The sequence below is a fragment of the Triticum aestivum genome, chromosome 3D, assembly GCF_018294505.1.
Source record: "Triticum aestivum cultivar Chinese Spring chromosome 3D, IWGSC CS RefSeq v2.1, whole genome shotgun sequence".
Lineage (NCBI taxonomy): Eukaryota > Viridiplantae > Streptophyta > Magnoliopsida > Poales > Poaceae > Triticum > Triticum aestivum.
In genome coordinates, this window is record NC_057802.1 from 411,349,408 (window position 1) to 411,421,496 (window position 72,089).

Consider the following 72,089-nt stretch of genomic DNA (forward strand, 5'->3'; position numbering starts at 1 on the left):
CCGTGGCCACAATATGGGCTGTAATGCTAACAAAAAGAATATGGGCTCCAAAAAAACCTTAAGAATTAGCAAATGGGCTGTAAATTATTAGAAATAATGGCAGATGGGTTGTATGCGGTTTTCCACAGATTTGAGGCTTTCCTAAAAAAAAGGTTGACGCACAAGCAGTGACTGTTGGATGTCCATCCAACGGCCGTCGTGCTTCTTCAATCTCTGCTCTTCCTGCTCTAGCTGCTCAAAAAAGCACCGGCGGGACTGCCTGCTCCCTCCTCCCCGTGGCCGGCTGTGCTGCCGTGCAGGCCTCGTCGCCCCACCGTACTCCCATCGCTGGCCTAGCCATCCCTCTACTCACCCACACCTGCTGTTATTCTCCGGCGACGGCAGACGAACCAGTAAACCCTTGTACAGTCGTACTCCCCTCCACGTGGGAAACAACTGCCGAGTCTTCCCTGCCTCTGTGTCGTTACCTTCCTAGGCCTCGCCGTCGTCCACCGCCATGGTGCTCTCGGCGCGGCCTGGTCAACGTGGTCAACGACCGACATGCAACTGAAGTGGACTCTACATGGAGAGGCTGACAGCTGGGTCCACGGCCGCACGCAAGGAAATGCCTCCTTATTACGCGCAAAATGATGATTCCTCCACGTGACATCTAGGACCCACCGAAAGGGCCTCTGTATTTTGTGAAAAAAAGTTACCGTCGCTGACAGCTCAGACCCACCAGCTATATCTTAGCACGCAAGGAAGTGCCTCCTTATTACGCACAAAAAATGAATACTCCCCTTGCTAGCTGGGACCCACAATAGTGGGAGGCTGACTTGTGGGCCAACTAAGTTGACGGGGACGGAGGGCTTTGTCAACTTAGTCAATATGAACGATTCCAGCTCCAGTGACCATACGATGTCCATCCAACGGCCATAGTGCTTCTTCAACCTCTGGTCTTCTTGCTCCAGCCGCCCAAACCAGCGTCGGTCGTGCCTCATGCTCTTGCCTCCCGTGGCTGGCTGCGATGGCGCGGAGGCCTCACCGCCCCCTACTACTCCCACTGCTAGCCAGGCCATCCCTCTACTCACCCACACCCCCTGTTATTCTGCGGCGATGGCAGCCTCACACCGCAGCGAACCAGTGAACCCTCATACTCCTCTACGCGTGGGCATCCACTGTCGCGTCTTCCCCGGCTCCGCGTCATCCCCTTCCTAGGCCTCGCCGTCGTCCACCGCCCCGGTGCTCTCGACGCGGCGTCGTCAACGTGGTCAAGGAACGGCTTCCATCGGACGTGGAGTGTACGTGGAGAGGCTGACAGCTGGGTCCACGGCCGCAGCAAGGAAGTGCCTCCTTATTATGCGGAAAATAATGGTTCCTCCACCTGACAGCAGGGACACACCGGACGGACAACCATATTTCATGAAAAAAACGTCCCCCCCCCCCGACTGCTAGGACCTACCGGCTACATCTTCACATGCAAGAAAGTGCGTCCGAAAAAAAACGATTCGCCCCCTGACTGCTGGGACCCACCAGCTACATCTTCGCACGCTAGGAAGTGCCTGACAGTCGGGACCCACCTGGTTGAAGCGTACGTAGCGTTGTGATTCTGGTCGCGAACGTGTACGTACATACTGGTCGATGTAGAGGCGCGCATGTGTCGTAGTAGAGGCGCGCACGTAGCATGTACACGTACGTACAGCGGCCAGGGTGCAAGAAAGTAAATACAGCCACGTGCATACATACGGGCGGGGTCTCGAACGCCTACTCGCGCGTACGTACGGCCAGGGCTCGTGTACATGGCTGGGTCGGAATGGAGAAACTGCGTCGTCGTCGTGTTCATGGGCAGGCAACGGAATGCGTCGTGTTCATTGGGAGGCAACAGAACGTGTGGGAGCCAACCAGCTTGGACGGAACAGCCGATGGAAATGAGGCCTGCCGTACCGCAGAACGGAGGAAACGGCCTTGTGTTCGACCGGCCATGTTCGAAACGGGATCCTGTTCATCGGGAGGGATCTGGCATACCGCAAAACGGAGGAAACGGACCTCCTACGGTCGAAACGGGGGTCCTGTTCATCGGGAGGGGTGTGGCGTACCACAAAACGGAGGAAACGGACTTGTGTTGGAGCGCTACGGTCGAAACGGGGGTCTTGTTCATTCGGAGGGGTGTGGCGTACCGCAAAACGGGACTCCACGGGATACTGTTCATCTCCACCATCGACCCCCTCCAGCCTCCATGGGCTACTGTTCATCCACCATCGACCTCCTCCAGCCTCCACCTGCGACTGTTCATCCACGGGCTCCTGTTCATCCAGCCTCCACTGCGCGCTACTCCACCGGCTACTGTTCAACCAGCCCTCTCCACGGGGTCCTGTTCGACCACCCCTCCACGGGCCATTGTTCATCCAGCCCTTCATCGTCTACTGTTCATCCAGCCCTTCACGGGGTGGTCCTGTTCATCCAGCCCTCCACGGGGTCCTGTTCATCCCGCCCCAACCGGCTCGATCGATCGGGGTCCTGTTCATCCAGAGGCAACACCACGGGGTCCTGTTCATCCACCCCCACCGGGAACTATTCATCCAAACCCCCCCAGCAACACTCACTGTTCATCCAGAGGCAGCATCGATTGGCTTCAGTTAGCAGCAGTAGCGAAGGAATCGCTCGATCGGGTTCAGTTAACAGCCATCGATCGATCGCTCGGGTTCAGTAATGCGTAGCCTGCAGTGCAATAGCTCGGGTTCAGTTAGAGCCCAACGCCTCGCTCGGGTTCAGTTAGAGCCCAATGCCTAGCACCCACGTGCGTGCATGTACGAGAGAAACGGGCATCGCTCGGCCCCGACCACCCACTGTAACCAGGAACACCCCGATATTTTCCTCGCCCTCGCTTCTACCACGGTTTTTTCCGTCATGGATGGCCCAAAGAATGTCATGCAGCTGCGTCTCCGACCCGCCCAGGACGAAAAGCCCATTTTCTGTCATGATTTTTTGTCATAGTAGTAAGAGCCCACCACATCTATGATGATACCGGGTTTTGTCACAATCATCGTCATAGAAGTGTCATAAGTATGACAGAAAAAATTTCGTTCGGCCCAAAAAGTCACGGATGTGTCTTTTTTTTGTAGTGTATGATGTTTCTCCCCCTCTACTCTCTTGTAATGGATTGAGTTTTCCCTTTGAAGTTATCTTATCGGATTGAGTCTTTAAGGATTTGAGAACACTTGATGTATGTCTTGCATTTACTTATCTGTGGTGACAATGGGATATCACATGATCTACTTGATGTATGTTTTGGTGATCAACTTGCGGGTTCAGTGACCTTGTGAACTTATGCATAGGGGTTGGCACACATTTTCCTCTTGACTCTCCGGTAGAAACTTTGGGGCACTCTTTGAAGTACTTTGTGTTGGTTTGAACAGATGAATCTGAGATTGTGTGATGCATATCGTATAACCATACCCATGGATACTTGAGGTGACATTGGAGTATCTAGGTGACATTAGGGTTTTGGTTGATTTGTGTCTTAAGGTGTTATTCTAGTACGAACTCTAAGATAGATTGAACGGAAAGAATAGCTCCATGTTATTTTACTACGGACTCTTGAATAGATCGATCACAAAGGATAACTTTGAGGTGGTTTCGTACCCTACCATAATCTCTTTGTTTGTACTCTGCTATTAGTGACTTTGGAGTGACTCTTTGTTGCATGTCGAGGGATAGTTATATGATCCAATTATATTATTATTGTTGAGAGAACTTGCACTAGTGAAAGTATGAACCCTAGGCCTTGTTTCCTAGCATTGCAATACCGTTTACGCTCACTTTTATCATTAGTTACCTTGCTGTTTTTATATTTTCATATTACAAAAACCTATATCTACCATCCATATTGCACTTGTATCACCATCTCTTCGCCGAACTAGTGCACCTATACAATTTACCATTGTATTGGGTGTGTTGGGGACACAAGAGACTCTTTGTTATTTGGTTGCAGGGTTGTTTGAGAGAGACCATCTTCATCCTACGCCTCCCACGGATTGATAAACCTTAGGTCTTCCACTTGAGGGAAATTTGCTACTCTCCTACAAACCTCTACACTTGGAGGCCCAACAACATATAGAAGAAGAAGGTTGTGTAGTAGACATCAAGCAGTCTCTAATGCATAACCCCAAAACAATAGTGGTAAATTGCTAAGAGACATCATAGATCGCACCATATCTAATATAGTACGGTTACGACGTTCGGACACACCATTACGCTGTGGTGTTCCAGGTGGCTTGAGTTGTGAAACTATTCCACATTGTTTTAAACGAAGGCCAAACTCATAACTCAAATATTCACCTCCGTGGTCAGATCGTAGAAACTTTATTTTCTTGTTACGATGATTTTCAACTTCACTCTGAAATTCTTTGAACTTTTCAAATGTTCCAGACTTGTGTTTCGTTAAGTAGTTATACCCATATCTGCTCAAATCATCTGTGAAGGTCAGAAAATAACGATACCTGCCGCGAGCCTCAACACTCATCGGACTGCATACATCGGTATGTATTATTTCCAATAAGTCAGTGGCTCGTTCCATTGTTCCAGAGAACGGAGTCTTAGTCATCCTGCCCATGAGGCATGGTTCACAAGCATCAAGTGATTCCAAAAGCCCACCAACATGGAGTTTCTTCATGCGCTTTACACCAATATGACCTAAACGGCAGTGCCACAAATAAGATGCACTATCATTATTAGCCTTGCATCTTTTGGCTTCAATATTATGAATATGTGTATCACTACAATTGATATTCAATAAACCATTCACCTTGGGTGTATGACCACGGAAGGTTTTATTCATGTAAACAGAATAACAATTATTCTTTGACTTAAATGAATAACTGTATTGCAATAAACAGGATCCAATCATATTATGCTCAACGCAAACACCAAATACCATTTGTTTTAGGTTCAACACTAATCCCGAAGGTAAAGGAAGTGTGCACTGGTGATCTTATCAACCTTGGAATCACTTCCAACACACTTCGTCACCTTACCCTCAACTAGTCTCTGTTCATTTTATAACTCCTGTTTCAAGTTACTAATCATAGCAACTGAACCAGTTTCAAATACCCAGGGGCTACTATGAATAATAGTAAAGTACACATCAATAACATGTGTATCATATATACTTTTGTTCACTTTGCCATCCTTCTTATCCGCCAAGTATTTGGGGCAGTTCCGCTTCCAGCGACCATTCGTTTGTAGTATAAGCACTCAGTTTCAGGTTTGGGTCTAGCTTTGGGCTTCTTCATGGGAGTGGGAACTTGCTTGTCATTCTTCATGAAGTTCCCTTTCTTTCCCTTGCCCTTTTACTTGAAACTAGTGGTCTTGTCAACCATCAACATTTGATGCTTTTCTTGATTTTTACCTTCGCCAATTTTAGCATCGCGAAGAGCTCGGGAATCGTTTGTCATCCCTTATATATTATAGTTCATCACGAAGTTCCAGTAACTTGGTGATAGTGACTAGAGAATTCTATCAATCACTATTTTATCTAGAAGATTAACTCCCACATAATTCAAGCGATTGTAGTACTTAGACCTTCTGAGCACCAGCTCACTGGTTGAGCTATTCTCCTCCATCCTGTAGGCAAAGTACTTGTCAGAGGTCTCATACCTCTCGACTCGGGCATGAGTCTAAAATACCAATTTTAGCTCTTGGAACATCTTATATGCTCCTTGGCATTCAAAACGTTTTGAAGTCCCGGTTCTAAGCCGTAAAGCATGGTGCACTAAACTATCAAGTAGTCATCATACTAAGCTTGTCAAACGTTCATAACGTCTGCATCTGCTCCTGCAATAGGTCTGTCACCTAGCGGTGCATCAAGGACATAATTCTTCTATGCAGCAATGAGGATAATCCTCAAGTTATGGACCCAGTCAGTGTAGTTGTTGTTGATAATATAATTTGGCTGCTAGGCTTGGATCATAGTACAATACACATGCTGAAGAGGCAAATCAGGCTAGCAAAGCTATTTACTCCGGACAAATATATGAAGTTTTGCCTGGATTAGGGGCTAGCCAGGAGAAGTATTGGGCATGAGCAAAAGTCATGGACGTGAAGGTGCAACAACACAAGGGAGAATTATTAATCATAATTATCTGGTGTGATAGCGACATGGCCGGAATATTTTATTATTGATAAGGCAAGGAGCGCATATGGCCACGAGAGGTCGCCATGCAGGTTAGATGGCTGATTCAACACGTCAAGTACTATACATGGTAGCCCAAAGGATGACCTGATTAGATTCTAATCGGTTTAGATTTTGCAATTCTATTCGTATACGCCAAGTACTGCCTTGTATACGTCGAAGTCCAGCGTGCCTTATATATAAGGTCACGGCCGATTGGAAAAGCCCACAACAATCGATCTATCAATACAAACTACTTTTTCACGTACGTCTATTTTCTGTCGCTACTTCCTGCTGAGCCCTAGCAGCCCTAGGGTTTGGCGATCTTTGTCATTTTGCGCTGGAAAGCGGCCGGTTCTCCTCCACGAATGTGAGGAAATCTTTGTTGCTTTGCTCGTAAAGCAATCGTTCGTCGTCACGACAGCACGACGGTTATCCTGGTGTTGCGCGGCGATTTCGCGTGCCAACACAATTGGCTACTCCGCTGGGGACGGGAAGAAGAAGAGGCACACGATGAGTACTGAGTCCAGGAACAGGAGCGACATCGACCTGGAGAACGTCATCGCCGTCACACTCGACGATCTATCAGAAGATGATCGCCAGGAGCTTGAAAAAGAGCTTAAGAAAGAGATGGCCGAGCGACTAAAATTGAAGTTGACTGGATACTGCAAGACAAGGATCGGCATTGTCAAGAAGGTACATGTGCCGAACCCTTCAGATTCGATCAACACCGAGGTAAAAAAGTCAACCGAAGGAATTTCTCATCTAATTGATGTGTGTGTAGCTACCAAGTATGATTATGATGTGAAAACTACGACACACACAATTACTCAATCAGTAGCTAATAGAATTGAAGAATTTAAGGAGTAGCTTCACAAAGATCTTGAAAATATTTTACCTAGTCATGCTCGGTCGTTAGTGCTGCAAATCAACGATGATTATTCTGAGAAAAGACCGATTGAGAATAGTGGCTTCATTAACTTTCCTAGTAATATTCATACACCTAGAGCATCGGCTAATAACATTGTGTAGCCCCATGTTCCTTTAAATAGCGATCAAGGTGGCCAGAACTATGTGAGCAGTTCGGCTAGTAATTTTATGCCTAGCGTAGTTGCTCCTACTGTCTCAACTTCGGTTCCACAAAATCACAACAACAATAACTGAAGTGCTAGTTCTAATTCTAGTTTGCAACAATTTTTTTATCCAACTGTAGAATGTAGTACGCCACCGCTATTGACTATTAGTACCGGGATTCCGTGTGGGCCGGTACCCGATTCATATTTTAATGGGTCTCCGTTGCAAGTATCACAAGCTCAAATTTCTTTGCCGGAGTTTCCATCACGTGCTAGCGTTCCATCTGCTCCACAAACTAGTTCTCTACAGCCGAATGATAATTTTAAGGATAAGCTTGCTAGTATACTAAGAGAATTCGGTTTAGAACCTAAGAGTAAAGCATGTGCATATCAAAAACCATACCCTGATTACTTCGATTCGATGGCTTATCCTGGCGATTTTAGAATTCCTGACTTTGTTAGGTTTATAGGGGAAGATGGTAGATCCACTTTCGAGCATATCGGACAATTTTTAGCCCAATGTTGTGATATCGGCACATCAGATGTTTATAGGATTAAATTATTTCCGTTGTGTTTGTCCGATATTGCATTTACTTGGTTTACATCGCTTGCTCCTAATTCTATTTCAACATGGGCACAATTGGAGCAAAAAATTCATGAGTACTTTTATAGCGGTGAAATAGAACTTCGGCTTTCAGATTTAACTATGGTTAGGCAGAAATATAATGAGCACGTTCATGATTATATTAGGAGGTTTAGGGATGTCAAAAACCGATGTTTCAGCTTGACCATAGCCGAAAAGGATTTAGCCGATCTTGCCTTTTCGGGTCTTCTCGCTCATATTAAGGATAAACTAGAAGGGCAAGAATTTTTAGATGTTAATCAAGTTTTGCAGAAGGCTTTGGCGCAAGAAAACCGGACTAAGGAGATTAAACAATATAGCCGGTTTGAAGATAATATTGATAATGAGAAGGATAATCATGTAGGTAATGCCTTCGATTATGATAGTAATTCGGCTAGTGAAGTTGACGTTAATATATGTGTAGCCGAATGGATTCCAGCGTCAAAGTCAAAACCCTTTGCATGTTCTGCTTTGAAACCCACACCTGCTAGAAGAGATGAAACTAAATACACTTTTGATGTTAGTAAGTGTGATAGAATTTTTGATATGTTACTGCAAAATAAATTAATTAGAGTGAGAGAGGGTCATGTAATTCCACCTACAGAAGAGTTGGGTAGGAGAGCTTATTGCAAGTGGCACAATTCTTTCTCTCATGCTACTAATGATTGTAACATGCTTCGTCAACAGGTGCAATCGGCCATTAATGAAGGACGATTGACGTTTACAGAAAGTTCTAAGATGAAGCTCGATAGTGACGCTTTTCCTATCAATGTGGTCGAGCTTGAGAGTAAGAAAATGCTTATTCGGTCGGATCAGACCGAATCCGCAAGAAAGAAAAATGTTGTTGATGATAATGCTTCTCCAAGGATGATCAAACAAAAAAATCCAGAAGTAGGAGTTTGGAAAGTCAATGGAAGAAGGAAACAAGCTCCAAGACCAAAGCCGTCAGTTAGCATGTTGTTGGAAAAGTACACCTCACGCAGGACCAGCAATGTGTTTAGATCTCCTTCTGGACCTGGCGGTCATGAGCAATGGCAAAGAGATTTATATGACCAACAGCCCAATACTGCAATGGAGCCGACATGTTGGGGCTGTGCACCTCCTATGTACCCACAATTTCCTACATGGGGTATTAATCCTTGGGCGCCATATCCTACAGGGCCAGTTTATTTTCACCCAGGATTGGTTCCACCGAGGCATATGTTCAGACCAAACATGCATGAGAAAAAGGCCTGGTTCGGTGAGGCGGCTAGATCACATGATACAATTGTTGTCCAAAGGAAACGGTCATCGGTACACAGTGCAGATGGCGAAGTTCATATAGGTGGTCAAAAGTTTAAGTGGGTGCCGATCAATTGTAAAAGTGATGCAAAAGCACATGATGAAACTGAGCGTGGCTGCAACAAGAGTAGTGCAATAAAAGATATTAGTTTACAAGATGATTTGGAGTCTTGTGTGCAGACACGTGTAGACAAGAAAATTGTACGTACTAGTGAGTTGGTTGATGCATCCGTTGATGAATTTACTAGAGACGGTGGGAAAATTGAAGCCATAGGTACAGAGGAGAATAGTGATGGTGTGAAGTTGCAGCAAACCGGCCGATGTAATCAGTTTGGAAAGGAAACTAATTTTGGACAGGGCATGCATGCACGGTCAGACAAAGAATTCGTTGTATCCTCAGGTACTAATCAACGGTCTAAATCGGCAAGCTCATATGCTGATTTATTCATGGGAGGTTGTGGCCCAAGAGCGTCCAGAAATTTCAAGCCTAGCACTGATTGGGATTTAAGCAATGTACGCGGCCAGAAATTTAAAGCTAGTAATGCACATGATCACCAGAGAGGTGTTTCGGCCAGAGATAAAATATTTGCCATAAAAGCAGAAGTACGTCAGTACATGCCGAGAGACTCGGGGGCAACGGAATTAAGTCAGCTGCACCAGAGACTAAACCAAGACCTCGGTGGTGTCCAACGGGACTCACACACACTCAGAAACGGCGTGTCCAGCGACTACGAGCATTTGAAATGAAGGAAGAGATAGCCGGGAAGAAGCGATTATTCAATCCAGAAAAATCAATGATGCCGAAGACGACATGCAGAGGAGAAGTTGCCAACGGCTCCCAATGGAAAATATTAAAAAACTACTATTCTAGCATGACCAAGCAGGCTTGAGGTAATGTGGCCGGTATATTATTCCAAGTATCGTCCTAAGCAAATTTGGCCGACATATTATTTCAAATATCGCCCTAAAGAAAAACAATTTCCCAATGTGCTCTTTGGACATTGAGCAATTATATAGCCGGTAAAGTTAACGACATCATTCTCAGGTATTATCATAGTGTTTTTGGTCAATGCAATTGTACCAAAAACAGGGGGCATGTGTTGATGATATAATTTGGCTGCTAGGCTTGGATCATAGTACAATACATATGCTGAAGAGGCAAATCAGGCTAGCAAAGCTATTCACTCCGGACAAATATATGAAGTTTTGCCTGGATTAGGGGCTAGCCAGGAGAAGTATTGGGCATGAGAAAAAGTCATGGACGTGAAGGTGCAACAACACAATGGAGAAATATTAATCATAATTATCTGGTGTGATAGCGACATGGCCGGAATATTTTATTATTGATAAGGCAAGGAGCGCATATGGCCACGAGAGGTCGCCATGCAGGTTAGATGGCTGATTCAACACGTCAAGTACTATACATGGTAGCCCAAAGGATGACCTGATTAGATTCTAATCGGTTTAGATTTGGCAATTCTATTCATATACGCCAAGTACTGCCTTGTATACGTCGAAGTCCAGCGTGCCTTATATATAAGGTCACGGCCGATTGGAAAAGCCCACAACAATCGATCTATCAATACAAACTACTTTTTCATGTACGTCTATTTTCTGTCGCTACTTCCTGCCGAGCCCTAGCAGCCCTAGGGTTTGGCGATCTTTGCTGTTTTACGCTGGAAAGCGGCCGGTTCTCCTCCATGAAAGCGAGGAAATCTTTGTTGCTTTGCTCATAAAGCAATCGTTCGTCGTCACGAAAGCACGACGGTTATCCTGGTGTTGCGCGGCGATTTCGTGTGCCAACAGTTGCTACTATCATCTTTAAACTTAGCTTTCTCTAGGAACGCATGAAAATTCAACGAAACAGTAGCGCGGGCCATTTATCTACATCAACATAGACATGCAAAATACTATCTGGTACTAAGTTCATGATAAATTAAAGTTCAATTAATCATATTACTTAAGAACTCCCACTTACACTACTGCAGGATGCTGCTAACGCAACAGTACGATCAGAGACCTGATAATCCCCAAGTGAAGGGAATCATCGTAGCAATTTGCAAAGGTGGAAGTGATAAGTATGGAGTGTCGAACCTACAAGGAGCTAAAGGTAAGATCAATATTCTCTCAAGCCCTATCTGCCACTGATACGACTCTACGTATATCGAACGTTTGCTTCCAAACAGAAACGAGAAATAAAACTACGTTGTGGGTATGAAGAGGATAACTTTGCATGGTATCGGAGAGCTAAAACATAAATGTAGGTGCTGTTATCATAAATTTAGAATATATTACTAAATATTATAAATAGCGGGTGTGGAATAATGGTGGATCGGTGTGCGGAATTGTCCTAGGCAATTGTTAACAAGACTGGTAGTCGTCATTGCAATTTCATATGAGGGAGAGGCATAAGCTAACATACTTTCTCTACTTGGATCATATGCACTTATGATTGGAACTCTAGCAAGCATCCGCAACTACTAAAGATCATTAAGGTAAAACCCAACCATAGCATTAAAGCATCAAGTCCTCTTTATTCCCATACGCAACAACCCCCTTACTCGGGTTTGTGTTTCAGTCACTCACCAACCCACTATAAGCGAATCATGAACGTATTGCAACACCCTACAGCTGGAATCCCTCATGCTTGCGCGACACGGAGGGCACCATAGGACAGCACCAAAATAAAACATACAACTCGTACCAATCTAGATCATCAATCAACCCAAAGACAAAGGATATCTACTCAAAACATCATAGGATGGCAACACATCATTGGATCATAATATGTGGCATAAAGCACCATGTTCAAGTAGGGATTACAGCGGGGTGCGGGAGAGTGGACCGCGTAAAAGAGATGAGGATGGTGATGATGATGAAGACGTTCACCGCAGTGATGATTCCCCTCTCGATGGCACTCTGGTGCCACCAAGAGAGAGGAGGAGAGGTTCTCCCCCTTGTGCTTCCTCCTCCATGGCCTCCCCCCTGGATGGGGAAAGGTTCTCCCTCTGGTCCTTGGCCTTCATGGCGATGATGGCCTCTCCGGGATACTCCTCCATGGCAACCGGTGATGATAGCCCCCTCCGGTAGGGTGCCGGAGAGGGCCTAGATTGATTTGTCGTGGCTACAGAGGCTTGCGGCGGCGGAACTTCCGATCTAGGTTTCTTTCTGGAAGTTTGGGTATATATGAGAGGTGTTGGCGTTGATTTCAAGTCAGGGGGTTTCCGGGCTGTCCACGAGGCAGGGGGGCGCGCTCCCCACCCTCGTGGGCAGCCCGGGACTCTTCTGGCCTACTTCCGGTACTCCGTGGGCTTCTTCTGGTCCAAAAATGATCTCCGTCAAGTTGTACGTCAATTGGACTCCGTTTGGTTTTCCTTTCCTGCGATACTCTAAAACAATGAGAAAACAGAAACTGGCACTGGGCTCTAGGTTAATATGTTAGTCCCAAAAATCATATAGAATAGCATATAAATGCATATAAAACATCTAAGATTGATAATATAATAGCATGAAGACTTCATAAATTATAGATACGTTGGGGACGTATCAAGACCCTTCGACAAAACTGTGTGCGATGCAATAATCGCAAACGGTGGTGTAAAAAAACCGTCAAAAAAGGCGCAAAACGTTTGCGATGACGGATGCATCAAACACGGTTCAGATTTTAGTTGCGTGTGCGATTCAGGGCATACGGTTCAGTTCAATTAACCGTTTTCAGTGAGTAGGAACAAAAGAAACGAGTAGCCAGATAAAGGTGTGTGCGATGTACAGCATACGGTTCACTCGGATGAACTTTTTGTGATTAGGCAACACAAAAGAAACGGCCAGCCAGATCAAGGTTTGTGCGATGTACATCATACAGTTCACTCGGATGAACTGTTTGTGATTAGGCAACACAAAAGAAACGGTCAGCCAGATCAAGGTGTGTGTGATGTACGACATGCGGTTCACCCGGATGAACTGTTTGCGTTGAGACAAGAGAACAGAAACGGTTCAATATAACAAATACCATAAATATTTCAAGGTTCAAATTCAAAGATTACAACGCCCAAATTCAAACATTGCAAGCTGCGTCATTTCTGAAAAGGGATCAGCCGCTGACAAGTCATGTATGGGTTTGACACAATGATTTCCAATTGCTTTGTCATATGTTCTTCCCATATGAAGTTTGGCATTTTTGGAGGCACTTCCATTCAACAGTACCAGCCGGCTCTGCTGATCATACCATTGATCTTTCCTAATTAAATGCGTGTTCAACCTCAGTACACTCAGCACCTTTGCTCTGACAAGAAAGAACCTGGCGAGTGTAATCTCCAGTGGGGTCCCTCGGTAGGAGTTCAAAGTAATATTTGAGAGATGCAGATCCAGGCATTCGATGTGATTGTCGTTATAAACACCATCCACCGGGCCTAATATGCACTGCAAAAGAAGAGAACGTGTTAGTGCCTACATGCAGTTTTGAACACTGCTACACGCCCATTTGGTTTGCAGGATTGGTAAAATGCACCAACGTGCCATCTTCGATCTGGCATGATTAACATGGGCATTTGATTACAATCTAGAAACATGTAGCCTTCTTCACAAGAGGTTGGATTGGATGAAAAATTCCCTAAGATAACTAGTACAGATGAATCCAAAGGAGAAATTCTTATGGACGACTGTAACCATATGAATGAAGCAACCAATATGGGGTGCGGGTGTATGTCCTAAAATCCTCCAAAATTCCTTCAGAAATAGTAGTACATTGTCATTGTGAACTTGGGAAAAGGTGCAAAAAATTGAACTCCCTTATGGTTAACATTTAACAGGAAAGGAACATCACCTCGATATACAGCTTCTTCAGGCACGGAAAGCATCTCAGGCAACTAAAAACTTGGTCCATGTTGGGGACGACAGATTCTAGTGCCAAGACCTTCACTGTGCCCAGAGTCTGGGTGAAGGTTCGCTGGATGACAGACGAGCATACATCTTCAAAACTAGTCATAACGTTGATATCAAGAAGGAGAGGGATATAAGGCGACTGTTGTACCTGAAAATTGTAGTATTTGACAGACAAGTAGCCCACCACTTTCAATTTCGGTGCAGAAATGACATTGATTCTTGTTGGACCTTGTTTATCAACAACAAGTAATCTCTCAAGTGAAGGTGTGTCCTGGATGACCATATTGTGATCGACCTTTTGTGATCTCTCGTAGCAGCACCAGCAACACATAAATAGTGCGGAGAGTCCTGGAGGTGATGTGCAAGGTACTCGACCAATTCATCGCCTGAAGACGAAGGAACTCGAGTGCAGTACAGCCACAGAGCAGGCGCTCCATGTCATCCTTTGGGATGCGGACGGCGACGAGCTCGAGGTGCTTCAGTCGTGGTAGAAAAAGAGCGGGCGCGTCATTAAGGGGGGATGGCAGTTCATAAACTTGGCGAGGCGCAGTGTGGGCGCGAAGCGGAGCGCGGACATTGGCAGCAAGCTCATACGCCCATCATTATAACTTAGCTTCTCGAGCTGATCTATGGTGCGGGATCGGAACCACTCGTCAAGCTTGCCTCGCTCCCTGCCATTGGAACGAAACTAGCCCGCGATAAGGCCTTTGATTGGGCCATGGTGACTGCCGAGGATTTGGGAGAATGCATCCAAGCTTTGGCGATAGCCATGGCAGAGCTTGTGGGCGTGGAGGAGGTTGACAGGGGTGCGGAGCCATTGGGTGCGCCACCGCCGGGAAATGGCGGCTGTCCTTGGCCGATTTTTGATTTGGAGGAGGGATATGATGACTATCAACATATCATCGGGGAGGTTGTTGATGAAGTCTAGGCCTGCTGGAGTCGCTTGCAGTTCTTTCTTGATCCGCCTCCGCTTGTTGGTAGCCTCGTTCGCCACCTCGTCGGCGGGGACGGGAACCTCTGTCTCCATATTCATGCCGTGCTCTGGTGCTTCAGCAGCCCTGGCGTCGCCACTCCCTCCGATGGGGCGCTTCGGTGCCATCCTCGTACACTGATGGCTTTGAGGACTTAGAGCGGCGTCGAGGATGAGGGCGGAGAGAGAGGAATTGTGTGTGTGGCGAGGATGGGCGGGGTGCGGCCGCTCGGCGGCGCCATTAATATAGACCGGTGGGAGCAAGGCGGGCGGCGGTCCAAGGCTGTCTTGCTTCCCGGTGAGAACGACTGCTTAATCTCTAGTATGAATGAAATATATGCTTAATCACTGAATTTTAGTTGCAAAAAATAGATGGTGATATTGATTTTTAGCTGCATATTTTGACAAATCGCAGTGTCTCTTGGCTTAGCGCTGAAGTCTGGCTTTAATTTTCATACCGTAATCCGAACCGTTTGCGTTGAAGAGATGCACAGATCCTACGTTGAAAAGCTTGTACGCTTCCCGGTGAGCCTGCGCACCGGACTGTGGTCGCACGCCTCCCGTTCAGTCAAGCAGCTGTCCACACGGCACCTCCTATAGCCATTAAAACCAAGACACGTGGTGTCACATGAATGGTTAACCGAACGCACACGGTTTGAATTATACAAACGTTTGAGATATTAAAGTGGCAGCTATTTTTTTCAAAATGCCTTTGTTGGTTGTCATTATTTGAGTTCGCCTTCTCTCAAAATGGACACGAAAAATACCACAGCATGTCGGGTGCCCTTCCATGATAGCATGCCAAGTTTCATGAATTTCAGACGAGTTTTGGATTTACTAGAATTTAAAAACCAGGCATCTAACTGTTTTGCCGGCAATCAACGGTGCCATGGTGTTTGAAATTCATTCCCATTTCTTGCATGGGACCTAAGCATGCACCCAAGGACAAAGATTTGATTTTTCAACGAATTTATATGCACTGAGCATGTGCATGTATTTCAAATTTGAATTATGCACATAAATGCATTGAAAACTCACTTAATGCATAAAAATGTCCAAATGAACCCTGAATAATTCCAATTCTTTTATGATCACTGCAGATAAAAGTTCTAGCAATTCAAACACCGTCCATGGCTGCTGTGACCCCAATATGTAATTCAAATTAAGACCAAAAATCAAGTAGATCCCACACAGTTTATTATAACCAACTGTGTGAGATGCAGCACAAAATATCTTTGGACCGTGTCTGAATAAGGGACCGTGTCTGATGACACTTTGCGCGCCAATTTTTTGGCTGAAGCGATTCCAAATTTTCGGCTTCCACGGAAATATCTACCTCCCCGCCCCCTCCCCCTTACCAAAATCCACATTTCCCCTCTTTCCGCCTTCCTTTCCAAGTTAAAACCTTCACTCCTTGCTTACAGCACCGCCGCCTCCTCGCCCGCAACCCTCCTTCACGCTGCTCGGCCTCGCCTATCCAGGCAGGTAATCCACACCCGACCCCCATACTCCTCCTCCTTCCACATCCCACATGGCCCGACCGCTGGCGCGAGCACGACACCTTCCACCCAAATCACCGACCCCTCCACCAAATAAGTGCCAGCCAAAGCCATGGTGCACGCAGTATAGCCAAGACCTCAAGGGGCATTTGGCAGCGGAGAAGCAAATCCTTGTCGCACGCGCGGATGAGGTCGTGATGGCTGCCATTCGTGCCGACCCCCAGATCTTGGAGGAGCACCTCGCCATCGAGGCCACCGTTGACGCCTCGTGCACCGACGCCGCGACGCGGTTGGCTGCTTTAAATGACAGTTCGTGGCGTTTTCTCGAGGCCACCGTCGGTGCCTTCGACGAAGACTAGGAGGTGTTTTCTCAGCGTGCACGTGCTTACCTCATCTCGAGAGCTAGCAGGTTGGTGCCCGGAGCGGCTTAGGCAACTCACCACCACAATGAGGGCACCCACGATGCGGAGGCCTCGCCCTCTTCCATGTCCAAGGGGCCAATCGTCATCGATATCTCCGACAATGAGGAGTAGCTTGTCTTATTAGCTCACTATAAGGACCCATGTTCAATTTTCTAGCTACTGCCTTTCCTTAACAAATTCTAGTGAATTGTGCTATCTACTTTTACCATGCAATCTTCTGCTATAGTGTATATGTTCTATATGTCGTGCAATGTGGTGTTCAATTAACTGCTTGGTTCAATTCTGCAAATGTGATGTTCAACTCTTCAGGGTGCAATATTTCCAAGTTGTTAAGCATGCTTGGTTTGGTTAACTGCCTGATCTTCTATTAGGAATATGTTATATTGTTCAATTGGTGTTTACTTAACTGCTTGGTTCATTTGTTGTGGCTTGGTTCACTTGTTGTGGTGTTTAGTTAACTGCTTGGTTCAATTCTGCAATGCGATGTTCAATTATTGTGGCTGCATTCTGTTATTGTATACCATGTGAGGAATAAATCAAATTTGGCTATACTAAATACATGAGAAACAAATAAAATTGCTATATTTCCAAGTTGTTAAGCATGCTTGGTTTGGTTAACTGTCTGATCTTCTATTATGAGTATGTTATATTGTGCAATGTGGTGCTCAGTTAATGTTTGGTTCATTTGTTGTGGTGTTTAGTTAACTGCTTGGTTCAATTCTGCAATGCGATGTTCAATTGTTGTGGCTGCATTCTGTTATTGTATAGCATCTGAGGAATAAATCGAATTTTGCTGCACTTAATAGATGAGAAACATATACAAGTGCTATATTTCCTAGTTCTTAATCATGCTTGGTTTGGATAAATGGGTTTTCCACGTGGCTTGAATTAATCTGATGAATCTGCAATGTGCTTATTTATCATCAACATATTTTACTGATAGCATGCAAACCCTTACTTAACCTGATGACTAACTACCTTATATGTGTTGCAGGGAAACAATGGGAAGCACTAAGGTTTACAAGATGGTACTAAGTATTATACCTTGCCTTTTTGTATTCCTTTGCCCCATTTCCAATATAGAGAAGATATTTATGGACATCCTTGTTTTCAGGCTTCACTGATGATTACCTCTCAAACCACCTCTGTGGTCAGGAGGCGAGGAAAGTTTTCATACAACACCCACGGTTCAATATTGAAGTGTTCCTGAAGAGGTCGAAGGATGGACGGTCAATCATCCAGAGGCACTGGCCTAAAGTTGCAAAGACCTTCAACATGAATGAAGGCTCAATATTCGCCTTCCGCTTCAGCAGTTTTCCAACTGAGATGCATCTCTCTATGTACCATCTAAGATGCTAATTTCGAAAGGTTCTAGATGTTGCATGTGAAACTTGCTGCTGGTGCAGTTGTGTAATGGGGTAGCTGAGTGCTGAAGCTATATCATGTTGTACTCTAATGTATTTCAATTATGAAATCCTGCTTCCTTAATATGGAAATGGAATTTATTATGTGCTTAATATGAATGTCAATTAGATTAGTAAATGGATTATTAATAATAGGGCAATTAGCCCGCTAATTGCCCAATTAGCCCGCTAATTGCCCAATTAGCTTGCTAATTGGGTTTTCCTATTGCAAACGGTTAATGAGAAACCACCGTGGGCGATGACCTCAGGCAACGCACACATTTCTTAGGAATAAACCGTGTTGGATCAATGAACAATCACACACGACATTCTCTTCAAAACTGTTTGCGTTACGCCACCTTGCGCAAACATTTTCCTTGGAGCGACTGTGCGGGATGTACATACGAACAGAAACGTTTATGGGGGACTGACTGTGTGGGATGTACTTGCGACCGGAAACAATTTCACCGTATAACTGTATTTTTTAGCTATACTGTACGCATTTCCGTATTTGCGCGCTCGCCGGTCGCACATGACCTCATTTTGCCGAACGTGTGTGCCAGGAGGGCATATCCCCGACGGTTTCTGGGTCGTGTGGGAAGGACCCCCTATCGCCCACACTCACTTGGCGACGGTTCCAGATGTCGTCGCGGAAAGGGGTTAAAAACCGTTGGTTTAGGACCGACGCACACCAGTGTTAGATAGACATCCCTCTAATCATCTAAGTGATCACGTGATCCATATCAACTAAACCATGTCTGATCATCACGTGAGATGGAGTAGTTTTCAATGGTGAACATCACTATGTTGATCATATCTACTATATGATTCACGCTCGACCTTTCGGTCTCAGTGTTCCGAGGCCATATCTGCATATGCTAGGCTCGTCAAGTTTAACCAGAGTGTTCTGCGTGTGCAAAACTGGCTTGCACCCGTTGTATGTGAACGTAGACCTTATCACACCCAATCATCACGTGGTGTCTCGGCACGACGAACTGTTGCAACGATGCATACTCTGGGAGAACACTTATACCTTGAAATTTAGTGAGAGATCATCTTATAGTGCTACCGCCATACTAGGCAAAATAAGATGCATAAAGGATAAACATCACATGCAATCAATATAAGTGATATGATATGGCCATCATCATCTTGTGCTTTTGATCTCCATCTCCAAAGCACCATCATGATCACCATCGTCACCGGCTTGACACCTTGATCTCCATCGAAGCATCGTTGTCGTCTCGCCAACTATTGCTACTACGACTATCGCTACCACATAGTGATAAACTAAAGCAATTACATGGCGATTGCATTTCATACAATAAAGCGACAACCATATGGCTCCTGCTAGTTGCCGATAACTATTACAAAACATGATCATCTCATACAACAATTTATATATCATCACATCTTGACTATATCACATCACAGCAAGCCCTGCAAAAACAAGTTAGACGTCCTCTACTTTATTGTTGCAAGTTTTACATGGTTGCTACAGGCTTCTAGTAAGAACCGTTCTTACCTACGCATCAAAACCACAACGATTTTTCGTCAAGTGTGCTATTTTAACCTTCAACAAGGACCGGGCGTAGTCAAACTCGATTCAACTAAAGTTGGAGAAACAGACACCCACTAGCCACCTGTGTGCGAAGCACGGCGGTAGAACCAGTCTCATGAACACGGTCATGTAATGTCGGTCTGGGCCGCTTCATCCAACAATACCGCCGAATCAAAGTATGACATGCTGGTCAATATGACTATTATCGCCCACAACTCTTTGTGTTCTACTCGTGCATATAACATCTACGCATAGACCTGGCTCTAATACCACTGTTGGGGAACGTAGTATTTCAAAAAAATTGCCTACGATCACGCAAGATCTATCTAGGAGAAGCATAGCAACGAGCGGGGAGAGTGTGTCCACGTACCCTCGTAGACCGAAAGCAGAAGCGTTTAGTAACGCAGTTGATGTAGTCGAACGTCTTCGCGATCCAACCGATCAAGTACCGAATGCACGGCACCTCCGTGATCTGCGCACGTTCAGCTCGGTGACGCCCCTCGAACTCTTGATCCAGCTGAGGCCGAGCGAGAGTTCCGTCAGCACCACAGCATGGTGATGGTGATGGTGAAGTTACCGACGCAGGGCTTCGCCTAAGCACTACGACGATATGACCGAGGTGTAAAACTGTGGAGGGGGCACCGCACACGGCTAAGAGATTGTCTGTTGTGCCTTTGGGTTCCCCCTCCCCACGTATATAAAGGAGGGGGGAGGAGGAGGCCGGCCAGGAGGAGGCGTGCCCAAGGGGGGAGTCCTACTCCAAGTAGGATTCCCCCCCCCCTTTCCTACTTCCACAAGGAGAAGGGGGGAAGGAGAGGGAGGAGAGAAGGAAAGGGGGCCCGGCCCCCTAGCCCTAGTCCAATACGGTTTGTGCTAGGGGGGCGCGCGCCACACCTTGGCCTGCCTCCTCTCTTCCACCAGTAGGCCCATGAGGCCCAATAACTTCCCGGAGGGGTTCCGGTAACCCCCGGTACTCCGAAACTTAACCGAAACGACCCGAACCATTCCGATGTCCGAATGTAGCCTTCCAATATATGAATATTATGTCTCAACCATTTCGAGACTCCTCATCATGTCCGTGATCTCATCCGGGACTCCGAACAACCTTCGGTCATCAAATCACATAAACTCATAATAAAAATCGTCATCGAACGTTAAGCGTGCGGACCCTATGGGTTCGAGAACTATATAGACATGACCGAGACATATCTCCGGTCAATAACCAATAGCGGAACCTGGATGCTCATATTGGCTCCTACACATTCTACGAAGATCTTTATCGGTCAAACCGCATAACAACATACGTTGTTGCCTTTGTCATCGGTATGTTACTTGCCCGAAATTCGATCATCGGTATCATCATACCTAGTTCAATCTCGTTATCGGCAAGTCTCTTTACTCGTTCCGTAATGCATCATCCCGTTACTAACTCATTTGTCACATTACTTGCAAGGCTTGTAGTGATGTGCATTACCGAGAGGGCCCAGAGATACGTCTCTGATACACTGAGTGACAAATTCTAATCTCGATCTATGCCAACCCAACAAACACCTTTGGAGACATCTGTAGAGCATCTTTATAATCACCCAGTTACGTTGTGACGTTTGATAGCACACAACGTGTTCCTCCGGTATTCTGGAGTTGCATAATCTCATAATCAGAGGAACATGTATGAGTCATGATGAAAGAAATAGCAATAAAACTAAACGATCATTATGCTAAGCTAATGGATGGGTCTTGTCCATCACATCATTCTCTAATGATGTGATCCCATTCATCAAATGACAACACATGTCTATGGTCAGGAAACATAACCATCTTTGATTAACGAGCTAGTCAAGTACAAGCATACTAGGGACACTCTGTTTTGTCTAGCATGAATAATAAACATTATCATGATATAAGGAAATATAAATAACAACTTTATTATTGCCTCTAGGGCATATTTCCATCAAGAGTGCCATCAAGTTTGCTCATAACCCAGTTCAGCACTCGAAGACAAAGCACATTCAGATTCATCATCATTTTCTTCGTGATCATGTGTTGAAGGGCGACATCTCTATCGAGCACGTGAAGACTGAAGAACAGCTTGTCGATATCTTCACAAAACCCTTGGATGAGAAGAGATTTAGCAAGTTGTGGTGTGAGCTAAATATCTTAGAATCTTCGAATGTCCTTCGAAAAGGACACACATCCTAACACTTATGCAAAATTGATGACTTAGATGTGCAACACACGAAGTAACGTTTTTCTTCAGTCAATGAAGACTAACCCTCTAAGTGTGAAGATATGAACGAAGAATTTGACTCTCAGAGCCCTACGACAATTGTACGCGCCGTCTGAAATCATCATTCTTATACGGTGGGTCACACCACCAACAAAATTTGAAAATCTTCAATTTGAGTTATTCTTCAGTTTTGAAATTCCTCAGTTGTTCAATTTCTTCAACTTTGCAAATGTCTTCACTCTTTCCGTCGTTGTTCTTCATTGACTATATATATGTGAGTTTTTGGTCCTCTAGAGCATTCACTTATTGCTAATTCTTCATGTTGCCTTTTCTGCTAAGTGAACGTGATCGGACCCTTACTCCTCTATGCTAAACTCAACCCAATCTGTTCACAAATTCTTCATGTGCGTTCTATTTGAAACCCGTTCAAAATCTTCACTGTGTCCTTGTCAGCTGAAGAATTTGTGAACGAAACGTTAAAATATTCTTATCTCAAATTTTTGGCTTTAGCCTCTCAAATCCTTTCGCATCCCTCAATAAGACTTATCTATTCACCCAAGATCTCACACGATCGCCACCGCTCTGTACGTGGGTGACACATGTCGCTAGGATGAGAAGGGTCAGTGGCACGTTCGTCCATTTTCCCCGGGCGAGCGGATTTCACCTCGGCTATATATACCCCTGTCCCTCCTCAGACTGCATTTTCCCCGCTCGATCTCACTCCCCTCGCTTGAGCTTCCAGACCTAGCACCGCCGCTACTTCCATCGTCGCCAGCAAGGAAGAGCTTCACTGCCTCGACCTCGTCGCCGTCATACTTGCGCCGGCCGCGGATATCTTCTCTCCGCCGCCGCCGTAGCTGTCTTCCTCTCCTAAGTTAGGGCGTGGAAGATCTGGACTGACGAACTTCCAATCTACAACTCCCAGTTCGTCGTGTTCTTCGTCAAGGGTAATTAAAAGTTATTTTTACTGCCCTTGTTGATTCTGATGATTTCCACTAAATCTTTCAAAAGGTGTTTATTCTTCAACTTCCACACTTTAAACACCTCACACAAGCATCTATTCTTGATCTGTTTCTCTAAGCGACATTTTTCTTCAAGATTCCTCAATTGTGTGGATTTTCGATCTATACAACTCTGGTACCTAAGTCAAAGAACGCTTAGTGAAATTCCTCAATACACCTCTGGTCAAATTCCTCAAACTTGTTCATTTTGCAAAAACTTCTGAGAACGCATATAACCTCTCCAAATTCTTCGCACCTATACTCTGTTCACAGGTACACATGTCCGCTGCTGAATCTCTAGGTTCTCATCAACTTAACTCATTTTGCAGCGTTCCTCGAAGAAAAATTGCATACCTCTTTAGAGAACTCAATTGTTCAGAATCCTCAGCTGAAGAAAATGGCTGGCGGTAAGAAACCTCAGAAGGGAGGGAAGAAATTGGAAGTCAACACTGCTTTTGAAATCCCTGATGACATCTATGCAGGGTATTGCACTCCTGATGAGGCAATTCATGGAAAGGAAATGAAGAATGAGCGCAAAGTGCGCATTCAAAGGATTGAGAGGACATGGGCCAGAGAATGGAGGAAATATCGCTATGTCACACCCAAGTACATGAAGAAATTAGTTGTAGACCCTCCATGCCCAAGACCTCCATTGGCACCTGGCCAAGACGTTGATCCCTCTAGCATCAGAAGAGGTGAGGAATTTCCTGCTGAATGGGCCAAGCGACAAGCTAAACTAGCCAAAGTGGCCAAAGAGGCAGTGCGGAAATTCAACGAAGACACTGCTGCTGCTGCTGCTGAGGCTTCTTCTAGCAAGCCCAAGAAGGCTATGCCTAAGAAGCCAGCTCGCAAACCACCAAGCACCTCAGCAATGCCCTCACGGCAAGCTCTTCTGTGCCCTCACGGCAAATTCCCCAAGCTGCTCCAGTTCCTCCAGTTGCAAAATCTCCAGCTGCTCCTGCAAAGTCCTCAACACCTGTGCACCTCGCCTCGTGTCATAGGACCACTGGCATCTCAATTGCCTCGGGAGCCTCTGCAAGTTCTTCAGCTACTCCGCAGTCCTCAACAGGCCCAACCTTGCTGAAGACTAAGGCCACTATTGGACGAGGCACTAGACCAAGTCCTCACAAGAAGCAAGTTGCCTTTCATGTGCCGTCTAATGAAGACGAGGCTATGATGAAGAATTGGAAGAGATCGCCAGAGACAGACAACAAAGGGCCGCTAGAGCCAAAGGCACAAATGTGCCCCTTCTGTTGGATCCCAAGTTGATCCTTGAGTACATTGATCTCTGGCACAAGGACCCCAACACTCCTATGCCTGACTTCAAGCTCACACCTGGCCAAAGTCACATGTTGACCGCCTTCATAGGCGAAGAAAAATGGAAATTTGAGAAGGCCAGGCAGTTGAAGAAAGCTCAGTACAAGAAGGAGCGTTTTCTAAAGAACCACGTTGTCAAAATGACAACTGATGAACTTGCTGCTATGCAAGCTAAGATCAAAGGACTCAGTGATGAATTTGACGTGTACCGTGTAGATTGGCTAGGAGCCAAACTCAGATTTGTCAAGATGGCTGAGAAATTCACCTCCAATGTTGCAGCCACAATGCAACATGAATCTCCTAAGGCTCATGCATCTGCACAGCCTATTGAAGAACATGCCAGCACCGCTGATGAAAATCAGGCTGCTGAAGAAACTGAAAGCACCAGGGCTGATGAAGCTATTCCAATCGTTGAAGAAAATGCCAGGGCAACCACTAGTGTTGCGCCTGAAGAACAAGCCAGGCCAGATGAAGTATCTGCTGCTGAGCCTGAAGACACTGAATAAGCCAGGGCAACTGCATTAGTTGCACCTGAGGAAAAAGAACCAATTTCCTCTGCTCCTCCTGCACCAACTCCAAGTCCAATCTTTACTTCTGCATCAGAAGCGAAGAAGACCAAAGCTGCAGAGAGAGCAGCTGTGAAGAAAAGGAAAGCATCTGCATCCTCAGACTCTTCCGCACCAAAGAAGGCCAAGACTTTGATGAGCTCTTATGACAATCCAATAGATGTTATTCCTGTCTCAAGCATGCCATCAAAGGAGATTGTTCCCTTTGGTGAGAACTATGCGATCCCAAGTGGATCAGATGAAGAAGATCCTTCTGCTGCTTCGTCAGAGCAGTTGGATGAAGAAATTGAAGTGGATAACAACCCTTCAACTCCATTGGTATCATCACCCATGCCTAAGTTCACTGCTTGAGAGGCAGGCGTTGAGGAAATTGATGAAGAAGAAGAAGACGTGGACATTGGGTGCTCCACTCCAATTCTGAATGATGACTATTGGGAAAGTCATCACCCAAATTCACCAATGTTCACACCTTTGCAACAAATTCCTCAGTCTCTGGTTCAGACCAAAGATGTTTAAACGGGCACTGAAGAACCTCAAGCTTCTCTTCTCACCATCCCTCAAGAAATTCTAGCCACTAGTACTGACCTCAATGCTGCTGAAGAAATGGAGACCCAGGCTGATACTGATGACATTGCAACTGAAATTCCTCAGCCTGCGGCTCCTGAGACTGTGATTCAAGAGGCTGTGAAAACATTGACTGACACTCCTCAGCCCAAGCCAAAGAATCCTTTCTCAAAGAAACAGAAGTTCAAAGCTGATGATTTCTTCCATGAACACGTGTTCTTCACGGAATACAATCCATATGATTCTGCTCGTCTTCGCCATAAATGCTTCTGGACAGCGAGTCAGATGAACTTCTATTCTTCACTGCTTTTTGATAAAGACAAGATCTTTAACCATGAGCATATTCCTCATGTGGATATGGAGTCGCTGCCTTGCTTCACGCCAGTCCTCAGTGCTCTTCATGACGCTGGGCTCCTCAACTTCTGCACCGACATATGTGACTGGAATGAAGAGCTAATTCTTCAGTTCTACGCTACATTGCACATCACCGGCAACGCTGAAGATGTGAATTTGTGGGTGTTGGACTGGATGACAGATAACACTCATTATAAAGCACTGGCCTCTGAATTATTTCATGCCCTTCCAATCAGTCCTCCCCATGAAGGTGCCAGACTCATCTACCATGAACCTGAGCTATCTGATCATTTCATGCAAGTATTGATGAAGCCTCTGAAGCCTGGCCAAGCCCCAAGGACAAAATTCCTCGTGAAGCAATTGCTCTATGTGCTAAGGACAATTTACAGAATATTGACCAAGACCCTCAGTCCTATGAAGAATCTGCTGTTCAACATCATACATGGTGTGCCAATCAACTACCATGATTTCTTTATGAGGACTATGGCCAATGTTGCACTTTCACCATTTGAATTGAAGCCTTATGCTCCATGGATCATGCGATTTATCTGATCAAGGTCTTCAATCAACTTCAAAGCTGATGTTCTAAATCATCACAGCTACTTGCCCCCAATCGAAGTCTTCAAACGACCAATTTCCTCATCTGATGAAAAGGGCAAGGCTGCGATTATTGACGAAGGCACTCGTCCATTGGATGGCTAGTTTCGCAAAGCTGCTTCCTACTCCACCAATGATGACTCTGCCACTCATGATTCTGCCGCTAATGCTTCAAAGCCAAATCCTCAAGCTTCTCCTCAGTCTCCACCAAAAGGTCGATCGCAACCACAAATGGGTCAAAAGACAGTTTGATTCAATTCTTCAGAACATGACAATAACTCAGAATTCAGTGAAGAAGAACCATTACTATCTGCATGAAGTATTTGATCGCACCTCGGCTGTTCTGTCTCATCTCTACGGTGAAGAAGATCTTAATCAGATGGGCTTCAAGCAGGACTTTGACTGGTCTCAGCCACCTTCGAAGAAATTCAAGAAGGTCAAATTTCCTCACTTGGTGGCCAGCTCCTATTCTTCATCGCGTGAGACTGATGATAATGAAGACTTGGACGACACTACGGCAGGCCCTACTTCAACAACAGACCCCAACAACACTGGTGCTCCTCCATCGACTTCGTGATGATATTCTTCAGGGGTATTAGTCCTCATTTTTCGTCCCTTTTGGTTATTCGATGACAAAGGGGGAGAAATTTGAGTTAGTCTTCAAGCGGGTCTATCTATATGGGTGTTTTTTTGCTAAGTTACAACTCTCGTTCTTCTGAAGATTTGTTGGATCGAGTTGTAAACTTAAGTCCGATGGTGGTCTGATACTTTTGCTATGTTCTTCTGCATGCTATTTCGTCAGATATGTTAATGCATGCATGCTGAATTACAACAGTCATCATATTGCATCATGCATTTCAAATTCTTCATATCATATGTTAAATGCGTGTATGAATTACAAGATATAGGGGGAGATCTCCATGATTCTACTCTTCAATGTGCATTGCTTTTCAAAAGCAAACTCCTCACATATGCACATCATCAAGGGAGTTCTTCTATATCTTGCAATCAAATTCCTCAATTTCAGTATTTACACTTCATATGTTTATCCCCGTTGAAAACTTAACCTATATTGTCATCAATCACCAAAAAGGGGGAGATTGTAAGTGCATCTAGTGCCCCTTAGTGATTTTGGTGTATTGAAGACTTATAGGTTAATGGACTGTGTATTTGTGAGTGTACACAGGTCTATAAGTCTATGAGGAGTTTGATATTTACAGAGAAAGTTGACCCCTAAAAATGAGTGTCTTCAACTGAAGACTTTGGCTTTCTGAACACTTTTAAAGTGAAGAAATTGGTGTGATCCTGAAGACTTGATATTCGTGCGAGGAACATGAAGCGTGAAGAATTTTTTTTCGTAGTTTCGTTTTCTCTTTCTTGAGTCATAGGAAACACCGTACTGTTAAAGGGGGTCGAGGTAAAACTAAGGAAAAGTTTCCAAGTGATGCTCATCTCAAAATCCTACACCTACCAATCCTTTTGAGTGAAGCCATTGGAGATCTCATACAGTTCGGTCAATTTCTTCAGTGACAGAGATGAAGATCTTCTAGTCTCTGAGGAATTTGTTCTGACTGAGGAGTTAGGAATTCTCCAGTGCGGATTACCTACAAGTGAGGAACATGACAGCCCTGAGGACTTTGAACCTCAAAATTCCGACCGTTGTTGTGCTATGCGCCAGCTATCCCAAAATATCTTATCCACCTAACGGTCATATCATTGAAGGGCATTTATGTCTTATCATGTCGGGTTGCTCCCTAGGCTATAAATAGCCGCCCCCTACAACCACTAGCTGGTTGGCTGCTCCGAGAGAAACCGACACTTGTCATTGAGAGCATCCCATCCTCCGAGGACTTTGAACGAAAATCATCAAGTGAGAAAAACCCAAACCCAAACACCTACAAACCCAAAGTGATTGAGCATCACTGAAGAGATTGTTCCTATGTGGAACCGATGCTTGTTACCTTTGAAGACTGTGCATCTTCCAGACGGTTAGGCGTCATGGTCTAGAGCATCCATGAGGAAATTGTGGATCGCCGAGTGACCTAGTTTGTGAAGGTTTGGAAGTCACTCGAAGACTTACCACGAGTGATTGGGCGAGGTCTGTGTGACCTTAGCTCAAGGAGAATACAGTGAGGACTGTGTGTCCGGGACTGTGTGTCCTCAGTTTTGAATACCTAGCCGCTCCAACCAAATGTATGACTATCACAGCAGTTGGAACTGGTCTACCAAATCATTGTCTTCACCGAGCTAACTAGTTCTATTTCCTCAACCCTTCTGTTTCCTCATTCTGTGTTGAAGTACCTAATCATTACTCTTTGAAGACTTTGAGTCAAGACTTTCTCAATTTCCTCAGTTCAATTTCTTCAGTCAGTTCCTCTTTAGCCTGCTTATCATGTGTTTACGCTTCCTGACTCATTGCTTGTTTTCATTTCATCATGATGACTGTGCTATTGCTCTGTTATGCTTACTTCTAAGTACTTATTCTGCTGCTAAGTTGTTTGTGACTTTGGAATTTCCTCACTGTGAAATTCCTCAGTGACGAATTTGTAAAAATCGCCTATACACCGCCCCTCTAGTCGACTTAACGCACTTTCACGTAGGTCTACAAAGAACTACTCACGCATCATCGGAGAGGCACCAATGGACATTGTGAACCCCTCCGTGATGGTGTCTAGATTGGATCTGGTGGTTCTGGAACTTGCGGCGGCTGGAATTGATTTTCGTTGACTCCCCCAGAGTTTCTGGAATATTGGGGTATTTATAGAGCAAAGGGTCGGTTCGGGAGGCACCCGAGGTGGGCACAACCCACTAGGGCCCGCCTGGGCCTCCAGGCACGCCCTGGTGGGTTGTGCTCCCCTTGGAGCACCCCCAGGCGCTTCTCCGGCCCACAGGATGTCTTCTGGTCCAAAAAAAACCACAAAAAGTTTCGTTGTGTTTGGACTCCGTTTGGTATTGATTTCCTGCGATGTAAAAAGCATGCAGAAAACAACAACTGGCACTTGGCACTATGTCAATAGGTTAGTTCCAAAAAATGATATAAAGTGACTATAATATGATTATAAAACATCTAAGAATGATAATATAACAACATGAAACAGACAAAAATTATAGATATCTTGGAGACGTATCATTCAGTACCGATCATGTTGTGCCTCATCCTGCTACATCTGTTTCCATCGTCGGAGGAGCAAATTCCACTCTCGAGCTGTCGGGTTGGTACGTCTCCAACGTATGTATAATTTTTTATTGTTCCATGCTATTATATTATCTGTTTTAGATGTTTTATATGCATTAATATGCTATTTTATATTATTTCTGGGACTAACCTATTAACCTAGAGCCCAGTGCCAGTTTCTGTTTTTTCCTTGTTTTTGAGTTTCGCAGAAAAGGAATACCAAACGGAGTCCAAACGGAATAAAACCTTCGTGATGATTTTTCTTGGACCAGAAGACACCTAGAAGACTTGGAGATGAAGTCGGAGGAGCCACGAGGCAGCCACAAGGGTGGAGGGCGCCCCTCCCCTTGTGCCCCCCCCATGAGTCACCTAACCTAATTCTTTCGCCTATATATTCACATATATTCCCAAACCATCAGAAGCATGCATGAAAACACTATTCCACCGCCGCAACCTTCTGTACCCGTGAGATCCCCTCTAGGGACCTTTTCCGGCGCTCCGCCGGAGGGGGATTCGATCACGGAGGACTTCTACATCAACACCATAGCCTCTCCGATGATGTGTGAGTAGTTTACCACAGACCTTCGGGTCCATAGTTATTAGCTAGATGGCTTCTTCTCTCTCTTTGGCCAATACAAAGTTCTCCTCGATTCTCTTGGAGACCTATTCGATGTAATTCTTTTTGCGGTGTGTTTGTTGAGATCCGATGAATTGTGGGTTTATCATCAAGATTATCTATGAACAATATTTTATTCTTCTCTGAATTCTTTTATGCATGATTTAAATATCTTTGCAAGTCTCATCGAATTATCAGTTTGGTTTGGCCTACTAGATTGATCTTTCTTGCAATGGGAGAAGTGCTTAGCTTTGGGTTCAATCTTGCGGTCCTTTCCCAGTGACAGCAGGGGCAGCAAGGCACGTATTGTATTTTTGCCATCGAGGATAAAAAGATGGGGTTTATATCATATTGCTTGAGTTTATCCCTCTACATCATGTCATCTTACCTAATGCGTTACTCCGTTCTTATGAACTTAATACTCTAGATGCATGCTGGATAGCGGTCGATGTGTGGAGTAATAGTAGTAGATGCAGAATCGTTTCGGCCTACTTGTCACGGACGTGATGCCTATATACATGATCATGCCTAGATATTCTCACAACTATGCGCTTTTCTATCAGTTGCTCGACAGTAATTTGTTCACCCCCCGTAAATGATGCTATCTTGAGAGAAGCCACTAGTGAAACCTATGGCCCCCGGGTCTATCTTCCATCATATTAACCTCACGCCAACGTGCTATTTCTGCCGCCTTTTATTTTGCAATCTTCACTTTTCAATCTATACAACAAAAATACCAAAAATATTTATCTTATTATCTCTATCAGATCTCACTTTTGCAAGTGGCCGTGAAGGGATTGACAACCCCTTTATCGTGTTGGTTGCAAGGTTCTTGATTGTTTGTGCGGGTACGAGGGACTTGCGTGTAGTCTCCTACTGGATTGATACCTTGGTTCTCAAAAACTGAGGGAAATACTTACTCTACTTTGCTGCATCACCCTTTTCTCTTCAAGGGAAAACCAACGCATGCTCAAGAGGTAGCAAGAAGGATTTCTGGCGCCGTTGCCGGGGAGGCTTACACCAAGTCAAGTCAAGATTTGATCTCCCGCCAACATGCAATTTCTGGCGCCGTTGTCGTGGAGATCCACGCACAAGTCAAGACATACCAAGTACCCATCACAAACTCTTCTCCCTCGCATTACATTATTTGCCACTTGCCTCTTGTTTTCCTCTCCCTCGCTTCACCTTTCCCGTTGTATTCGCCCTCTTTTTCCGTCCATCTCTTTTCGCTTGCTCCTTCTGTGTTTGTGTGTTGGATTGGTTGTTTGTCACGATGGCTCAAGACAATACTAAATTGTGTGACTTTTCCAACACCAACAACCATGATTTTATTAGCACTCCGATTGCTCCTATTACCGATGCTGAATCTTGCGAAATTAATGCTGGTTTGTTGAATCTTGTCATGAAAGATCAATTTTCCGGCCTTCCTAGTGAAGATACCTCTACCCCTCTAAAAAACTTTGTTGATTTGTGTGATATGCAAAAGAAGAAAGATGTGGATAATGATATTGTTAAATTGAAGCTATTTCCGTTTTCACTTAGAGATCGTGCTAAAACTAGGTTTTCTTCTTTGCCTAAAAATAGTATTGATTCGTGGAATAAGTGCAAAGATGCTTTTATCTCCAATATTTTCCTCCCTCTAAGATCATCTCTCTTAGAAATGATATTATGAATTTTAAGCAACTTGATCATGAGCATGTTGCACAATCTTGGGAGAGGATGAAGTTAATGATACGTAATTGCCCTACACATGGTTTGAATTTATGGATGATTATACAAAAAATTTATGCCGGATTGAATTTTGCTTCTACAAATCTATTAGATTCGGCCGCGGGACGCACTTTTATGGAAATCACTTTAGGAGAAGCTACTAAACTCCAAGATAATATTATGGTTAATTATTCTCAATGGCACACCGAAAGATCTACTAGTAAAAAGGTTCATGCGATAGAAGAGATTAATGTTTTGAGTGGAAAGATGGATGAACTTATGAAATTATTTGCTAATAAGATTGTTTATTCTGATCCTAATGATATACCTTTGTCTACTTTGATTGAGAATAATGATGAATCTATGGATGTGAATTTTGTTGGTAGGAACAATTTTGGTAACAACGCGTATAGAGGAAACTTTAATTTTAGGCCGTTCCCTAGTAGATCCTCTAACAATTATGGTAATTCCTACAACAACTCTTATGGAAATTTTAATAAGATGCCCTCTGATTTTGAGACTAGTGTTAAAGAATTTATGATTTTGCAAAAGAATTTCAATGCCTTGCTTGAAGAAAAATTGCCTAAGATTGATGAGTTGGCTAGGAACGTGGATAGAATTTCTCCTGATGTTGATTCTTTGAAACTTAGATCTATTCCAACTAAGCATGATATCAATGAGTCTCTCAAATCTATGAGAATTTCCATTGATGAGTGCAAGGAAAGAACCGCTAGGATGCGTGCTAAAAAAGATTGCTTTGTGAAAGTGTGTTCTTCTAGTTTCCATCATAATAATGATGAAGATCTAAAAGTAATTGATGTGTATCCTATTAAATCTTTGTTTTCCAATATGAATCTTGATAAAGATGGGACTGGAGATAAGTCAACTTTAGTTAAAAGGCGTCCCAATGATTCAGAGTTTTTAGATCTTGATGTAAAAATTGGTAAAAGGGGGATTGAAGAGGTCAAAACTTTACATAGCAATGAACCCACTATTTTGGATTTCAAGGAATTTAATTATGATAATTGCTCTTTGATAGATTGTATTTCCTTGTTGCAATCCGTGTTAAATTCTCCTCATGCTTATAGTCAAAATAAAGCTTTTACCAAACATATCGTTGATGCTTTAATGCAATCTTATGAAGAGAAACTTGAATTATAAGTTTCTATCCCTAGAAAACTTTATGATGATTGGGAACCTACTATTAAAATTAAAATTAAAGATCATGAATGCTATGCTTTGTGTGATTTGGGTGCTAGTGTTTCCACGATTCCAAAAACTTTGTGTGATATGTTAGGTTTCCGTGAATTTGATGATTGTTCCATGAATTTGCACCTTGCGATTCCACCATTAAGAAACCTATGGGAAGGATTAATGATGTTCTTATTGTTGAAAATAGGAATTATGTGCCCGTATATTTCATTGTTCTTGATATGGATTGCAATCCCACATGTCCTATTATTCTTGGTAGACCTTTCCTTAGAACGATTGGTGCAATTATTGATATGAAAGAAGGAAATATTAGATTCCAATTTACATTAAGGAAAGGCATGGAACACTTTCCTAGAAAGAAAATTAAATTACCTTATCAATCTATTATGAGAGCCACTTATGGATTGCATACCAAAGATGGTAATACCTAGATCTATTCTTGCTTTTATGCCTAGCTAGGGGCGTTAAACGATAGCGCTTGTTGGGAGGCAACCCAATTTTATTTTTGCTTTTTGCTTCTGTTTAGTAATAACTAATTCATCTAGATTCTGTTTAGATGTGGTTTTATGTTTTAATTAGTGTTTCTGCCAGATAGAACCTTTGGGAAGACTTGGGTGAAGTCTTTATGATCTTGCTGTGAAAAACAGAAACTTTAGCGCTCACGAGATTAGCTGCCATTTCTTACTGGAGAGTGCTTTTAGGTTGATTCTTTTTGAAGATGATTAATAGACAAATTCCTCACGTCCACCAATTTATTTAAGAATTTTTGGAGTTACATAAGTATACGTTTGATACATATTACTACAGACTGTTATGTTTTTGACAGATTCTGTTTCTCGTGTGTTGTTTGCTTATTTTGATGAATCTATGGCTAGTATCGGGGGGTATGAACCATAGAGAAGTTGGAATACAGTAGGTTTAACACCAATATAAATAAAGAATGAGTTCATTACAGTCCCTTAAAGTGGTGATTTGTTTTCTTATACTAACAGAGCTCATGAGATTTTCTGTTGAGTTTTGTGTTGTAAAGTTTTCAAGTTTTGGGTAAAGATTTTATAGATTATGGAATAAGGAGTGGCAAGAGCCTAAGATTTGGGATGCCCAAGGCACCCCAAGGTAAAATTAAAGGACAAACAAAAGCCTAAACTTGGGGATGCCCCGGAAGGCATCCCCTCTTTCGTCTTCGTCCATCGGTAACTTTACTTCAGGCTATATTTTTATTCACCACATGATATGTGCTTTGCTTGGAGCGTCTTGTATGATTTAAGTCTTTGCTTGTTAGTTTAATACAATCCTCCTTGCTGTACACACCTTTTGGAGAGACACACATAAGTCGGAATTTATTAGAATACTCTATGTGCTTCACTTATATCTTTTGAGCTAGATAATTTTGCTCTAGTGCTTCACTTATATGTTTTAGAGCGCGGTGGTGGTTTTATTTTATAGAAATTATTGATCTCTCATGCTTCACTTATATTATTGTGAGAGTCCTTTAGAACATCATGGTAATTTGCTTTGGCTATAATATTAGTCCTAATATGATAGGCATCCAAGATGGGTATAATAAAAACTTTCATAAAAAGTGCATTGAATACTATGAGAAGTTTTGATACTTGATGATTGTTTTGAGATATGAAGATGGTAATATTCGAGTCGTGCTAGTTGAGTAGTTGTTAATTTGAGAAATACTTGTGTTGAAGTTTGCAAGTCCCGTAGCATGCACGTATGGTAAACGTTGTGTGACAAATTTGAAACATGAGGTGTTCTTTGATTGTCATCCTTATGAGTGGCGGTCGGGGATGAGCGATGGTCTTTTCCTACCAATCTATCCCCCTAGGAGCATGTGCGTAATGCTTGGTTTTTGATGACTTGTAGATTTTTGCAATAAGTATGTGAGTTCTTTATGACTAATGTTGAGTCCATGGATTATACGCACTCTCACCTTTCCATCATTGCTAGCCTCTACGGTACCGTGCATTGCCCTTTCTCACCTTGAGAGTTGGTGCAAACTTCGGCGGTGCATCCAACCCCCGTTATATGATATGCTCTATCACACATAAACCTCCTTATATCTTCCTCAAAACAACCACCATACCTACCTATTATGGCATTTCCATAGCCATTCCGAGATATATTGCCATGCAACTCTCCACCGTTTCATTTATTATGACACGCTTCATCATTGTCATATTGCCTTTGCATGATCATGTAGTTGACATCATATTTGTGGCAAAGCGACCATGCATAATTTATCATACATGTCGCTCTTGATTCATTGCCCATCCCGGTACACCACCAGAGGCACTCATATAGAGTCACATTTTGTTCTAGTATCGAGTTGTAATCATTGAGTTGTAAATAAATAGAAGTCTGATGATCATCATTAATAGAGCATTGTCCCAAATAAAAAAATAAAAAAAGAGAAAGGCCAAAAAAAGAAAGGCCCAAAAAAAAGAGAAAAGAAATAAAAGGGACAATCCTGCTATCCTTTTTTCCACACATGTGCTTCATACTAGCACCATGATCTTTATGATAGAGAGTCTCTTATTTTGTCACTTTCATATACTAGTGGGAATTTTTCATTATAGAACTTGGCTTGTATATTCCAACAATGGGCTTCCTCAAGTGCCCTAGGTCTTCATGAGCAAGCAAGTTGGATGCACACCCACTTAGTTTCTTTTGTTGAGTTTTCATACATTTATAGCTCTAGTGCATCTGTTGCATGGCAATCCCTACTCCTTGCATTGACATCAATTGATGGGCATATCCCTAGCCCATTGATTAGCCGCGTCAATGTGAGACTTTCTCCTTTTTTGTCTTCCCCACACAACCCCCATCATTATATTCTATTCCACCCATAGTGCTATGTCCATGGCTCATGCTCATGTATTGCGTGAAAGTTGAAAAAAGTTTGAGATCACTCAAGTGTGAAACAATTGCTTGGCTTGTCATCGGGGTTGTGCATGGTGAGAGCATTTTTGTTGATGAAAATGAAGCATAGCCAAACTATATGATTTTGTAGGGATAAGCTTTCTTTGACCATGTTATTTTGAGAAGACATAATTGCTTAGTTAGTATGCTTGAAGTATTATTATTTTTATGTCAATATTAAACTTTTATCTTGAATCTTTCGGATCTGAACATTCATGCCACAATAAAGAGAATTACTTTGAAATTATGTTAGTTAGCATTCCACATCAAAAATTCTATTTTTTATCATTTACCTACTCGAGGACGAGCAGGAATTAAGCTTGGGGATGCTTGATACGTCTCCAACGTATCTATAATTTTTGATTGTTCCATGCTATTATATTATCTGTTTTGGATGTTTAATGGGCTTAATTATGCACTTTTATATTATTTTTGGGACTAACCTATTAACCGAAGGCCCAGTGCAAATTGATGTTTTTTTGTCTATTTCAGTCTTTCGCAGAAAAGGAATATCAAACGGAGTCCAAACGGAATGAAACCTTCGCGAGGATCGTTTTTGGAACAAACGCAATCCAGGAGACTTGGAGTGGACGTCAAGGAAGCAACGAGGCAGGAGGACGCGCCCAGGGGGGTAGGCGCGCCCCCACCCTCGTGGGCCCCTCGTGGCTCCACCAACCAACTTCTTTCGCCTATATATACTCATATACCCTGAAAACATCCGAGAGCACCATGAAACCCTATTTCCACCGCCGCAACCTTCTGTACCCGTGAGATCCCATCTTGGGGCCTTTTCCGGTGCTCCGCCAGAGGGGGAATCAATCACGGAGGGCTTCTACATCAACACCATAGCCTCTCCAATGATGTGTGAGTAGTTTACCACAGACCTTCGGGTCCATAGTTATTAGCTAGATGGCTTCTTCTCTCTCTTTGGATCTCAATACAAAGTTCTCCTCGATTCTCTTGGAGATCTATTCGATGTAATTCTTTTTGCGGTTTGTTTGTCGAGATCCGATGAATTGTGGGATTATGATCAAGATTATCTATGTACAATATTTGATTCTTCTCTGAATTCTTTTATGCATGATTTAAATATCTTTCCAAGTCTCTTCGAATTATCAGTTTGGTTTGGCCTACTAGATTGATCTTTCCTGCAATGGGAGATGTGCTTAGCTTTGGGTTCAATCTTGCGGTGTCCTTTCCCAGCGACAGCAGGGGCAGCAAGGCATGTATTGTATTGTTGCCATCGAGGATAAAAAGATGGGGTTTATATCACATTGTTTGAGTTTATCCCTCTACATCATGTTATCTTGCCTAATGCGTTACTCTGTTCTTATGAACTTAATACTCTAGATGCATGCTGGATAGCATTCGATGTGTGGAGTAATAGTAGTAGATGCAGAATCGTTTCGGTCTACTTGTCACGGACGTGATGCCTATATACATGATCATGCCTAGATATTCTCATAACTATGCGCTTTTCTATCAATTGCTCGACAGTAATTTGTTCACCCACCGTAAATTATGCTATCTTGAGAGAAGCCACTAGTGAAACCTATGGCCCCGGGTCTATCTTCCATCATATTATTTTCCTATCAACTTGCTATTTCTGCCACCTTTTATTTTGCAATCTTTACTTTCCAATCTATACAATAAAAATACCAAAAATATTTATCTTATTATATCTATCACATCTCACTTTTGCAAGTGCCGTGAAGGGATTGACAACCCCTTTATCGCGTTGGTTGTATGGTTCTTGATTGTTTGTGAAGGTACGAGGGACTTGCATGTAGTCTCCTACTGGATTGATACCTTGGTTCTCAAAAACTGAGGGAAATACTTACGCTACTTTGCTGCATCACCCTTTCCTCTTCAAGGGAAAACCAACGCATGCTCAAGAGGTAGCAATTGGCAGAGTTGCTCCATGCTTCATCTTCAGTTAAGCCGGCTCCAAACGCAAGGCTACTTCCCCCTCGCTGATCTAGTCTCTGTTTGAGCAGGATTGTATTCAGTAGGCAACAACGCAACGGCTGAGAATTTCCCCAACCCCAATAAGGAGGAGAGGGTGTGGTTCGTTCCATTCCTGTTGCGGGGCCTAGGATTTCCAATCCATCCCTTTCTCAGGGGGTTATTGGAATTTTACGGCATCCAACTACACAACCTCACCCCAGGTTCGGTTTTGCACATCTTAGGCTTTGTCGCCCTTTGCGAGCTATTTTGGGCATCGAGGCCCACTTTGAGTTATGGAGGAAGTTCTTCTATCTCGTTCCCCGCCACCGAGGAGGTTCCATATTTGAGGTGGGCGGCTCCGAAGTAGAGGTGGGATACCTCGTAGGAACACCTAAAGAGGTATACCCGCGGTGGTCTTCGGAATGGTTCTATGTGGATGACGTCCCACTGCCGGACCCAGTTTGGGGCAGCCTCCCTAAATTTTCCAGTGCTCCTTTAAGGAAGTGCCTCAACTGGCGCCCCCGAAGTCCCATGGAAGAGGATAGTGCAGATATAAGGAGATTGGTCAGCAAGGTTAGGTTGCTCGCCCATACCGAACCCTCAATAGTTGAGGTTATGGCGATTGCAATAAAGAGGTGTGTGCAGCCTCTTCAATCCAGAGTAACTCCTTTATGGTGTTACAATGAAGAGGACGACGCATCCCGTTACAGGCGGCAGGGTCCGGATACCCCAGCCGAACTGGCTTCTATTTTGGCCGATCTGTACATGGGTGAAAAAGAAGATTTTCTCCAGTTAAACTGTCGGGAGGCCTATTCCATGTACACCCCTATTGAATGGGTAAGATCTTGATTCGTCTGTGCTTATTTTACTGTATTGCAGACAGTAATCGAATGTACTCTTTGATGCCACCAACAAGTCATGGAGGAGAATGATCGAGGACGTACACTGTCCTGCTCAGCCGGAGGACCATAATCGTGACAAAGATCCTGCTTTTGCAAGGATCCGGATATATATATATATATATATAGAATTTGACGATGGGTTATTCTATCAGGCGAGCCTTGACGGTTCGGAAGTGGCCATCATTGCCGACTACCCTCGCCTCTACCCATTCTGCATTGTGAGTATCCAGAGGCTTCTTAAGAAGAGGTCCTTCATCTGTACCTTTTTCTGTCGTACTGATCTGGATTTTAACAGGATCAGCGCTCCAGGGACCGTGTCTCCTCGAGGGCGGGCCCCACGCAAGGCCGTCGTTCAAAACGAAAAGGGACTAGGAGTACTATGGAGACCTCATAGTCTTCCAAGAGGTATGTATACTTAATGCATGCCTAGGCATGAGTATGACATGTTAAGAGTCTCCCCTTTATGTCTTTTATTTTCAGGAGGAGTACACAGCAAACGGTGGGAAAACGCCCAATTAGCCAAATGTCCACTAATCCGGTGCCGGACTCATCAGCTAGGACGCAAGCCAATGTCGCGCCCATTCCGCCTCCTCAAGAGGATTCAGATGATGTGTCGGTCACGAATTCCGAAGTGGAGAGCGTGATGAATCACCGTTGTTTGAAAGAAGCGATGCGTGCTCCGGTCTTGTCCGAACAAGAATTCACCGCACTGAGTTCGGTAGATGCATATATCCGAGCCGCTCAAGACGGCCTTGCCGGAGTTATTCAGTTGTTCTCAAAGAAAATACAGGTAAAATTTGACACAATTTTACATGGTCGTATGCCAGTAGCCCCCGAGACTTGAAACGGTGAAGCAAACCGATTTAAGGATCGATAATTTGTGCAGGTTCTGCAAGAAAATAACACTATGCTAGCTCAGGAGCTGATCACAAACCAGTCGCAGCTGAGTGCAGCTACTTCCGAACTAGCAGCTTTGAAAGAGACCACAAAGAGTGCGTCTAGGGAGAGAAAACTTGAGGAGGAAAAGGACAAACAGTCTGAAGAGATAGAGAGCTTGAAGGCTCGGCTATCGGCCGCTCAGAAGGAAAATGAAAAGCTGAAGGGCGGCATGTTTGGTATGTCTTCTCCTCATGTTTAGAACCACGATAGGTATTTCTGTAGCGACCAGACCTCAAAAAATCTGATCTCTGTGCATCAGTGTCATCCCTGGATCGGTAATGCTGACACGCACAGTACTTGAGGATTTATAACAGAGTAGCAATCGCACACTTATTACATCGAATGTCTCAAAAGAGAACTCATTACAATAAGTATGGCTTAAGGCCATCTAAAAACGATAACAGCGGAAGGCTTGGAAGATAAAGTGAGACCATCAACTCCAACGGCATCACTCAGTGAAAGACAACGACCTATGGCTCCTTACTCGTCGTCTGAAAAGTCTGCAACATGAACGTTGCAGCCCGAAACGGGTCAGCACATGGAATATGCTGGCAATGTAACACAAGAGAGTAATGAACATAATAGTTTCTATCACTACATGCATATATGGCTGGTGGACGCTCTATGGTTAACATGTTTTTGCGAAAAGCCAATTTTTCCCTACAACAAAGGAATAGATTTTATTTAACTATTATGGTGGTTGTTAAACATTGAGAAGGTTCCTCCAACTCAATCCCAATTAAGCATCATCATTAAACCCAATCAAATTATAATAAGGGTGATGAGATCAACATGATAATCCAAGAACTAGATACTCAAGATGTCCATAACCGGGGACACGGCTAACCATGATTAGTTTATACACTCTGTAGAGGTTTGCGCACTTTTCCCCACAAGACTCGTATACATCCATGGTCGGAGATTCGAGACACGGTCTTTCTGAAGCATTAACTCTCTACTCTGGATAGACAGTACCACCTACAACCCACTACATCTGCTAGTCTACCTCTTCAAGAGCTTCACGCAACTTACTCAACTATGCCAGAGCCCATAATGGCTTGTGGCTGCACACGGAAGTTTCTAGCATGTATAATCTTATGATCCCTTTGAGCCTGGGTGGCGGGCCGCAGGATAATCACACGGGCCCTCCGGGATATCCTAGGACAACACTGGATTCTCCAGGTGCCCACAAGCAATCCACCCAGATGTGTATTTAAGTTGCCACCTTAAGTTGAACCATTAATTAATAAACTCACATCTGTCATGGATACACTCAAACCCAATCCACGTCTACTAGCATAGCATAGCAATATAAGCAACGTAGAAGTAACTCCCATAGGGTTGATAATAAACAGGTAAATTGGTACTACCTCATCTACTTCCCAAAAACACACAAGTTAATCAAATCCTAACTATGCAATTGTTTGACGATTGATCTAATGCAATAAAACTGGGTAGTAAAGAGGTATGATCAAAGTGTTACTTGCCTTGCTGATGATCCGTGAAACCTAGAGACTCATAATAGCACGCTTCGCACTCCGGGTACTCTATAGCAAACAAACAAGCATACAATAACCACTCAACTAGAAGCACAGGTAAAACTCAAATAAGAGATCTAACCAAAAAGTTCAACTTAAGAACTCCGGTTAGCAAAAAGAATCAAACCAAACGAAACAACGAAACTCACACTGCAAAAGAAATAAGATTTTATTACTAATCTGGACTAAAGTCAAATTTTACAGTAGCAAAATCTTGTTCAAGTTGGTTAAACAGAAAGAGGGCTTCGAGACGAAGATCTAGGCGCTTGAATCGCCTGATTCCGATAAACGAGTGGAAAGTTATACTAGAACGAAGATTAGGGCAGAAATCACGATCGAAGATAATTGCGGAAAAACCCTGGAAAAAGAAAAACTGACGAACAGGCTAACGAACGAACGTTCGCTGTCTGCGGTTAACAGGTGAAAACCGTTCGTTAAAACGAACGTACGAACGGGCGTTCGCTAAATAACTAAACCGGAAAAAAATCGATCTAAAAAAATGACCACGGTTCAAAAAACCAAACGGTTTTCTAACGAAAATCGGCGGCTACCTCGGGGCGCGTGACGGCGGCGGCGGCGGGCAACTCCGGCGAGGCGGCGCGGCGGCGACGGCAGCGGCGAATCCGGCGGCGGCGGCACGGATTTTGAGGTGGGGCGGGGCGCTAGGGTTTGGGGCTGGGCGGCTCGGGGCTCGGCCTTAAAAAGGCCGGCCGGGTGCAGTGTCCTAGTCGGACACGGGCCGGTAAGGCGGTTGACTTTTTTTAATAATTCCGAGCAGAAAAACAAAGAAAAGAAATACTAGACGGACTCCAAAAATACTAAAATAAATTTTCCCCATCCTCTAAAAATCTACCAGACAAGGTGAACATTTATTTGGGCCTCTAATGCAATTTTGAAAAACGCGTTCTTTTCCTAATTCAAATAAAATAGCGATAAAAACTCCGAATAAAATCTTATTTGATTTTAATATTAAATCTCCAATATTTATTTATTTTGGGGAAGTCATTTTATCCCCTCTCTTTTATTTTCATAAAATAAATATTCGAAGAGAAAATAATTAAAATCAAACAATCCTCTTTTCAAAATTTGAGAAAACTCAAATATGAAAATAACGAAATCCCCAACTCTCTCCGTGGGTCCTTGAGTTGCGTAGAATTTCTAGGATCAAGCCAAAATGCAATAAAATATGATATGCAATGATGATCTAATGTATAACATTCCAAATTGAAATTTTGTGATGTTACAAACCTACCCCCCTTAAGATGAATCTTGCCCTCGAGATTCGGGTTGGCTATAAAATAGGTGAGGGTGATCCTTCCGTAGGTCTTCCTCTTGTTTCCAGGTGGCTTCATCCTCGGTATGGTGGCTCCACTGAACTTTGCGAAACTTGATGCGTGTGACTCAGCTAGCAAACTCAAGAATCTTGACTGGTTTCTCCTCGTAGGTCAAGTCGGTATCCAACTGAATCGCTTCCAGTGGCACTGTATCTCTCAGAGGAATATCAGCCATCTCTGCATGGCACTTCTTCAACTGAGAAACGTGGAACACATCATGAAATCCTCACAATCCTTCGGGCAATTCCAACTTGTAAGCAACTTCTCCCAACGTTCCAAAACCTTGTATGGTCCCACAAAACGTGGTGCTAACTTTCCCTTAACTCCAAAACGCTTCACTCCTCGAAGTGGTGATACGCGAAGATACACTCTGTCTCTGACTTCGTAAACTGTCTCCTTGCATTTAGAATCCGCATAGCTCTTCTGCCTGGACTCGGCTACCTTGAGTCTATCGCGTATCAGCTTAACCTTCTCTTCAAACTCTTTAATCAAATCTGGTCCAAACAACTGACGGTCTCCAACTTCATCCCACAACAATGGTGTCCTGCACCTCCTTCCGTACAATGCTTCGAAAGGGGCCATCTTCAAACTGGCTTGATAGCTGTTGTTGTAAGAGAACTCTAGATAAGGCAAATTGTCGTCTGTCACGCCGAATATGCGATACTATCCTAAAGAGACTCGAAGGTCCCACCAAGGATAGAACCGCATATTGACACACTTTTGCAAGGTGGATATCATTACATCAACATTACATAATAGATGGGGGTACATACAAGGCATACAGATGTCGCAAGAATACATCAATACATCATACATAAGATCAACATCCGACTACGGATGAAACACAAACAGAAACTCAAACGACATCCACCCTGCTAGCCCAGGCTGCCGACCTGGAACCTATCCCCTGATCGAAGAAGAAGCAGAAGAAGAAGAACTCCAAAACAAGTAACATCGCTCTCGCGTCATGATCATCGCAAAACCTGTACCTGTAACTGGTGTTGTAGTAATCTGTGAGCCACGAGGACTCAGCAATCCCATTACCATGGGTATCAAGACTAGCAAAGCTTAATGGGTAAGGAAGGGGTAAAGTGATGAGGTTGCAGCAGCGACTAAGCAAGTATGGTGGCTAACATACGCAAATAAGAGCGAGAAGAGGAGCAACGGAACAGTCGTGAAACTAGCAATGATCAAGAAGTGATCCTGAACTCCTACTTACATCAAACATAACCCAAAAAACCGTGTTCACTTCCCGGACTCCACCGAAAAGTGACCATCACGGCTACACACGCGGTTGATGCGTTTTATTTAAGTCAAGTGTCAAGTTTTCTACAACCGGACATTAACAAATTCCCATCTGCCACATAACCGCGGGCACGGCTTTCGAAATATAATACCCTGCAGGGGTGTCCCCACTTAGCCCATTATAAGCTCTCACGGTCAACGAAGGATATTCCTTCTCCCGGGAAGACCCGATCAGTCTCGGAATCCCGGTTTACAAGACATTTCTAAAATGGTAAAACAAGACCAGCAAAGCCGCCCGATGTGCCGACAATCCCGATAGGAGCTGCACATATCTCGTTCTCAGGGCAACACCGGATAAGTCAAGCTACGAGTAAAACCAGGCGTCGAGTTTCCCCGAGGTGGCCCCGCAGGCTGCTCCGTTCGGACCAACACTTAGAGAAGCACTGGCCCGGGGGGGTTAAATAAAGATGACCCTCGGGAGCGCGACTCCCAAGGGAAAAGAAATAGGTGATAGGCAAATGGTAAAACCAAGGTTGGGCCTTGCTGGAAGAGTTTTATTCAAAGCGAACTGTCAAGGGGATCCCATAAATCACCCAACCGCGCAAGGGACGCAAAATCAAGGAACATAACACCGGTATGACGGAAATTAGGGCGGAAAGATTGGAACAAAACACCAGGCATAAGGCCGAGCCTTCCACCCTTTACCAAGTATATAGATGCATTAATAATTTAAGAGATATTGTGATATCCCAACATAAAAATAATCCAACATGGAGCAATCTTCATCTTCACCTGCAACTAGCAACGCTATAAGAGGGGCTAAGCAAAAAGCGGTAACATAGCCAAACAATGGTTTGCTAGGAAAGGTGACAAAGGTTAGAGATGGTTTCATGGCAATTTGGGAGGCTTGAAGAGCAAGTGATAGGTAGCGCAGCATAGCGATAGAATGAAGCAACTAGCATAGCAATGATAGTAATGAGATCCAAGGTGACGGTCATCTTGCCTGAAATCCCGCTAGGAAGAAGAACGAGTCCATGAAGAAGATGAAGCCACGAAGACGAACCAAGCGTAGACGAACGAATCCTCACGATCGCAACAAAACAGGAACTAACGAGAAGGAGCACAACCGGAAAGAAGCAAACAACATGGTAAACACTCAACACATAAACAAGACATGATGCTCAACCAAGTATGATGCATGACAAGGCTACATGAAGCTACTCATGGCAAGGGATGATGCATACAAGAGCAACACATCAAAGCAAGTTTAAATGAGGCCGGAAACAACATATAACAATTCTGTTAGTCCCCAGATGCAAATTTCGAAATTGGTCCAGATCTGAATAAACCTTATGTTCAAGTTGTTAAACATAAAGTTAAGATGCACCAAGATGATCTACACGAAATTCTAGTCAAGTTACATATAAAGTTCATTTAGTTCGGAGTTACGGCCTAGAACATATGAGCAAAACAAGTCAAACATGGCATTGATGCAAAATGCATTCAAACATCAAGAAAACACCTCAACACAAGGATGCAACATGATAACATGAAACTACATGCAAAACTAAGCAAGTTTCATATAGAGCATGCTCAAAACGGAGCAACGGTGCAACACATACACTCCAAACAAGATATAACAACAATCTGTCCAAAACAGCAACTAGGCATATTGCAAGTATCAAAACAATATGCTACAACATCACAACATGAAAACAAAAGGCATGAACATGATGTACAGGTACAGCATGACAAAACATGAACACTGAGCTATCTCCATAAATCACTAGAACATGCTCAAAAGGTCATGGCAAGATTCCAAATAATAACAGTTTCACAGACTTAGCAGAATTTCACTAGACATGACAGAAATAACATCAGGTTGTAATATTTAGAGCTCTCAAACAACATGCTACAGGAACATATCACAGAAAATAAAGGCATGGCAAGAATATACTAGTTGGATAGAACAAAAGTCCTTTACTGATCACGAGCCAAAAAGGTACAGAAGATATGATGGCACCCATGTAAACATAGCAAGTTTCATAAACAGATAGACTTGGCAGAAAAACTGAGCATGGCATAAACAGAATTATAAAGGCATCTTTGCGAGCTCAAATCACTCATCACACAGCATTTCATGGCCTATTAAGGAATCCAACAGTAAGATGGCATAATTATGAAGCTAAGCATGTCAATAGCATAGTCATAGGGTGCATGTATCACTAGCAGAACACATGGCAATACTGGACTTCATGTTAACAGGCTGACAACAACATTATTTAGCAATTTGAGAGCAAGTTTTCAACAAGCTACAGCAGGCTATAAATGCAACCAAGGGCACGGATGGAAAGAGCATAATATGTATAACGAAACACCCTTAGTGAACATCTCCAGATTATGCATAGAACTCATGGTAGCAGCAGGTTTATATAGCAACAAAATATAACAGACTCAAACTTAGCAGAAATGACTGTCACAGAAGTCAGCAACATCATGGAGGCTACTTTGCATGCTTGTGCTAGTCACTACATAGATCAAAAAATACAAGACAAGCACCCTAGTAAAGATGGCATGATGTAGTTCAAAACACATGTAGAGCTCACGCTCATAGGATGCACATACAAAGTGCAAAGAAAATAACAAATCATCAAGTTATGTTAACATACAGCAGATAACATCATATAGCACTCTTGCAACGATGATTTGGGCATCAAGATGGACTCAAACAAGCTTGGCACAATGGAATGAAATGTAGAGCATCTCATGATGAACATTTTGATATATTATATGCACGTAAAACGGAGCAGTACACATAAAGTTACATCACTCACAAGAATGCAACATGTTGATGATCTCAGAAAAGACTTGGCCGTTTTTCTAAAAAAACGAGCGAGCGCAAGATTTTAAAAGTCGCCCGGGGCGAGGGTTAGGCGAAAAGAAGCTCACCTAGGGCCCAAGGGCCTGTCGGTGCTGGGCTGGGCCGGCGGAGGTGGCTCTGGACCGGGGCGAGGCCGGGCCCACGAGGCCGACGCGACGAGGCGCGTTGTCCTCCTCGTGCTCGAGCACGAGCAGAGGGTGGCGGCGCTGGGGCTTGCAGGCGGCTGGGCGGCGTGGCCCGGCGGGAGGTCGCCGGCGGGAGCGGGACGGGGCGGATCCGGCGGCTCCTTGCCGGATCTAGCCGGAGGCGGGGCCGGCGACGCGGGATGGCTGCGGGGCGGAGCTCGGGGCGGCTCGGTGAGCTCCTGCGCGGGGAGAGAGAGGGTGAGGCAGTGGAAGGAGAGAGGAAGAGGAAGAGGGCGATGGGGACGCGACCTGGGGCAGAGGCGGCGAACTCCGGGCGAGGCGGCGACCGGAGCGACGCCGGCGGGCGGCGACCGGAGCGGAGGGGCGCGCCGGCGAGGCGGCAGCGGGCCGATGCGCTGGGAGGCGGCGGGCCCGCGATGGGCCTGGCAGGCCGCGGCGGTGACGGTCAGACGGCGGCGGGCGAACCGGCGGCGGGGTAGGCGAGGCGAGACGGCGGGGCGCTCGGGCCCGGGGCGCGCGGGGCGGGCCTGCCGTCGGTCGGGCGGGCCGCGACGGCGCGTGGAGAGAGAGGAGGCCGGCGGGGACACGTGGCACGCCGGGATTGAGCGAGGAGGCGGCGGAGGACGCGTCCGGCGCGGAGGCGGACATGTCCGGTGGCGGAGGTAGGTGGAGGCTAGGGTTAGACCGAGAATTTTGGGGGAGAAGGCATATTTATAGGTAGAGGGAGCTAGGAGAGTCCAAATGAGGTGCGGTTTTCGCCCACACGATCGTGATCGAACGACCGAGAGCATGAGGGGGTTAGGATGGGCTAGGTGGGCTGGTTGAGGAGGTGCTGGGCTGCAAAAGAGAAGGGGGGTTTCGGGCTACGCGGTTAACCGTTGGGGCATCAAACGACCTCCAAATGGAACGAAATTTGACGGGCGGTCTACCGGTGATATACCAAGGCCACACGGCAAATCTCGACCTATTCCGAGAAAGTTTTTCTCCCCCTCACGAAACAAGGTCTGAGAGGGGCGACGGGCGCGTGTGGGAGTGTCGGATCGCGAAACGGACAACGGGGAAAAGGAGCGGATGCAAGTTTTGAAAAACATGCAGATGAAATGCAGATGATGACATGGCAAAGTGCAACACGCAAGCGAATGACATGGCAACGACGGCGAATAACTGGATGGCACCTGGCGCATCGGATCCGGGGCGTTACATCGTCCCAACTAGATCCATAGTCTAGCGCACAAGCTCTCAACATGTCCTCCAGAATCTGATTGACTCTCTCAGTCTGCCCATTCGTCTGTGGGTGAAAGGTTGTACTGAACTCTAGCCTGGTTCCCAAAGTCTCATGCAACTGATTCCAAAACTTTGAGGTAAACTGGGTTCCTCTATCTAATACAATGGTCCTCAGAACTCCATGTAGACATACGATCCTGGTCATATATATCTTTGCCAACTTAGCACTGGTGTAAGTGGTCTTAACTGGGATGAAATGAGCTACCTTCGTCAAACAATCGACTACAACCCATATCGAGTCATAGCCTGAACGAGTCCTGGGCAATCCCGTGATAAAGTTCATGCCTAGTTAATCCCACTTCCATTCGGGTATCGGCAATGGCTGTAACAATCCAGCTGGCTTCTAATGTTATGCCTTCACTCTCTGACATACATCACAAACTGCTACATACTCCGCAATATCCTTCTTCATTCCAGTCCACCAGAAGCTATCCTTCAAATCCAGATACATCTTGGTATTTCCTGGGTGAATCGAATACGGCGAATCATGGGCCTCTTGCAGAATCAACTTCCTGATCTCCGGATCATTTGGCACATATACGTGGTCCTCAAACCATAGGGTATCGTGCTCATCCTCACGAAATCCCTTAGCTTTTCCTTTGCTCATCCTCTCTTTTATCTTGGCAATCTCCTTGTCCGTCTTCTGAGCTTCCCTGATCTTATCCATCAAAGTTGACTGAATCTCCAATGCTGCTACATAACCCCTCGGAACTATTTCCAAACATAGCTCACGAAGATCCTTTGCTAACTCCTTGGGTAATCCTCCGGTCATGAGTGTGTTGACATGACTCTTGCAGCTCAACGCATCGGCTACTACGTTAGCCTTTCCAGTATGATAATGCAACTTCATATCATAATCCTTAATGAGCTCCAACCATCTCCTCTGCCTGAGATTCAACTCCTTCTGCGTGAAGATATACTTCAAACTCTTGTGATCCGTGTACACCTCACAAATGGTTTCCGATGAGAAAATGTCTCCATGCATGTCTTCAACGCATGCACTACGGCTGCTGACTCCAAATCATGGGTAGCATAATTCAACTCATGGGGTTTAAGCTGTCGTGAGGCATATGAGACAACTCTTCCCTCCCGCATAAGCACTGCTCCAAGTCCTCGACGAGAAGCGTCGCAATACACTTGATAATCCTTGCGTTGGTCTGGAAGAATCAACACTGGAGCTGTAACTAAGCGTTTCTTCAACTCCAGAAAACTGGCCTCACATTCCTCAGTCCATTTGAACTTGGTGTCCTTCTTCAACAACTCCGTCATGGGCTTTGCAATCTTCGAGAAATTCTCAATGAACCTCCGGTAGTATCCTGCGAGTCCAAGAAAACTCCGGATCTCTCCAACTGACGTGGGTGCTTCCCAATTTGTCACAGTGACAGCCTTGGTAGGGTCTACTGCTATTCCTTCTCCGGACATAACATGTCCGAGGAATCCAACTTCCTTCAACCAAAACTCACACTTGCTGAACTTGGCATATAACTGGTGTTCTCTGAGCTTCCCAAGAACTAAACGCAAATGCTCTTTATGCTCCTCTTCATTCTTCGAGTAGACTAGAATATCATCAATGAACACCATGACGAACTTATCCAAAAACTCCATAAACACATTGTTCATCATGTTCATAAAATAGGCAGGTGTGTTAGTCAGACCAAATGACATAACGATATACTCATATAGCCTGTACCTTGTGGTAAAAGCTGTCTTAGGTATATCCTGCTCTCGAATCTTCAGCTGGTGGTACCCCGGTCACAGATCGATCTTGGAAAACACCTTAGCTCCTTGCAGCTGGTCAAACAAATCATTTATCATCGGCAGTGGGTACTTGTTCTTGATTGTTACTTCATTCAACCCTCGATAATCAACAACCATCCTCAACGATCCATCCTTATTCTCCACTAGAAGCACTGGTGGATCCCCAAGGTGACGAGCTTGGGCGAATATAGCCTTTATCCAGTAACTCCTTAATCTGCTTCTTAATTTCCTCTAAATCCTTAGCGGGCATCCTGTACGGTCTCTTAGATATTGGCCCTGTGCCTGGAAAAAGCTCGATCAAAAACTAAATGTCTCTATCCGGTGGCATGCCTGGCAACTCTTCTGGAAATACATCCGGGAAATCATTCACCACTAGTACTTCCTCCTGTACAACTCCTGATAAGGAATTCACTTGAGTCCTATTCGGCACATGCCGGGATACATACTTGATCCTTCTTCCTTCTGGGGTGGTAAGCAAAATCGACTTATTGGCGCAGTCAATGTTCCCTCCATACTTCGATAACCAATCCATGCCTAATTTCACATCCAGTCCTTGTGACTCCAATACTATTAGGTCTGAGGGAAACAGGTAGTTACCAATCCTTATGGTAACCGATCACACCATAGGCTAGCCATATACTCTGCTCCTGGTGAGGTTACTAACATGGGTGACCTAAGGGCTTGGGTTGGCAGTTTAAACTTATCCACAAATCCCCTTGATATGTATGAATGCGATGTACCAGTATAAAAAAGAATGATTGCAGTAAATGACTTAAGCAAAAACTTACCTATTACTGCATCGGGTTGCGCTTCAACCTCCTCCACGCTAACGTGGTTCACTTGTCCATTGAAAGGGTTGGGCTTCTTCCCAGAGCTTCCATTGCCATTCCCATTCTTTGCTTCAGAACACTCCGTGGCATAATGTCCATTCTTCCCGCACTTGAAACAAGTAATGTGACTTAGATCCTTCTTGGCGGGTGTTGCTGGGTTGGTACGGTTCTGGCCGTTGCTTCCTCCATTACCATTCCCATTCCGGGGGCCACTATGGTTGTGCGCAATCCCTCCATTGTGATTGTGACCTCCATGGTTATGTTGAAGGGGTCCTCCCGAGTTTGGGGTAAAACGGGGTCTCTGCTGAGCTCCAGAATTGTACTTCCCTTGTCCATACTTCCTCTTGCGGTTGTCAATCTGCTGCTGCTTCCCTTCAATCATGAGAGCTCTATCTACCAACTCCTGGTAGTTATTGAAGGTTGCCACCATCAACTGCATGCTCAGCTCATCATTCAGTCCTTCCAGAAAGTTCTCCTATTTAGCTGCATCTGTAGCAACGTCATCTGCGGCATAACGTGCTAGCTTACTAAAGTCATCCGCATACTGGCCAACGGCGCGTCCTCCTTGGCGTAAGTTGCGAAACTCGCACTTCTTCATGGCCATAGCTCCTGCTGATACATGGACAATGCGAAAAGCCTGCTGAAACTGGTCCCATGTAACAGTGTCGATGGGGTAAGTGGCTGTGAAATTCTCCCACCATGATGATGCGGGTCCATCAAGCTGATGTGCGGCAAAACGCACTCTCTCCGCATCTGTGCATCCTTCAGTGGTCAACTCCCTTCCAATCTTGTGGAGCCAATCATCTACAACTATCGGCTCGGTGCTACTGGAGAACACCGGCGGATTCAGCCTTAGAAAACGGGCTAAGTGATCAACAGGTGGTGGTGGCGGCGGGTTGTTGTTGTTGTTGTTCCCCTGATTCTGATTCTGGACTAGTATCTGCATCAATGCATTCTGCTGCTGGATCAACTGAGTGAGCTCCGGCGGGAAAGCAAATCCATTGTCGTGTCTTGGAGGCATTGCTGGGTTTAGAAAAGGTGAGAAAATAGAATAAAATGAGGTCTAGGGGGAAAACACTACCCATATGCACATGAGACAAACACAATCATATCACTTCAATCAATTCAAACAAGGGCATACAATCGGTCTAACTATCGTTACAGAAGTGCTCAGACTATCCTATATACATGGGGGAATTTCTACTACTTATATGGTGGTCGACTAGAAAAATTGATCGGTGGAAGATTCCATAATATCTGCTCCAGCTTCATCAACAAAGTCATCATCGCTCTCGTCGGGGTCTGGCTCAGTGTTGTCGATGATGATGTAGTTCTCCGGGCAAGTGGAATCGTCGTCTTCTCCTCCTGGCGCAGGGTCTCCCATGAATACTCCTAGCTTCCTTGTCAAATCGTCATTCTTCTCCACGGGTATCGTCATTTCCTCCTCGTATCCATCGCGTGTAGACTTGAGTTCTTCCTCTAGCTCCGTGATCCTGGTCATTGCCTTCTTCAGATCTATCATGCCTGCGCACATCTGGTTCTCCTGGCGACGAATGTGCTGGTTTAACTCCTGAATGAAAGCTGCAATGGATCTATCCTTCCTGGTGCTGACCATCTCCCATTGCTCATCTCGGCGCCCACAAATCTGGTAAATAGTATCCTTGAGATCCTTGTGGTACACTTCTCCAATGCGTCCCATGGTGATGTGGGCTGCCATGCTCTTTCCTAGACTCCAGGTGGGTGCATCAAAGGAAAACTCTATGGGCTTAGTAACTGGCGTGAACGTCCTTCCTGGAACTTGAACTTGAATCATCCAGCGCTCCTCTTCTGGTAAAGTGGCGTTGTAGGTCCCGGTGAAGCTTGGTATTCCGATGTTCAGGTACCTAGTGACTTCCTTCAAGTGTCGTCCAAAGGGTGTGTCTTCATCCGGTTGAGCAAACTTGTTCCTTGCATGCGCCATCCTATAGAGTAGAAAAGGGAGAGGAGTCAGAAATGAGAAGACAGTAGTGATCTAGGGTTTTAGCTTAGTGGTCGTGTCCTACAGTCAGCGTGTGCTCTGATACCATCTTGTAGCGGCCAGACCTCAAACAGTCTGATCTCTGTGCATCAGTGTCATCCCTGGATCAGTAATGCTGACACGCACAGTACTTGAGGATTTATAACAGAGTAGCAATTGCACACTTATTACATCAAATGTCTCAAAAGAGAACTTATTACAATAAGTATGACTTAAGGCCATCTAAAAACGATAACAGCGGAAGGCTTGGAAGATAAAGTGAGACCATCAACTCCAACGGCATCACTCAGTGAAAGACAATGACCTATGGCTCCTTACTCGTCGTCTAAAAAGTCTGCAACATGAACGTTGCAGCCCGAAACGGGTCAGCACATGGAATATGCTGGCAATGTAACACAAGAGAGTAATGAACATAATAGTTGCTATCACTACATGCATATATGGCTGGTGGAGGCTCTATGGTTAACATGTTTTTGCGACAAGCCAATTTTTCCCTACAACAAAGAAATAAATTTTATTTAACTATCATGGTGGTTGTTAAACATTGAGAAGGTTCCTCCAACTCAATCCCAATTAAGCACCTCCAACTCAATCCCAATTAAGCATCATCATTAAACCCAATCAAATTATAATAAGGGTATAAGATCAACATGATAATACAAGAACTAGATACTCAAGATGTCCATAACCGGGGACACGGCTAACCATGATTAGTTTATACACTCTGTAGAGGTTTGCGCACTTTTCCCCACAAGACTCGAATATATCCATGGTCGGAGATTCGAGACGGAGTCTTTCTGAAGCATTAACTCTCTACTCTGGATAGACAGTACCACCTACAACCCACTACATGTGCTAGTCTACCTCTTCAAGAGGTTCACGCAACTTACTCAACTATGCCAGAGCTCATAATGGCTTGTGGCTGCACACGGAAGTTTCTAGCATGAATAATCTCATGATCCCTTTGAGCCTAGGTGGCGGGCCCTAGGATAATCACACGGGCCCTCCGGGATATCCTAGGACAACACTAGATTCTCTAGGTGCCCATAAGCAATCCACCCAGATGTGTATTTAAGCTGCCAGCTTAATGAAGGAAATATGCCCTAGAGGCAATAATAAAGTTATTATTTATTTCCATATATCATGATAAATGTTTATTATTCATGCTAGAATTGTATTAACCGGAAACATAATACATGTGTGAATACATAGACAAACAGAGTGTCACTAGTATGCCTCTACTTGACTAGCTCATTAATCAAAGATGGTTGAGTTTCCTAGCCATGGACATGAGTTGTCATTTGATTAACGGGATCACATCATTAGGAGAATGATGTGATTGACTTGACCCATTCTGTTAGCTTAGCACTTGATTGTTTAGTGTGTTGCTATTGCTTTCTTCATGACTTATACATGTTCCTATGACTATGAGATTATGCAACTCCCGTTTACCGGAGGAACACTTTGTGTGCTACCAAACGTCACAACGTAACTGGGTGATTATAAAGGTGCTCTACAGGTGTCTCCAAAGGTACTTGTTGGGTTGGCGTATTTCGAGATTAGGATTTGTCACTCCGATTGTCGGAGAGGTATCTCTGGGCCCACTCGGTAATGCACATCACTATAAGCCTTGCAAGCATTGCAACTAATGAGTTAGTTGCGGGATGATGTATTACGGAACGAGTAAAGAGACTTGCCGGTAACGAGATTGAACTAGGTATTGAGATACCGACGATCGAATTTCGGCAAGTAATATACCGATGACAAAGGGAACAACGTATGTTGTTATGCGGTCTGACCAATAAAGATCTTCGTAGAATATGTGGGAGCCAATATGAGCATCCAGATTCCGCTATTGGTTATTGACCGGAGACGTGTCTCGGTCATGTCTACATAGTTCTCGAACTCGTAGGGTCCGCACGCTTAAAGTTCGATGACGGTTATATTATGAGTTTATGTGTTTTGATGTACCGAAGGTAGTTCGGAGTCCCGGATGAGATCGGGGATATGACGAGGAGTCTCGAAATGGCCGAGACGTAAAGATCGATATATTGGACGACTATATTCGGACTTCGGAAAGGATCCGAGTGATTCGGGTACTTATCGGAGTACCGGAGAGTTACGGGAATTCGCCGGGGAGAAGTATTGGGCCTTATTGGGCCATACGGGAATAGAGGAGAGAGGCCAAAAGGAAGGAGGCGCGCACCCCCCCTCTGGTCCGAATTGGACAAGGGGTGCAGCCCCCTTTTCCTTCTCCCTCTCGCCCTCTTTCCTTCTCTCCAACTCCAACAAGGAAAGGAGGAGTCCTACTCCCGGTGGGAGTAGGACTCCCCCCTTGGCGCGCCCTCCTCCTTGGCCGGCCGGCTCCCCCTTGCTCTTTATATACGGGGGCAGGGGCACCCCATAGACACAACAATTGATCGTTTGATTTTTTAGCCGTGTGCGGTGCCCCCCTCCACCATAGTCCACCTTGATAATACTGTAGCGGTGCTTAGGCGAAGCCCTACGTCGGTAAAACATCATCATCGTCACCACGCCGTCGTGCTGACGAAACTCTCCCTCAACACTCGGCTGGATCGGAGTTCGAGGGACGTCATCGGGCTGAATGTGTGCTTAACTCGGAGGTGCCGTGCGTTCGGTACTTGATCGGTCGGATCGTGAAGACGTACGACTACATCAACCGCATTGTGCTAACGCTTCCGCTTTCGGTCTACGAGGGTACGGAGACAACACTCTCCCCTCTCGTTGCTATGCATCACCATGATCTTGCGTGTGCGTAGGAATTTTTTTGAAATTAGTACGTTCCCCAACAGTGGCATCCGAGCCTGGTTTTATGCGTTGATGTTATATGCACGAGTAGAACACAAGTGAGTTGTGGGCGATATAAGTCATACTGCTTACCAGCATGTCATACTTTGGTTCGGCGGTATTGTTGGATGAAGCGGCCCGGACCGACATTACGCGTACGCTTACGCAAGACTGGTTCTTCCAACGTGCTTTGCACAGAGGTGGCTGGCGGGTGTCAGTTTCTCCAACTTTAGTTGAACCGAGTGTGGCTACGCCCGGTCCTTGCGAAGGTTAAAACATCACCAACTTGACAAACTATCATTGTGGTTTTGATGCGTAGGTGAAAACGGTTCTTGCTAAGCCCGTAGCAGTCATGTAAAACTTGCAACAACAAAATAGAGGACGTCTAACTTGTTTTTGCAGGGCATGTTGTGATGTGATATGGTCAAGACATGATGCTAAATTTTATTGTATGAGATGATCATGTTTTGTAACCGAGTTATCGGCAACTGGCAGGAGCCATATGGTTGTCGCTTTATTGTATGCAAGGCAATCGCCCTGTAATGCTTTAATTTATCACTAAGCGGTAGCGATAGTCGTAGAAGCATAAGATTGGCGAGACGACAACGATGCTACGATGGAGATCAAGGTGTCGCGCCGGTGACGATGGTGATCATGACGGTGCTTCGAAGATGGAGATCACAAGCACAAGATGATGATGGCCATATCATATCACTTATATTGATTGCATGTGATGTTTATCTTTTATGCATCTTATCTTGCTTTGATTGACGGTAGCATTATAAGATGATCCCTCACTAAATTATCAAAGTATAAGTGTTCTCCCTGAGTATGCACCGTTGCGAAAGTTCTTCGTGCTGAGACACCACGTGATGATCGGGTGTGATAGGCTCTACGTTCAAATACAACGGGTGCAAAACAGTTGCACACGCGGAATACTCAGGTTAAGCTTGACGAGCCTAGCATATAACAGATATGGCCTCGGAACACGGAGACCGAAAGGTCGAGCGTGAATCATATAGTAGATATGATCAACATAGTGATGTTCACCGTTGAAACTACTCCATCTCACGTGATGATCAGACATGGTTTAGTTGATATGGATCACATGATCACTTAGAGGATTAGAGGGATGTCTATCTAAGTGGGAGTTCTTAAGTAATATGATTAATTGAACTTAAATTTATCATGAACTTAGTCCTGATAGTATTTTGCAAATTATGTTGTAGATCAATAGCTCGCGTTGTTGCTTCCCTGTGTTTATTTTTGATATGTTCCTAGAGAAAAATTATGTTGAAAGATGTTAGTAGCAAAGATGCGGATTGGATCCGTGATCTGAGGATTATCCTCATTGCTGCACAGAAGAATTATGTCCTTGATGCACCGCTAGGTGACAGACCTATTGCAGGAGTAGATGCAGACGTTATGAACGTTTGGCTAGCTCAATATGATGACTACTTGATAGTTTAGTGCACCATGCTTAACGGCTTAGAATCGGGACTTCAAAGACGTTTTGAACGTCATGGACCATATGAGATGTTCCAGGAGTTGAAGTTAATATTTCAAGAAAATACCCGAGTTGAGAGATATGGAGTCTCCAACAAGTTCTACGGCTAAAAGATGGAGGAGAATAGCTCAAGCAGTGAGCATGTGCTCAGATTGTCCGGGTACTACAATCACTTGAATAAAAGTGGGAGTTAATCTTCCAAATAAGATAGTGATTGACAGAATTCTCTAGTAACCATCACCAAGTTAGTAGAACTTCGTGATGAACTATAATATGCAAGGGATAATAGAAACAATTCCCAAGCTCTTCGTGATGCTGAAATCGACGAAGGTAGAAATCAAGAAAAACATCAAGTGTTGATGGTTGACGAGACCGCTAGTTTCAAGAAAAGGGCAAAGGGAAGAAGGGGAACTTCAAGAAGAACGGCACGCAAGTTGCTGCTCAAGTGAAGAAGCCCAAGTCTAGTCCTAAGCCTGAGACTAAGTGCTTCTACTGCAAAGGGACTGGTCACTAGAAGCGGAACTACCCCAAGTATTTGGTGGATAAGAAGGATGGCAAAGTGAACAAAGGTATATTGGATATACATGTTATTGATGTGTACTTTACTAGTGTTTATAGCAACCCCTCGGCATTTGATACTGGTTCAGTTGCTAAGAGTAGTAACTCGAAACAGGAGTTGCGGAATGAACAGAGACTAGTTAAGGGTGAAGTGATGATGTGTGTTGGAAGTGGTTCCAAGATTGATATGATCATCATCGCACGCTCCCTACACTTTCGGGATTAGTGTTGAACCTAAATAAGTGTTATTTGGTGTTTGCGTTGAGCATGAATATGATTTGATCATGTTTGTTGCAATACGGTTATTCATTTAAATTAGAGAATAATTGTTGTTCTATTTACATGAATAAAACCTTCTATGGTCATACACCCAATGAAAATGGTTTGTTGGATCTGGATCGTAGTGATACACATATTCATAATATTGAAGCCAAAAGATGCAAAGTTAATAATGATAGTGCAACTTATTTGTGGCACTGCCGTTTAGGTCATATTGGTGTAAAGCGCATGAAGAAACACCATGCTGATGGGATTTTGGAATCACTTGATTATGAATCACTAGATGCTTGCGAACCATGCCTCTTGGGCAAGATGACTAAAACACCGTTCTCCGGAACAATGGAGCAAGCAACAGATTTGTTGGAAATCATACATACTGATGTATGTGGTCCGATGAATACTGAGGCTCGTAGCGGGTATCATTATTTTCTGACCTTCACAGATGATTTGAGCAGATATGGGCATATCTACTTAATGAAACAGAAGTCTGAAACATTTGAAAAGTTCATATAATTTCTGAGTGAAGTGGAAAATCATCGTAACAAGAAAATAAAGTTTCTACGATCTGATCGTGGAGAAGAGTATTTGAGTTATGAGTTTGGTCTTCAGTTAAAACAAAGTGAAATAGTTTCACTGCTCACGCCACCTGGAACACCACAGTGTAATGGTGTGTCCGAACATCGTAACCGTACTTTATTAGATATGGTGCAATCTATGATGTCTCTTACCGATTCACCACTATCGTTTTGGGGTTATGCATTAAAGACAGCTGCATTCACGTTAAAACGGCACCATCTAAATCCGTTGAGACGACACCATATGAACTGTGGTTTGGCAAGAAACCAAAGTTGTCGTTTCTTAAAGTTTGGGGTTGCGATGCTTATGTGAAAAAGTTTCATCCTGATAAGCTCAAACCCAAATCGGAGAAATGTGTCTTCATAGGATACCCAAAGGAGACAGTTGGGTACACCTTCTATCACAGATCCGAAGGCAAGACATTTGTTGCTAAGAATGGATCCTTTCTAGAGAAGGAGTTTCTCTCGAAAGAAGTGACTGGGAGGAAAGTAGAACTTGATGAGGTGACTGTACCTGCTCCCTTATTGGAAAGAAGTTCATCACAGATATCTGTTCCTGTGACTACTACACCAATTAGTGAGGAAGCTAATGATGATGATCATGTAACTTCGAATCAAGTTAGTACCAAACCTTGTAGGTAAACCAGAGTGAGATCCACACCAGAGTGGTACGGTAATCCTGTTCTGGAGGTCATGTTACTTGACCATGACGAACCTACGAACTATGAGGAAGCGACGGTGAGCCCAGATTCCGCAAAATGGCTTGAGGCCATGAAATCTGAGATGGGATGCATGTATAAGAACAAAGTGTGGACTTTGGTTGACTTGCCCGATGATCGGCAAGCCATAGAAAATAAATGGATCTTCAAGAGGAAGACGGACGCTGATAGTAGTGTTACTATCTACAAAGCTAGACTTGTCGAAAAAGGTTTTTGACAAAGTTCAAGGTGTTGACTATGATGAGATTTTCTCACTCTCAGCGATGCTTAAGTCTGTCCGAATCATGTTAGCAATTGCCGCATTTTATGAAATCTGGCAAATGGATAAACAAAACTGCATTCCTTAATGGATTTATTAAAGAAGAGTTGTATGTGATGCAACCAGAAGGTTTTGTCAATCCAAAAGGTGCTAACAAAATATGCAAGCTCCAGCGATCTATCTATGGACTGGTGCAAGCATATCGGAGTTGGAATATACGCTTTGATAAGTTGATCAAAGGATATAGTTTTATACAGACTTGCGGTGAAGCCTGTATTTACAAGAAAGTGAGTGGGAGCACTACAACATTTCTGATAAGTATATGTGAATAACATATTGTTGATCGGAAATAATGTAGAATTATTCTGCAAAGCATAAAGGAGTATTTGAAAGGAGTTTTTCAAAGAAGGACCTCGGTGAAGCTGCTTACATATTGAGCATCAAGATCTATAGAGATAGATCAAGACGCTTGATAAGTTTTTCAATGAGTACATACCTTGACAAGATTTTGAAGTAGTTCAAAATGGAACAGTCAAAGAAAGAGTTTCTTGCCTGTGTTACAAGGTGTGAAATTGAGTAAGACTCAAAGCCTGACCACGGCAGAAGATAGAAAGAGAATGAAAGTCATTCCCTATGCCTCGGCCATAGGTTCTATAAAGTATGCCATGCTGTGTACCAGATCTATTGTATACCCTACACTGATTTTGGCAAGGGAGTACAATAGTGATCTAGGAGTAGATCACTGGACAACGGTCAAAATTATCCTTAGTGGAATAAGGATATGTTTCTCGATTATGGAAGTGACAAAAGGTTCGTCGTAAAGGGTTACGTCGATGCAAGTTTTGACACTAATCTAGATGACTCTAAGTCTCGGTCTAGATACATATTGAAAGTGGGAGCAATTAGCTAGAGTAGCTCCGTGCAGAGCATTGTAGACATAGAAATTTAAAAAATACTTACGTATCTGAATGTGACAGACCCGTTAACTAAAATTATCTCACAAGCAAAACAAGATCACACCTTAGTACTCTTTGGGTGTTAATCACATAGCGATGTGAACTAGATTATTGACTCTAGTAAACCCTTTGGGAGTTGGTCACATGACGATGTGAACTATGGGTGTTAATCACATGGTGATGTGAACTATTGATGTTAAATCACATGGCGATGTGAACTAGATTATTGACTCTAGTGCAAGTGGGAGACTGAAGGAAATATTCCCTAGAGGCAATAATAAAGTTATTATTTCTGTCCTTATATCATGATAAATGTTTATTATTCATGCTAGAATTGTATTAACCGGAAACATAATACATGTGTGAATACATAGACAAACAGAGTGTCACTAGTATGCCTCTACTTGACTAGCTCATTGATCAAAGATGGTTAAGTTTCCTAGCCATTGACATGGGTTGTCATTTGATTAACGGGATCACATCATTAGGAGAATGATGTGATTGACTTGACCCATTCCGTTAGCTTACCACTCGATCATTTAGTATGTTGCTATTGCTTTCTTCATGACTTATACATTTTCCTATGACTATGAGATTATGCAACTCCCGTTTACCGGAGGAACACTTTGTGTGCATCAAATGTCACAACGTAACTGGGTGATTATAAAGGTGCTCTACAGGTGTCTCCAAAGGTACTTGTTGGGTTGGCGTATTTCGAGATTAGGATTTGTCACTCCGATTGTCGGAGAGGTATCTCTAGCCCTCTCGGTAATGCACATTACTTAATCCTTGCAAGCATTGCAACTAATGAGTTTGTTGCGGGATGATGTATTACGGAACGAGTAAAGAGACTTGCCGGTAAGGAGATTGAACTAGGTATTGAGATACCGACGATCGAATCTCGGGCAAGTAACATACCGATGACAAAGGGAACAACGTATGTTGTTATGCGGTCTGACCGATAAAGATCTTCGTAGAATATGTGGGAGCCAATATGAGCATCCAGGTTCCGCTATTGGTTATTGACCGGAGACGTGTCTCGGTCATGTCTACATAGTTCTCGAACCCGTAGGGTCCGCACGCTTAAAGTTCGATGACGGTTATATTATGAGTTTATGTGTTTTGATGTACCGAAGGTAGTTCGGAGTCCCGGATGAGATCGGGGACATGACGAGGAGTCTCGAAATGGCCGAGACGTAAAGATCGATATATTGGACGACTATATTCGGACTTCGGAAAGGTTCCGAGTGATTCGGGTATTTATCGGAGTACCGGAGAGTTACGGGAATTCGCCGGGGAGAAGTATTGGGCCTTATTGGGCCATACGGGAATAGAGGAGAGAGGCCAAAAGGAAGGAGGCGCGCACCCCCCCCCCCCTTGGTCCGAATTGGACAAGGGGTGCAGCCCCCTTTTCCTTCTCCCTCTCCCCCTCTTTCCTTCTCTCCTACTCCAACAAGGAAAGGAGGAGTCCTACTCCCGGTGGGAGTAGGACTCCCCCCTTGACGCGCCCTCCTCCTTGGCCGGCCGCCTCCCCCCTTGCTCCTTTATATACTGGGGCAGGGGGCACCCCATAGACACAACAATTGATCGTTTGATTTTTTAGCCGTGTGCGGTGCACCCCTCCACCATAGTCCACCTCGATAATACTGTAGCAGTGCTTAGGCGAAGCCCTGCGTCGGTAGAACATCATCATCATCACCACGCCGTCGTGCTGATGAAACTCTCCCTCAACACTCGGATGGATCGGAGTTCGAGGGACGTCATCGGGCTGAACGTGTGCTGAGCTCGGAGGTGCCGTGCGTTCGGTACTTGATCGGTCGGATCGTGAAGACGTACGACTAATTCAACCGCGTTGTGCTAACGCTTCCGCTTTCGGTCTACGAGGGTACGTAGACAACACTCTCCCCTCTCGTTGCTATGCATCACCATGATCTTGCGTGTGCGTAGGTAAATTTTTGAAATGACTACGTTCCCCAACACTTAAGTTGAACCATTAATTAATAAACTCACATCTATCATGGATACACTCAAACCCAATCCACGTCTACTAGCATAGCATAGCAATATAAGCAACGTAGAAGTAACTCCCATAGGGTTGATAATAAACAGGTAAATAGGTACTACCTCATCTACTTCCCAAAAATCCACAAGTTAATCAAATCCTAACCATGCAATTGTTTGAGGATTGATCTAATGCAATAAAACTGGGTAGTAAAGAGGTATGATCAAAGTGTTACTTGCCTTGCTGATGATCCGTGAAGCCTAGAGACTCGTAGTAGCACGCTTCGCACTCTGGGTACTCTATCGCAAACAAACAAGCATACAATAAGCACTCAACTAGAAGCACAGGTAAAACTCAAATAAGAGATCTAACCAGAAAGTTCAACTTAAGAACTCCGGTTTGCAAAAAGAATCAAACCAAACAAAACAACGAAACTCAAACTGCGAAAGAAACAAGATTTGATTACTAATCTGGACTAAAGTCGAATTTTACAGTAGCAAAATATTGTTCAAGTTGGTTAAACAGAAAGAGGGCTTCGAGACAAAGATCTAGGCGCTTGAATCGCCTGATTCCGATAAACGAACGGAAAGTTATACTAGAACGAAGATTAGGGCAGAAATCGCGATCGAAAATAATCGCGGAAAAACCCTCGAAAAAGAAAAACTGACGAACAGGCTAACAAACGAACGTTCGCTGTCTGCGGTTAACGAGTGAAAACCGTTCGTTAAAACGAACGTACGAACGGGCGTTCGCTAATTAAATAACTAAACCGGGAAAAAAATAAAAACCGATCTAAAAAAATAACCGCGGTTCAAAAAAACCAAACGGTTTTCTAACAAAAACCGGCGGCTACCTCGGGACGCGTGACGGCGGCGGCGGCAGGTAACTCCGGCGAGGCGGCGTCCGGCGGCGGCGGCGAAGCGGCACGGCGGCGACGGCGAGGTGGCGCAGCGGAGGCGACGGCAGCGGCGAATCCGGCGGCGGTGGCATGGATTTCGAGGTGGGGCGGGGCGCTAGGGTTTGGGGCAGGGCGGCTCGGGCCTCGGCCTTAAAAAGGCTGGCCGGGTGCAGTGTCCTAGTCGGACACGGCCCGGTAAGGCGGTTGACTTTTTTTTAATAATTCCGATCAGAAAAACAAAGAAAGGAAATATTAAACGGACTCCAGAAATCCTAAAATAAATTTTCCCCGTCCTCTAAAAATCTACCGGACAAGGTGAACATTTATGGGATAATTAGATTTATGCCCCTAGTTGTGTCCCACTCGTCTGTTTTACCCCTAATTTCCAAAAGTCACCGGTTCTGTCCAAGTCACTTTGCTCCTCTTACGCTTTTGCCCTTTGACCGTTTGACCATCAGTTTGAAAACTTAATAACTAATTCATACTAAATCAGAAAAATGCAAATAAGATACCAAAATGTTCAGAAAAACATCACCTATATGTCAGTGTCATTTGCATTCATGAAAAAAGTGTTGGAAAGTGCACATCCAAGTTTTAGTTCTTTTGGTACCACCATGAATAGTACAAAAAATCAAAAAAAAATATGGTGGCAAGGAACGACAAATGTTCTAAGTGCTTGTCAAGTTTCATCAGGGAACGACATTCGTGGAAGTCATGGCAAAAAAATAATCTATTTTGGAGTGCTGATTGTTTTTTTTGCTGAGGCACCCACGAAGCTCATTCCCTAATGAAACTTGGCAAACACTTCAAACATTTGTCATTCTTTGCCACCAAATTTGTTTTTGAATTTTTTGAATTTTTTAGATTTTACTATTGATGGTGGTAGCATAAGAGCTAAAACTTGGATGGGCACTTTCAAACACTTTTTTTCATGAATGCAAATGACACTGACATATAGGTGATGTTTTTCCGAACATTTTGGTATCTTATTTGCATTTTTCTGATTTAGTATGAATTAGTTATGAAGTTTTCAAACTGACGGTCAAACGGTCAAAGGGCAAAAGCATAAGAGGAGCGAAGTGACTTGGACAGAAGCGGTGACTTTTGGAAATTAGGGGTAAAACAGCCGAGTGGGACACAACTAGGGGCATAAATCTAATTATCCCAAATTTATTTGGGCCTCTAATGCAATTTTGAGAAACGCATACTTTTCCTAATTCAAATAAAATAGCGATAAAAACTCCGAATAAAATCTTATTTGATTTTAATATTAAATCTCCAATATTTATTTATTTTGGGGATGTCATTTTATCCCCTCTCTTTTATTTTCATAAAAGAAATATTTGAAGAGAAAATAATTAAAATCAAACGATCCTCTTTTCAAAATTTGAGAAAACTCAAATATGAAAATAACGAAATCCCCAACTCTCTCCGTGGGTCCTTGAGTTGCGTAGAATTTCTAGGATCAAGCCAAAATGCAATAAAATATGATATGCAATGATGATCTAATGTATAACATTCTAAATTGAAAATTTGGGATGTTACAATTTCACGTCTTATCCATAATGCGGAATATGATGAATTTGTTGTGGCAGGTGTGTTAACTGGTCGATGTTGGGTAACGTAGTAATTTCAAAAAATTTCCTACGCACACACAAGATCATGGTGATGCATAGCAACGAGTGGGGAGAGTGTGTCCACGTACCCTCATAGACCGAAAGCGGAAGTGTTGGCACAACGCGGTTGATGTAGTCGTACGTCTTCACGATCCGACCGATCCAAGTACCGAACGTACGGCACCTCCGAGTTCAGCACACGTTCAGCTTGATGACGTCCCGCGAACTCCGATCCAGCAGAGCTTCACGGGAGAGTTCCGTCAGCACGACGGCGTGATGACGGTGATGATGTTGCTACCGACGCAGGACTTCCCCTAAGCACCGCTACGATATGATCGAGGTGGAATATGGTGTAGGGGGGCACCGCACACGGCTAAGAGATCAAGAGATCAATTGTTGTGTCTAGAGGTGCCCCCTGCCCCCATATATAAAGGACCAGGGAGAGGAGGCGGCCGGCCAGGAGGAGGGCACGCCAGGGAGGAGTCCTACTCCCACCGGGAGTAGGACTCCCTCTTTTCCTAGTTGGAGTAGGAGGGGGAAAGGAAGGGAAGGAGAGAGGAGGAAGGAAAGGGGGGCGCCGCCCCCCCCCTCCTTGTCCAATTTGGACTAGAGGGGGAGGGGGCGCGCGGCCTCCCCTAGCCGCCCCTCCTCTTCTCCACTAAGGCCCATCTTGGCCCCTTAAACTCCCCGGGGGGTTCCGGTAATCCCTCAGTACTCCGGTATATGTCCGAAACTCCCTGAAACTATTCCGGTGTCCGAACATATCAATCTTTACCTCTCGACAATTTCGAGACTCCACGTCATGTCCGTGATCATATCTGGGACTCTGAACTACCTTCGGTGCATCAAAACACAAAAACTCATAATACAATCGTCATCGAACTTTAAGCGTGCGGACCCTACGGGTTCGAGAACTATGTAGACATGACCGAGACATGTCTCTGGTCAATAACCAATAGCGGAACCTGGATGCTCATATTGGCTCCTACATATTCTACGAAGATCTTTATCAGTCAAACCGCATAACAACATACGTTGTTCCCTTTGTCATCGGTATGTTACTTGCCCGAGATTCGATCGTCGGTATCTCAATACCTAGTTCAATCTCGTTACGGGCAGGTCTCTTTACTCGTTCCATAATGCATCATCCCACAACTAACTCATTAGTCACATTGCTTGCAAGGCTTATAGTGATGTGCATTACCGAGAGGGCCCAGAGATACCTCTCCGACAATTGGAGTGATAAATCCTAATCTCGAAATACGCCAACCCAACAAGTACCTTCGGAGACACCTGTAGAGTACCTTTATAATCACCCAGTTATGTTGTGACGTTTGGTAGCACATAAAGTGTTCCTCTGGTAAACGGGAGTTGCATAATCTCATAGTCACAGGAACATGTATAAGTCATGAAGAAAGCAATAGCAACATACTAAACGATCAAGTGTGTCGGTTTGGAACGACACCTATGGGATCACAAGAATCCCTACTACAGTTGCCGGGGCGCGGGGTTGCGAGAAGAGCAGGGCTAGTAGACAGCACAAGGATCATTTACCCAGGTTCGGGCCACGAGGATGCGTAAAACCCTAGTCCTGCTTTGGTGGGTGTATTTCAGAGAGTTCTTGAGCTCTCGAACTAGCTGTGGTCAGTGCGTTGTTCGAAAGAGCCGAATCCTTCTCCAGTATGCCATGGGCCTCCTTTTATAGTCGGAAGGGTCTGCCACAGTGGCACACAGGAGGTGGAAAGGCGTACAGTGCCCTGAACTTATCGCTCGTATTACACGACAAGACGCATTTAATGCGTAGCTTAGGTGTCCCCTTGATTTATTGGGGACGGGGGCGAGGCCCGTCACGTCCGTCGCTGCTCCTCCTTGCTTTGACACGCGCCCTGGCCAGTGAGGCGCGTGGTGCCATGTAGGCAGGCAGGCAGCTGAGGTGGCGCAGTGGCGGAGCCTTCACGAAGATCTGCATGCTGCCACGCAGGCGCTCGATGAGTCGGCCTGGGAGCTGCATGTTGTCACGCAGGTGCCCGCCTAGCTGGTTGGGCTGGTAGCTGCATGTGAATGGCGATGGAAGCTTGGTTGGCGTGGGCCTGGCGGTGGCCCTGCTGGCGTACTTGGTGAGGGCCTTGCCGGGTCGCCCGGCAAGGGTATTGCCGTGCGGCCCGGCAAGGGTCTTGCCGTGGCGCGCTGTTGTCCCCGGCAAGGGCCTTGCCGGGGGTCTGGTGGCCTGCCTTGGCAAGGATCTTGCCGAGGATCGTCGTCCTCTAATCCTCATCTGATCTTGAATATGTCTTCACAAAGATCTGCATGCCACCACAGAGGTGTCTTCCCGAGCCTTGGCCCCACGTGGATGATGGCATTGGGGACCGTGGGCTCAAGGGTGGCTCGCTCTGTTGGTGTGGGGCGAGCTGCCCCGGCAAGGGTCTTGCCGGGGGAACCTGCTTTGTCCCTCTATTCTTCGTGGTCTTAGCCTTGGCGTTGCTCTGATTATCTTGGGCTTCGGTCTTACCTTGGCTCACCTCCCCTGTTCTGCTTGGTGTGACCGTGGGCGCGGCTCCGACTGCCCGTGCACAAGTAATGGGGTACAAAAGTGCGCCCCTCTTTTTGTACATCGACAGGAGCCCCCGGGCCTGGGCCACACATAAGCGCGACACGTTGTTGGGCCAGGCCCAAAATGGTGCGCGGGCAGGCGGGGCGGTTTTTACCGCGGTAAGACTTTTCGCGCGCTGCGCTTCCCACGACAAGCGCGCGCGGCGCGGTGTGGAGGGGTGTGCGTGACGTGGGCGGCATGCGTGGGGCGGTTTCCACACGCATGCGTTACATCGCAGTAAATGGGCAGCGGGCCTCGCGGCTTCCCCATAAAAAGGGATAACCGCGGGCGCACTGTTCCTTTTACCCTTCGCGCAACCCCAATCTCGGAAACCTCCTCCTGCCTTCCTCTTCTTCTCCAAGATTCGTTCCTGCTCATCGCCGTTGCGCTTCCACCGCCCTCTGTCCTGCCCTCCTCCCCCAGCCGCCATGGCGCCAAAATCCACCAAGGGCAAGGGAGTGGCCAAGGACGCCGGAGCCGCGGAGCCGCGGAGCCGCCGGAGAGTGTGCTGGCGGTGCAGCGGACGCAGTCCACCTTCTTCCCCTCGACAGTTGACGTGTTCGAGCTTCGGGACTCCTTCGGGCCCCTGTGGGGAATGAAGATGGGGGGGGGGGATTCGGGGCATCCAGCCACGCGCGTCATCCCCGCCGGCTGTGCCGAGGCTGCCCCAAATCGGTATCCCTTCTTTCTTGATTATTTTTACTGCGGGCTCTGTCCTCCCTTCTCCGATTTCTTCAGCGACGTCATGCATACCTTTGGCTTCTGCCTCCTGGATTTTACTCCGAATGCGGTGGCGTGCATGGACCTTTTCGCGCATCTCTGCGAGGGCTTCGCCGGGGTGCACCCCAACACGGCGCTCTTCCGCCATTACTTCTCCCCTCGGATCCAACCAGGGGGCGCCATCTCCGGTTGCATTGCCTGGGTCTCATGATCCAAGGGGGCGTATCCGGAGGGCTCCATGAAGGAGAGGTGGGAAGAATGGCGGGGCCGGTGGTGCTGGATCGAGGAGAAGGACCCGCCGGCGTTCTGCGAAGTTCGCCGGGCGCCGCCGGTCCGCAGAAGCGATTGGAGCGACGTCGATGCTGACGACGAGAAGCTCACGGTCACCACCACCAGGATCCTCCGGCTCCCCGAGGCCGGCCTCACCCTTGAGATGATCGGGGTGGACTTCATCCGCCGCCAGATCGCTCCACTGCATAACAAGGGGAGGCCAGCCTGGCTCTTCACGAACCCCCGCCGACATCATGCGGCTTCGTCCTGGCCTCGACCACAATTTCACAGTGATGGGGCACGCCCATTTCAGCCAGCAGTTCTTCCAGCTTGACGTGGGCCGCGACGGCGGGTCGAGCGGACCGCCAAGGTCGCGAGGGCCGCCGCGAAGGCCGGCAAGGTCCTCAAGGGGCCTCTGTTCAAGCTGCCGACGGGGGTGGTCCCGTTGTGCAATAACTCGCGCCGGTCCGATATCATTGCCATGATGCCGGACTGCAACGCGCATGGCCGTGACCTGAGCTGGAAGGAGCCGGAGGACGCCGAGGTGCAGCAGTTCTTTGACACTCTGCACGAGGGGTACGTCAACGCCGACGCCGAGCGGCTGCTTGTCCAGGACACCACACAGGCGGAGCTAGACTACATCGCCACCAGGGCGAGGGAGGCACAGCTTGCCAAGGAGGCCGGTAGCGCTGGCTGTGTGGAGGACAAGGCCGCGACGGCCGCGGAGGAGCAGGAGCTCGCCCAGTGGGCGGCGGCCGCCGGGGGAGCCAGCAGCGTCGGCACCGAGGCTCCTCTGGTTGAAGATGTGACTAGTGAGTCGTCGTCGGAGGAGGCCGAGACCGCAAGCCCGACGCCGGCTATGGAGAGAGGGCGAGTCCTACGGCGGGCCAGTTCCGGCGAGCCGGTCCGGCCCGGCAGGGCTGCGCGGCCACAGCTGACCTTGGAGGGGTCCGGGCGCCACATGAGGGCCGCGGCGGCAAAGAAGCCGGCTAAGGCTGCAGTGAAGAAGGAGACAGTCGCCCCTTCTTCGTCCACGCGTGTCTAGACACCACCTCCTCCTCCTCCGGCGGATGTTGATACGGAGGTTACTGTCACGACCGGAATTTCGGGATATAATTTCCCAGAAAACGGCCTTTGTGCTCACCAGCCCCAGGATTACAGTTAGCTGATGAGACACCAACTTGATACAAGAATTCCAAGCAAGGTACAAAAATATGTAGTACAAGACCATTGTGGCCTAGGAGTACAACATTTGGTTTCTAGTGGTTGATGGCGGAAGCGGTTTGGTGTATCTGCGTCTACGGGACTCCATTTCCCACAAGAACAGCTGACCAGGATAACTCCTATCTTCGCGAGGCTGCTATCCACACTGCCTAGGTTCCGGGACTGTCACCGCGATACTTATCTCCATGCGCGAAATCTGGCCAAGACAATAGCCAGGGACAAGCCAGTGAGTACGTTTGAATGTACTCGCAAACATTCCGAACACGGGTATAATATAATAAGAGATAATCATACTCCGAAAACATTTATGACGATAAGCCTGCCATGAAGTAAACGAAAATCTGTAATGCACGCGTGCGATTAAAACATGAGTATGCAATACGGGAGTAAAGATGGAATGCACTGAGCGAGTGTCTGAAAAGACTCCTCGAAAGGTTGTAAATAAAAATAGACAAATGCCGCAGTCGGCGTCTGAGCGACATCACAAAAGGGCTATATGAAAAAGGACAAACATGCCACAGTCGGGCGTCTGAGCGACACCGCATAAAGGGCTTATATGAAAATAAAAGACAAACATGCCACAGTCGGACGTCTGAGCGACATCACATAAAGGGCTAATAAAAGAAAAATAAATATCAAACATGCCACAGTCGGGCGTCTGAGCGACACCACATAAAGGGCTTATAAATGATAAAAAAACAATGAATATCCAGGAGGTAGAACCGTCCCAGGGATACTCAATAATTGAAAATAAGGTAAATGGTTAGTCCACAATAATAATAAATCATAGACCTTTCATGACATAGGTCATAAATAACGTTCTGGTATATCCGTTTCTCCATCTGAAGACCGTTACTAGACTCTAATCAAGTCGTTCTCCATCCGAAGACCGTTACTAGATTCTAATCAAGCCGTTCTCCATCCGAAGACCGTTACTAGATTCTAATCAAGCCGTTCTCCATCCGAATACCGTTACTAGATTCTAATCAAGCCGTTCTCCATCCGAATACCGTTACTATGATTCATCTTAGACTGTAGTCCTTACTCATGAACCTGGCTATCCAAATGGATATGACCTCTGCAGAGGGTGTACTTTCCACCCACGAGTAACGGATTTATTTAGTCCTTCAGGACTAATTCCGTCTACGGCCTTTTAATTGAAAACACGCCTGACCTGCACACACCAGCTTAACTTACCGGTGTCTGGAATCACCCACGACACCCGTCAAGCAAACTCTAAGTGGGGAGGCTACAACCTCGACGTAGCATGGGATCAAATTTATATACGCGCGCTCTAAGGGGTGCCCCCCTCTCGGTCCCAACCGGAAACACCCATGCCCCCGGACCAGGTGGCATGCCTACCGGATGCACCCGGTATCTTCCACCATGGCCTCTCTGTACGGTGTGTGCTTTGGTAAGGGGTTGACAACTTACTGAACCATACCCCATCTGCGACAGGGACAAGTGGTAGTACAAACAAATAGGGAAGTTACTCATCAAGACTCGACCTACGACTGACTCAGGTGGTCCAAGAATTCTCCAACAATATTACCATTAATGGAATAAATCACCACTCATCAAGCCTCACCATGCCATACCGGACATACTCGTCTCGACGAGGGACTAGGGACAAGCTCGTGTCTACCCAAGACCACGACTTTCCCGGCTTCCTTCTGGTATGCATGAGGAGCTCACGAGGATGATCCAAAACACTAGCATATCCATTGCTGACCACAAAATATCTCCAAAAAGCACTCATGCACGAAACTTTATCGTTACATAAAGATAACGCATACTCAGAGTCAAAATAGCGTTGTAATCGTATCAGAACACCACAACAAAATATTATGCCAGAGTTCAGAAATGCTTGCCTTCAAGAGTATGCAAGGATGCACTTTTTGAAAGCTTTCCCTTTTCTCCAAAATCCTATTTTGAGAAATATTCAAATAACAAATATTTCAAACATAGTACAAAAAGTTGTCTCAAATATTTTTGAAATAAATCTTAAAATAAACTAGATGGAATTTGAGAGACGTAGGAAAAAGGATCAACTCATTTGGAGTTTTATTTTAAAAGTTATAGCTGGTCAAAGTCTGGTCAAAACTCTGTTTTTAATAAAACTAGAAAAAGGAAAACGCTTCGAGGGGAATACGCTTT